This window comes from Triturus cristatus, chromosome 1_2 (genome assembly GCF_964204655.1).
Source record: "Triturus cristatus chromosome 1_2, aTriCri1.1, whole genome shotgun sequence".
Classification (NCBI taxonomy): Eukaryota; Metazoa; Chordata; class Amphibia; order Caudata; family Salamandridae; genus Triturus; species Triturus cristatus.
The window spans coordinates 41,629,143-41,701,231 of record NC_140580.1 but is presented as its reverse complement, the minus strand read 5'-3'; the positions used below and the strand labels follow the sequence as shown (position 1 = coordinate 41,701,231).

The window sequence follows — 72,089 nt, the reverse complement described above, 5'->3', positions numbered from 1 at the left end:
AAAGACATGGATTTGTGTCTGATAACCGAGAAAACTGTATACGAATCCAGGAGATGCCCCACTAAATTAACACAGATTTGGGGAAAATTGAATGATTATAGGGGAGGGATATGTGATCCCACGGAGCATAGGCGGGGTGCTGTAATGGGAATGCCAGATGCTGGCAGCCCCAATGTAAATGGTTTGTAATGATTATGGAACTTTGGATGTATAGCGAAGCCTGTGCTAGTACACATTCAGGCATATGTACGCTCAAAGCTGGACGCTGTGTATGCTCCTTGTCTCAAATAAAAAGTTTTATAAAAAAAAAAAAAAAAAAACAAGGAGGCCAGCAGTGGCAACAGGGACCGGGGGGGGGTAGCGCAGGAGGGCAACAGGCACAGCACTTCTCTGGAGCGCAAGGACCAAAGGGGGCTGGGCCAAAGAGCTCTTACTCAGGTTAAGGTAGACAAAGTGGAGGCAGCCTTACAGGGTTATGGCAACCAGAAGGCTGCAGATGTGCTGAGAGAGGGTTTCAAAGGGGGTTTTACATTAGGGTATGGGGAACCACGATGCAGAAGGTGGGCGTAGAATTTGCAATCAACGAAAGAACATCCCAAAGTAGTTCAGGAGAAATTAGACAAGGAAGTGCACGAGGGAAGAATGGCAGGCCCCTTCACGGAATGGCCTTTGAGTAATCTGATCATTTAATCGATTAGGGTGGTTCCAAAGAAGGAACAAGGTCAGTTTCGTCTCATTCAACATTGGCCAAAAGGGAGCTCAGTGAACGATTTTATCGATGAGAGAGAGGCTACTGTATCATATTCGTCAGTTAATGTGGCCATGTCACTAGCAAAATGCGACATAAAATCGGCTTTCCATTTGCTTCCAGTCCATCCAGAGGATTGGGATCTTCTGGGTATTCATTTCAATGGGAAATGGTACGTGGACAAAGCGTTGCTGATGGGCTGTTCTGTCTTGCACATTATTTGAGTGCTTTAGCACATTTCTTCTGTGGCTGTTTTCAAAGCGCACGGGTCACCAATTGGTGACGCATTTTCTGGATGATTTCTTTTTTGTGGGCACCTCAGGCTCCACGTAGTGCCACATGGCTCTGGAAAGGTTCAAAGAGCTGATGAGGGAGCTTGGAGTGCCTTTGGCAGCCAAGAAGACAATGGGGCCCAGCACGGCTCTTTCTTCTCTGGGTATTGAAGTCGGCAGTAGACGGAGGTGGTCTTTATCGTCCCTCCAGGGACCGTCCAAAAGTGCTTGGTGCCTCGACTACTGGGCAGGGGCGTTGGAAAAAGTGCAATGTGCCGGTTTTCGTTGCTGCGGTCTCCCGCGGATGCGGGACCGCCTCCGTGTCTTTATCGTCCCTCCAGGGACCGTCCAAAAGTGCTTGGTGCCTCGACTACTGGGCAGGGGCGTTGGAAAAAGTGCAAAGTGCCGGTTTTTGTTGCTGCGGTCTCCCGCGGATGCGGGACCGCCTCCGTGTCTTTATCGTCCCTCCAGGGACCGTCCAAAAGTGCTTGGTGCCTCGACTACTGGGCAGGGGCGTTGGAAAAAGTGCAAAGTGCCGGTTTTCGTTGCTGCGGTCTCCCGCGGATGCGGGACCGCCTCCGTGTCTTTATCGTCCCTCCAGGGACCGTCCAAAAGTGCTTGGTGCCTCGACTACTGGGCAGGGGCGTTGGAAAAAGTGCAAAGTGACGGTTTTCGTTGCTGCGGTCTCCCGCGGATGCGGGACCGCCTCCGTGTCTTTATCGTCCCTCCAGGGACCGTCCAAAAGTGCTTGGTGCCTCGACTACTGGGCAGGGGCGTTGGAAAAAGTGCAAAGTGCCAGTTTTCGTTGCTGCGGTCTGTGGAAATATGGATTTTTCTGGTCAGTTATGTCCCCTATCTTGGACCCCAACGGTTCTATGTGCATGTTACAAGTACATGTATGTTCCCTCCAGTTCCAGTTATGAAGACGCAAATACATGTGCGTCCACCGTTAACATGTCCTCTTTCAGATCCGCCATGAATGGGCCGGATATTCCATTCCCAAGTACGAAAGGCCACCGCCTTTATATGGTTCACTTATGCCATTTTACAGTTCAGACGAGTAGGCCCTGATTCTGTCATCAAGCTTTTCTTGCTTTCTATCTCTGAAGCTCCAGTCCGAGCCTACATCTGTGACCATGAACTTTGTCTCATCCTCTGTGCGGCTCACGATGCCTGACATCAGCTTGCTGCCTGCCAAGAACTGTATTTCACCTTCGAAATTATCTGCTCCGCTCCCTGCCCAATGCATTCCTGTCTAGTAGTTTAAGTAAACATTCTGCCAGCTACCGAGCAAAGGCCCGGCTTCTCTGTCTTTATGCAAGTAATTCATAGCCCTGTTACTATGGAAGATTCCTGCCCTCGCATCTAGTGTAGACACTTAGACGCTTGTACACGCACTAACAGTCAGTATAGTCAGTATAGAATAAGATTCTACTCCAAGAAGGCCTCTCTTTTGGATAACATAGTTCTTTAAACATAGGATGTTAGATATGATTTGGGATTAGGTTGACTTGACCCTCTAGACATCTGTCGCCACATGTAGAGCTAAATGTCAAGTCCCCTTCACCCCCTAGCTGCACGTCAATCACACGTCATGCTGCTGTGCGCGCATCTCTGCCAAGTATTTCTGCTGACATTGCGAAATTCTTTCATGGAACCACCCCATTATGACATCATGCCTGATGACGTTCCTTTGTTACGCCCAATCACGCCCATTTTTCATTACGCATGTACAATGTTATCTTCCTTATCAATTGTTACGCCTCTCGCATTTGCTTCACTGTAATGCCTATTGTATAAAAGTGATTAATTATCAATAATGTATGTACTTCACTTCCTGAACCTCCGTGGTGATGGAACCTGGAGGCCACGATTCCGAATCGTCCATTGAAATAAAGCCCATTCCGAACCTCTAATACCACGGATTCTGCCTCTTATTTATTGAGCTATTTTTATTATGTTCTGTATCAAATTAAGTCCCGGTAATTAAATTATTTACCACATAAATGGCGCCCGAACAGGGACTCTTTCTCATCTCACGCGCCGGCGGTGCGTTGCAGGCCCGGTCTCCTGCCACAACTGGACGGACAACAACGCGTACCAGCAGGATTTCCTGTATCTCCCTCCGGTCAAGCGGGGGCGACTGAGGCTGCGATCAACACCCAGACGAGGCGGTGAGAAGTGCGAAGTATCCCGACCAGAGCCTAGCTGAGAGAGCAAGATCCGAGGTATACAGAGGCCCACCAGGTTTCCGATGTCCTGAAGTGTCCGAAGTTTTCAAGTTGAGTCCAGTCCGGTCCAGTTCAGTTCAGTTCCGTTCCGAGGCCTTCCGTTTCGAGCTACCCGGTGAGTACCATTACTGGGGAGGCGTTCTGGCGTGCACATAAGTTGTGCCGGTCCAGACGGGTTTGGGTACACAAATCCGGTCTGCACTGTTTTAGCAGTGTATCTGTACTGTTTAGCAGTATATCTAGTATATCAAGTATATAAGTTCAGAATAATTTCCGTTAATGTCGAGAATTATGTTTTATGATTAAGTTTTCTTACATCATCATCATCATCGCTGCTCATTTACATGTTAAATGTTAAATGTATTAATACGTCCTGCATATTGTGGTGTGAATGACTGTTCATTATTGTGTTTTATTGTATTAAGTTTGTTCAAGACCAAGTATCAGACCAGTTCTCAATATGCCGCTCTTTTCGAAACTAAGACAGATCACAACTAGAAAAGGGGTACTCGAAGAAGCTGTTCCCATTCCTCCTAGGGACACTCCAGGGTACTTCATGTATCATAAACACGGCCTAGACGCTATATTATTTCTTGATCTATGGGTAGACTACACTAAGGAATTACCAGAAAGTCAGAGGTGGCCCGCAGCTGGGACCTGGGATGCAGATTGCATCGTTAAAGTAGAGGAAGAGTTATGGAAAAGGAAAGCCAGACAGTCACAGAAAGACGCCATTGAATTATGGCGTAAAGAATCGTATAGACGCATGAAAGACACGAAAATGAAAATGCTAGTCTCTCAGACAGTTCCAGCTGAAGGACATAAAAAGGGTACGACACAGTCTGGTGATTCAGCAGGACCTGTAAAAGGGACATGCAACTATTGTAAACAGCCAGGACATTACATACACGATTGCCCAGTCCTGAAGCGTAATATCGCCACAGGTATTACAAAAGAAAGACCACGGCCACCTAGACAGGATCAGAATGAACAAGGAGCACCGCAGCATGCACAGTCCATGCCAGCTCCACAACAGTCTATACAGTTTGTGCCAGCCGCACCAGCGTTGCCTGCTGCTGCCACACAAACCACGACACGACAGCTGTACCAGACCGCACAGTATGACTATCCTGATTATCAACGATATGCATGAACCAGCCTAGAGAGGGAAGTTGACTTACCCCTTATCGAGGTCCCTGTAGACCAAGAAGGACCTTATGTACATAGTGAATTATTAGGCCAAGATAGAAAATTTTTACTTGATACAGGGGCAAGTCGAACAACTATAAAACGTAGTGAAGTTCCAGGGGCACCCCTCTCAGGCTCACAGAATATTTCCCTTGGTTTTTCAGGAAAACCTATTGTTAATGAAGTATCACAGCCTCTTCCACTTACGATAGGACCCTTGACCAGAACTACAGATTTATTGCTTACTAAATCATGTCCAGAAAACTTGTTAGGTATAAAAACACTGAAAGCTCTAGGAGCTATAATATGTTGTTCTCCGGAAGGAGTAAGATTGTTTTTGCGTGATTTCAAAGGTCACTATGTGTCTCGACTGCAGACTTTACCCACACATTTATGGGCACAAGGCCCTACAGATGTTGGTTGCATGAACATTACACCATATCGAGTCACACTAAAGGCAGGAGTGGTACTACCACGAATGCGACAATACAAGTTACCCCCAGATGCTGTAATGGCTTTACTGCAAATCATTGACGAGCTTATTGGCCAAGGAGTGGTTGTGGAGACCGACTCCAATGTATGTAATTCACCGATAATTCCGATTCTTAAACGAACTGATCCAAAGGCTCCCCCAGTATATCGATTGGTTATTGATCTGCGCGAATTAAATAAATGTATTATACCACAATACCCCGTAGTTCCAGACATCTCTTCATTACTGACAGCTATTGATTCCGAAGCAACGTTCTTTACTGTAATTGATCTCAAGAATGCCTTTTTCAGCGTCCCAATAGATCCAGAAAGTCAATACTTGTTCGGATTTAGTTTAAATGGACGTAGCTTTAAATTCACACGCGCACCTCAAGGATTTACAGAAAGCCCCAGCATCTTTAGCCAAGCACTGAAACGAGAACTTGACAGTATACACATGCCAGTCAACACTGCTCTGCTCCAATATGTCGATGATCTGCTGATCACCGCCCGAAGCGAACCTGAATGTGAAAAAGCATCACTGACGGTTTTACAATTTCTAGCCGAAAAGGGGCACAAGGTGTCCCCTTCTAAGCTGCAATTCTGTGTCCAGCGAGTTATTTACCTTGGTCACTCGCTGTCCAAGGAGGGAAGGCAGCTTACACCAGATCGTATCCAGCTAATTGCAAATATGCCAATACCCAAGACACAAAAGGAGGTGCGGGCTTTCATAGGCCTCACTTCATATTGTAGGCAGTGGATCCCTCAGTATGCATTTCTAGCAAAACCACTCATTCAATTGACAACACAGGAGGCAGCCACATCGACTGTCCTCCCGTGGACTCAGGAACACACACTAGCTTTTGAAAGCTTAAAGAAAGCTCTATGCCAAGCACCTGTTTTAGCAACACCATGTTACAGAAAACATTTTACACTCTTTGTTACAGAACGAGAAGGTACTGCCTTGTCAGTACTCACACAGGAACAAGCAGGATCACACAAACCGTGTGCTTATTTTTCTAGTACATTAGATCCCGTAGCTCAGGCTCTGCCTGCGTGCCTGAAATCAGTGGCAGCGACAGCTTTAGCAATCAGACAAAGCGATGCCATAGTGTTAGGACATCCATTAACAGTCCAAGTACCACATGCAGTAGAGGTTCTTGTGAATCGAACGCAAACACAACACTTGACCATAGCAAGACTTACAGGTTACGAATTAACATTGTTTCAGCCACATATAGAAATCAGACGTTGTAACACATTGAATCCTGCCACACTTTTACCTGTAAATGGAACAGACCCACTAGCTCATGATTGTATTGAAGTTATTACAATAACGACGAAACCCAGACAAGACTTGACAGATGTCCCATTGTCAGACCCAGACCTGACGTTGTATGTAGATGGTTCATGTATGAGAACAGGTACAGGAGAGTTAGTGGCCGCTTATGCAGTCACAACAGACACTGAAATTATTGAAACCAAGTGTATAAATACCTTGTCCGCTCAAGCAGCAGAGCTCGTCGCTCTGACACAGGCCTGTATTCAAGCCACAAATAAAAGAGTCAACATATACACTGATTCACGTTATGCATTCGGAGTTGTACATGACTTCGGCGTGCTGTGGCGAGAGAGAGGTTATTTAACTTCTCACGGTGCCCACATTCAGCACGGACCCCTCATTCATGCCTTATTAGATGCAATACATCTACCCATTGCAATATCGATTATGAAATGCAAAGCTCATACGAAAATTACTGATATCATTTCTCAAGGCAATGATCTAGCTGACAGAACAGCTAAACAGACTGCTCAAACTCAAACATCCGACATGACAAAGACAATAGTCCAGACACCAACACATTGCATGATGGTTAAGGATCCCGCTCTTGATGTAATTGACATACAGACACATGCTACTCCAGACGAAATAAGGAAATGGACTGAATTAGGAGGGATCCAAACGGATCAAGGATGGATGACGAAGGAAAAATCTGTGTGGTTCCTTCCTGATTCAATGGTCCAAGTCATTATTAACACTGTCCATAGTCCAGCGCATCTAGGAGAGAAAGCTATGCTAGACAGCATTCAACATATTTGGTTTAACAAGCATTTACGAGCAGCAGCGAAACAAAAAGTTCGTACCTGTATGATCTGTTGTCAGTTTAACCCAGGTAAAAGCATCCCCGTAGAGCAGGGTGGATTTCAGCCTCCTGATCACCCTTTTGAAATCCTCCAGATGGATTATATCCAGATGGAACGATGTCGAGGATTCAAATATGTTCTCGTAGTTGTCTGTGCTCTTTCCCGTTGGACAGAGGCATACCCGGTTTCAGATTACACTGCCCCGACTACTGCCAAACAGTTAGTTCGAGAATTCTTCCCACGATACGGTTTACCACGTGCTGTCTACTCAGATAACGGCCAGCCGTTCTCATCCGAACTAATGAAACACGTTTCACTTTTGTTAGGCTATCAGTGGAAATTCCACTGTGTCCGACACCCCGAGGCAGCAGGTCTCGTGGAAAGACATAATCAGACCCTGAAAATTAGATTGTCCAAAATATGCAGGGAGAAAGGTGTCGACTGGGTAGTAGCATTACCAGTTGCACTCTTTTACATGAGAATGGTAGCACACTCTCGAACAGGGCTATCCCCGTATGAGGTGATCTTTGGCAGACCACCAAATATGTGGGGGACGCCTATACCACGTAAAATAACTGATATTGACTGTAATATGCTGACAGATTATTTGGCTTCCTTGATGTCTGCACTACAATCTTGTCGTTCACAGGTAGCTGCAGCTTTTCCTGACAACACTGAGGTGAAACCCCATGACGTAATTCCGGGGGATCTCGTTTTAGTGAGGAACTTTGATCGAAAGACTCAGCTGGATCCTAGGTGGAGGTCGCCGCAATTGGTCTTGCTCACCACAAGGACAGCCGTGAAGATCGAAGGCAGGAAAGGCTGGGTACATTCAAGTCATATCAAGAAATTTTATGGACTACCATCGGATGTAAAAGCTACACCTCGCGTGTCTTCACCCATTGACTCAAAACTTCCTTTGGTTGAATCAAGTAGTCACGAACACTATAAACTAAAACTCAGATCTAATCAGTCGGGCAATTTGATTGTTTAAGTCCTCTCCAAGGTGAAGCGGTTGAATTTGTCTCTGACATGTATCCCTTAGATCTGAATAGAGGAAAAACCCGAAAAATGATGAAACGACATGCATACTGTAAATCACTGCGTAGTCATTGCACAGTGACGTTATTAATTTTGTTTTTCTTAAGTCTCTTAATAATTATTGCAAGTATATTGTTGCACATATATTATCCTATTTCTAGACATGTTTATAATGTTACTGCTGAACATTCTTTTAGTGAATTACCTCCGCATGAATTGTCATACAGATTTGCGCTGCGCAATAACACTTTTATTAGTATGTTACATCATTCCCATCAGGTTAGCAATGCTACAAATTGTTGGATATGTGGCCGACTCCCTCCCTATCAGAACTATAAAGGAATTCTACCTCTTTTTCCATACCTGTTCACACACAACGGCTCCTGTGGAGCATGGTTTAGTTTAATTAACTCCTTAGATTCAAATTCTGCAGTTTATCAAGACAACTGGGTATGGGGAAATCTGAACTTAGTTTTACTTAAAGTCTGCCACCCCAACAAGGAGGGACTTCCCAAAAGAACAGGAACTGATCTAGAAAATGAAGTATATGGATTAGGTAATTTTACGCTTAATCTTATGATCCTAAATATCGAATCCGAAGCTACTCCAATTTTGCCCGCCATGTCAGTATTTCCAGTAAAAGGTGAATTATGTGTAAGAAAGAATGGTTCCATAAATATGGGCCATAGTAGATGCACCACTGTAATAGAATTCAGTGATCAAGGCAAGTCGACATTTAGAGCTTCCCGCCATTCCTATTTTATATGTGGTCAGATGGCATATGTACGTTTGCCTCTAAATTGGGATGGTACCTGCTACATTGGATTCCTTTTGCCACCTGTTTTTCTAGCTCCTCCTGATTATCACAGAAATACTCATTTAGTACACAATAGAGAAAGGAGAGATCTCCCAATAGTCGATTACACTGAAACAGCATGGGAAAAATACACAGATTTCAATAAAGGTCTCTTTCCCTATATAGGTACCGTTACTAATAGTAAGCTGATACGTAGATTAACTAGAACCCTTGAAGCAGTAGTGAACGAAACTATTTCCGCCTTAGGCAATTTAACAGAAGAGCAGTCTGCTATGCGGATTGTTGTGCTTCAAGATCGTCTTGTCCTTGACGTCATCCTGGCCGATAGGGGCGGAGCTTGTAGGGTCATCGGATCAAGCTGTTGCATTTTCATACCAGAAAATTCGCCATCTGTATATAAAGCTATAACCCGCCTTCATAAGATTGTGAGCCAGATACACCAGAATCCAGGCACCTGGACTTGGTCCGGTTGGTTTTGGAGCGTGTTATCAGCCTGGGGATGGAGAGTTCTATCCTTCCTAGGTATTGGCCTTCTCATACTATTCAGTTGCTGTCTATGCCTGCAATGTGGACCAGCGATTTGTGGTCTGTGTGCCACATCGTGTATTCCACATCAAGATTTTCGTTCAAGATCCCGGAAGAAGAAAGAAGAACAAATGATGCTATATGAACAGATCAATGGATTAATGAAGATTGATATCTCTTGACGGGCAAGTAGGGGACAAGGAGGGAATGTGGAAATATGGATTTTTCTGGTCAGTTATGTCCCCTATCTTGGACCCCAACGGTTCTATGTGCATGTTACAAGTACATGTATGTTCCCTCCAGTTCCAGTTATGAAGACGCAAATACATGTGCGTCCACCGTTAACATGTCCTCTTTCAGATCCGCCATGAATGGGCCGGATATTCCATTCCCAAGTACGAAAGGCCACCGCCTTTATATGGTTCACTTATGCCATTTTACAGTTCAGACGAGTAGGCCCTGATTCTGTCATCAAGCTTTTCTTGCTTTCTATCTCTGAAGCTCCAGTCCGAGCCTACATCTGTGACCATGAACTTTGTCTCATCCTCTGTGCGGCTCACGATGCCTGACATCAGCTTGCTGCCTGCCAAGAACTGTATTTCACCTTCGAAATTATCTGCTCCGCTCCCTGCCCAATGCATTCCTGTCTAGTAGTTTAAGTAAACATTCTGCCAGCTACCGAGCAAAGGCCCGGCTTCTCTGTCTTTATGCAAGTAATTCATAGCCCTGTTACTATGGAAGATTCCTGCCCTCGCATCTAGTGTAGACACTTAGACGCTTGTACACGCACTAACAGTCAGTATAGTCAGTATAGAATAAGATTCTACTCCAAGAAGGCCTCTCTTTTGGATAACATAGTTCTTTAAACATAGGATGTTAGATATGATTTGGGATTAGGTTGACTTGACCCTCTAGACATCTGTCGCCACATGTAGAGCTAAATGTCAAGTCCCCTTCACCCCCTAGCTGCACGTCAATCACACGTCATGCTGCTGTGCGCGCATCTCTGCCAAGTATTTCTGCTGACATTGCGAAATTCTTTCATGGAACCACCCCATTATGACATCATGCCTGATGACGTTCCTTTGTTACGCCCAATCACGCCCATTTTTCATTACGCATGTACAATGTTATCTTCCTTATCAATTGTTACGCCTCTCGCATTTGCTTCACTGTAATGCCTATTGTATAAAAGTGATTAATTATCAATAATGTATGTACTTCACTTCCTGAACCTCCGTGGTGATGGAACCTGGAGGCCACGATTCCGAATCGTCCATTGAAATAAAGCCCATTCCGAACCTCTAATACCACGGATTCTGCCTCTTATTTATTGAGCTATTTTTATTATGTTCTGTATCAAATTAAGTCCCGGTAATTAAATTATTTACCACAGGTCTCCCGCGGATTCGGGACCGCCTCCGTGTCTTTATCGTCCCTCCAGGGACCGTCCAAAAGTGCTTGGTGCCTCGACTACTGGGCAGGGGCATTGGAAAAAGTGCAAAGTGCCGGTTTTCGTTGCTGCGGTCTCCCGCGGATGCGGGACCGCCTCTGTGTCTTTATCGTCCCTCCAGGGACCGTCCAAAAGTGCTTGGTGCCTCGACTACTGGGCAGGGGCGTTGGAAAAAATGCATAGTGCCGGTTTTCGTGGCCGCGGTCTCCCTTGTGTTTATTAGTTGGAGCTACATGTAAGTGTGGATGCACAGCTTGAGGTTATTCAGAAAAACTTGGTTTCCCTAATCTGTGAAGTGTACTCCATCACTTCTGTAGATATGAGCAATATCAAAACATATGTTGTTGTTGTAGATCGACCCCATTCTATGGTCTCTGAGGTATGCAGACACAGCTTTGTTGACATTCTTCCTAGATTTTTCAATCTTATGACAAACTTTGTTTGACCATTTCCACTTATGTCTTTGGCATATATTGGAATATACAAAGACAGTTTGAGGCAAAAGTAACATCAATTGTCCAAAGGTGTCCTTCATAAGCATTTCCAAACCTACCCCAGTCAATGTGCCTAGGTCGTTACCACCACAGTGCACAATCACGAGGTCAGGGTGTTGGAGATGCAAACAGGTTTTAACCAAAGGCAGCAATTGGTGCCACTTCAATCTTCTCTGTGCAAACCATTTAATGTGCACATTTTGTAATCCTAGGTCTAAGTCAATACGTCTCTGTTTTGTATACCTCTTGCACCAGAAAACATAGCTATGTCCTACAATCCACACTAGCATTTTGAAGGTATGGCTGGAAGATATGGATAGATGTCTGTAGCTCATGCAGTCCGTTCGTAGAATGAGAGATATGTTTAAAGATGGGCAACTACTTTTTTTTTTACATACAAAACGTTAACCGATTGGGAGATGAAATGCATTGTTTCTTAAAAAGTAGGGTGCATATTAGTTTTGAGGAAACGCATCTTTGTCATTAGTTAATAAAAAAGCAATTTATACGTGGAATACATATTATAGGATAACATTTTCTCAGCTCAACCACACCTGCAAATTGTATTTGGAAGGTGCAGTTCGAATTTGAAAGAGTGGTGAACTTTTGACCTGCACGTGCTGTTAAATGTTTGAGAAAATGTTGCAAAAAAATATCGTTAGGTTTAAAAAAATGATGAACTTTTAATCTGCACGTGTCGTAGAATGTTCTAGAATGTGTTGATACAATACGTTGAACTTTTCACCTGTATGTGCCTTTAAAAAAACTGTTTATATAGAAAGTTAAAAAATAACCAATAGAGAGTTTTACAATCTAAAAAAATCAAGGAACTATTCTGATTTGTTCTTTACATGTATTTATGTATGGAGCAACAGGAAAATTGTGCCATTACTGGTTCCATTCTTGATGAAAGCGGTGCATTACATGTACTGTGTGACAAAGAAAGAATTGCATGCGTTTTTGACATTTGAAATCTGCATACCAACTACGAAGGTAAGTTAGAAATTAAGAAGGTGTGTCATGTGTTCTGTAGTAGTGGTTAAGTATTTGAGGCAATATTTTTAACTTTGAAAGTATTTTTTATTTCTAAATAACAGTGTTAGTAAAGTCTGGTGTTTTATTGGTTCTAAAATATGCATAAAGTGTGACTAGTGGTTAATGAAGTACTTTATTTATGTTTAGGAGTTTTTCACAAAGAAAAGGTGGAAGTTGTCATCTGTAAAAGACTGTATGGTTTTGAAAATTCGATGTAGCGTTAATTTGGATTTCTATATGTATTCCGGCGACATAAACAGAATGTCGCACATTTGCAAATTATGCTCAGTTTGTAAATAGTGGGGAAGGGATGAGAGTAGAAAATTCATGTGTTATTAACTTAACAGAGATGGAACAAAAAGCAGAAGTGTTATGTGCACAGTTTGTGGTCTCATTTTTACACTGAGAGGTAGATTTCAATATCAGTCAAGGCTGGTGTGGTACTGCGAGGTTTTGGATTTGGGTGTTCTTAGGAAATCTAAGTTGTTGGGGAGCGTTTCTTCAGAAGACATTTTTTTAAATATGTGAGAGATAAAAAACATAAATGAAAATGTTCTTTGTATATTTTCTGTACGATTTTCTTCACAGTGCGAAATTAAATGTGATTATTAGCCAGGGTGTGTTCCTCTGCTGAATATACGCAGGCCTTTAAGTGGTCCGGGTCTTATCGGTACTGAGCTCCGCCACCCGTTTAAGAGAGGCGCCAATTTTTTCATCCCACTTAAAGCTGTTAATATACGTAAAGTAATGGGACGATACATAGAAAGTTTGGAATTACACCTTCATTTACTCTGCCCACCTTCCACCACCATTTTGTGCCCCCAGCAGTACTGTTAATACAATTAATCCAATACAGCTTTTTGTATTATAAAAATAGCACTTATAGGTTTATTGACATATTGGTAGAATTTGTAATATATATAGAATGTTGCAATCAGTTTAAATCGTATAAAACTGCACTGTATTATGTTGGAAATATGACATATGCATAGGTTGTGATGTCATTTTATTCACTGTGAGGCACATTTAAGTATAAGTGAAGACAGGTGATATACTGTGAACCTGTTCAGAATGTGCACAGATTACATGGAGAGTAAATGGACAAAGTAAACATGCACGTTGGTTTGTGTATGTATGCATGGTTTGAATCATTTGATGATACTTTAAGAAACAATCTAAACACTGTTTCTGCTTTACAATTGGGTACAGTGCACAGTGTTAGTAGTTAGTGACTAGATGCTGGTAAAGGGGTTATTTATTGCTCATTCGTACGAAATAAAGTTGGAGAGGAGCGTTTCTTTACAAGAGATATTTTATAAATGTGTGAGAAATAAAAAAGAAATAACTATGTTCTTTTCAGTACGATTTTTTCACAGTAGTAAACTAACTGTGATTATAAGTGATGAAAATTGTTAGGGTGTGTCTCTGTGCTGAATATAAGCAGAACTTTAAGTGGGCCAGGTCTTACCGGTGCTGAACACTTTTAGACACCAGCAATTTTTTTCATCCCACTTGAAACCCTCACTATACATATATTAAAGGAGCGGTATAATAAAAGTTTAGGAATTACACCTCCGTTTACTCTCCTCATGTGTCACCCCCATTTTGTGCACCAAACAGTAGTGTTTATAAAAATTAAGTAATAGAGCATTATCTAGTATGAAAATAGCACTTATACCTTTATTGGCAGGTTCGTGGGATCTGTAGTGTAAAGAGAAGGTCGTAATCAGTTTCAGTGGTACAAAAGTGACGTGTGACATATGTTTGAAAGATTACATGGCTTTAGGAGTAAGGTATAGCGGTAACAAATAAAAAGTATAGTTTGTTATGTTTAAACGAGTATGTAGTTTTGTAAATCAGATATGGCATTGATTTGTGTTGAGAAATAAATTTGGCCGAGATAAAGAAAATGTCGCACATTTGGAATTTATGTTTGGTCTGGAAATAGTGGAGAAGGGAGGGGGAGATATTTATCTGTTATTAATTTAAGGCAGATAAAACAAAAACCAGATATATTATATGTACAGCTTGGTGTCTGATTGTTTACACAGAGAGGTATATTTGAATATCAGCTAAGGGAGGTGTTGTACTGCTCGCACGTTTACAAGTTGCAGACATTACATGGAGAGCAAATACAGAAAGTAAATATGTACCTTGGTTTGTGTATGTATGCATGGTTTGAATAATTTGATCATAGTGTTAGATATAATATGGAATGCCCGGTGATGCGGGGCAAGAGAGGTTGAAGGAGGTATTTCGGATAGAGACAGCTGTGGTATATTCTCAGTATTAGAGGGATAGCTGCAGGCTGGTGATGTGTTGTGTTGCAGAGGTAGAGCTAAGGGTCGCACGGTTTGTAGAGTAAGAGCTACAAGATGTTCGCTTGCATAGGGATAGCTGCGGGCTGTTGATGCGGGCCGAGGGAGGGTGAAGGGGGTATCTCGTAGTGGGAGAGCTGCGTTATATTCGCAGTGTTGGCTAGTAGAGGTAAGAGTTATGGACCCGACGGCTCGTACAGATAAACCTGGGGCCCAATGGCTCGCAGATGAAGAGCTGCAAGCCGACCGGTGGTTCGCAGAGTAAGAGTTGAGAGCCAGCGGGCTGGCTCGTAGAGGAAGAGCTGTGAGCCGACTGGCTGTCTCGTAGAGGGAGGGCTGCCTCCTCAAGCCAACACTGGAAATATACTGCAGTTCTCCCTCTACAAGCCAGCCGTTCGGCTCCGAGCTCTCCCTTTGCGAGTCAGCCCATCGACCGACGGCCCGCAGCTCTCCCTCTGTGAGCCAGGCCCTCGGCTCGCAGCTCTGCGAGCCATCGGGCGCGCAGCTGTAAATCTCCAAGCCAACACTGAAAATATACCGCAGCTGTACCTCTGTCAGATACCCCCTTCACCCTTGGTCCCCCCACACCACCGGCCTGCAGTGGCCCGCAGCTGTTGCTGTGCGAGCCAGCCTGCAGCTCTCCCTCTGCGAATTGGCACTCAACTGTTCCTCTGCAAGCCAACGGCTCACAGTTCTCCCTCTAGAAGCCGTTGGGCCCGCAGTTCTACCTCTGCAAGCCAACACTGGAAAGAAACTACAGCTTTTCCTCTGCCAGATACTCCCTTCACCCTCCCTTGCCTCGCATCAGCAGTCGCAGGTATCCTTTTGCAAGCCGACGGCTCGCAGCTCTTCGTATGCGAGTCGGCCCGCACCTGTCCCTACGTGAGCTGGCCCGCAGCTCTCCCTCTGCGAGGCAACCCGTTGACTCGGAGCTCTTCCTCTTTGAATCCTCGGGCCCGCAGCTCTACCTCTGTAAGCCAACACTGAAAATATACTGTAGCTGTCCTTCTGCGAGCCAGCCCGTCGGCTTGCAGCTCTTCATCTGCGAGCGGTCGGGTTCGCAGCTCTACCTCTCCCAAGCCAACACTGGAGATATACCGCAGCTCTCTCTCTACGAGCCAGCCGGTCGGCTCACAGCTCTCCCTTTGCGAGCCAGACCGTCGACCGATGGCCCCGAGCTCTCCCTCTACGAGCCAGGCTGTCGGCATGCAGCTGTGCCCCTGCGAGGCAGGCTATCAGCTTGCAGCTCTGCCTCTACGAGGCAGCACGTTGGCTCGCAGCTCTCCCTCTGTGAGCCAACTGTCAGCTCGCAGCTCTGCCTCTGTGAGGCAGCCCGTCGGCACACAGCTCTCGCTCTGTGAGCCTTCGAGCCCGCAGCTGTACCTCTCCGAGCCAACACTGGAAATATACTGCAGTTCTCCCTCTACAAGCCAGCTGTTCGGCTCCAAACTCTCCCTTTGCGAGCCAGCCCGTCGACCGACGGCCCGCAGCTCTCCCTCTGCGAGCTAGGCCCTCGGCTCGCAGCTCTGCCTCTGCGAGCCATCGGGCCCGCAGCTGTAACTCTCCAAGCCAACACTGAAAATATACCGCAGCTGTACCTCTGCCAGATACCCCCTTCACCCTCGTTCACCCCACATCACTGGCCTGCAGCGGCCCACAGCTGTTGCTGTGCGAGGCGGCCCAGAGCTCTCCCTTTGCAAATTGGCACGCAACTGTTTCTCTGCAAGCCAACGGCTCGCAGTTCTCCCTCTAGAAGCTGTCGGGCCCGCAGTTCTACCTCTGCAAGCCAACACTGGAAATATACCACAGCTTTCCCTCTGCCAGATACTCTCTTTATCCTCCCTTGCCCCACATCAGCGGACGTAGGTATAATTTTGCAAGCCGACGGCCTGCAACTCTCCCTATGCGACTCCATCTGTAGCTGTTCCTCTGCGAGCCGGCCCTTAGCTGTCCGTCTGCGAGCGGAAACGCAGCTGTCCCTCTAGGAGCCGGTGGCCCGCAGCTCTCCCTCTTTGAGCCAGCCCATGTGGGAGGTGGGGGGGACATCTCACTCCCACTATGTGCTATTTTTATACTAGATAAAGCTCTGTTTGTTTATTTTTATAAACAGTAATCTCAGGGGTACATAGTGTGGGTTACAGTGCTAAAGCACACGTAAATGTCAATTAACGTAATTACGAGGTTTTCTGCTGGGATTAAAGCTCCGTACACGACTGGGCTGGCACATTACCAAAATGGGAATAACACCTTACTTAACCCCTTCAGCGCTGCGGGAATTCCCCCGCGGTGCTGAAGGGTTCGAGCGCGGGCGGGCCCATGACGGAACGGTTCCGTCATGAGCACAGCGCAACCGATGCTCATGACGGAACCGTTCCGTCATGGGCATGGAAGGGGTTAATCGTTCCCCCTTCTCCATCCACATGTTGGTCATTTTTGTTGCTCTCTAACAGTTGATCTGTACTTGTTTGTGTACATCCACAATGAAATGTAAGTCTGTACCATATCTTTGGAAATATGGTGCAGTGTTATGCTTGCTAGGTTGCCGATAGAAGTGTTAAACTAATAAGGGTAACGTTTACATGTGCCATTTAGTCGAGAATATCACTCTAAGTATACAGATAACAATTTTACAAAATAGTATCTACAAAGTTATCTGTAGTGGGTTGCAGAGGAAGTGCTGTGGGACGGTGGGGTGCGTGGGACGGTGGGGTGGGGCGGGGGCGAGGGGAAAAGTAGGAGGTAGTGGAGTCACATAGAAAACGGGAAGGTGAATCTAAATAATTTAATAAATACGTGCTGTATGTCCGGTGACACTACCTGCCACCCAACTGTTCCCTTATTCTGCTCCAGTACCATGCAGCATTTCCTGTGCAAGCCGCCAGTGGAAGTTATATAATTGGAAGTTATATAATTGTATGTGATTATTTTGACATATTGAACAGATATAACAAATAATTGAAACTTTTTTTTCTTTCTCAGAAAATTATTTTGTTTGGATTAAAAATTGAAAATGCCTAGAAGAACTGAAAAAAAGGAAAGATAAAAAAGCAATCTACTTAGAGAAAAGTAAAAAATGTGGATTACAAGTAAATGAGAGTACTGCAAAAAGAGTTTCTTCTGGTAAAAACACGACAATTTTTTTTCAAAGTATTGCGAACATTTAATGAAAATAACATTACACAAAGAAAAAGAAGAATTTTTCAAGTAAGGAGAATCAGACTTCGACTTCAAATCGCAAGAAAAAAAATCATGATATGGAAAGAGTATTTGTGTTGAAAGCATAGTGGATACTGCTTTTAAGTCAAAACAAAAAATATTCATTTTGATTTTGAAGAGGATGAAAGTGTTGGATAAAGCAATGAAGATTCTGAAAGACAAAAGTAAAAAAAAAAGACGTATGAACAGAAGCAGCTTTTGTAAAATCTCCAGTGGCAAATGAAAACATACATCTAATAGTGAACCTTTTTTTAATGAAGAGAGTTACTTCCAAGAAAATAGTTTACCATTTGCAGTTGATACTGGAGGCCGTTGCCACGAAGTTCAGAATGGTTGTCCTGTTCCAAAAGAGGAAATGGTCACTGTTAGTGCAGAACAGTTAATAGCTGAAGAAGTGCAAGAGAAATGCACAGAAGCTCCTGTGTATAAGTGGGGTTGTAGCAGTATTTGTCGTATTCAACAGGAATCTATTGCTATAATGCGAAATTTGTTACAAGAATATGCACAGAAAAGTGTAAAACAGAAGATTAGGTTGTTACAAGGACTAGATTCATGTAATGTATGAAAATATACTGAGAAACATGGGCATTCTCTGGCTTGTCTTTCAAGAAAAGTGTGTAAAAGTGTTTTTCATCACTTGAGGATGTTAGCAGTACACCATTCAGAAATGCGAAAGTTTGTAAGGCAAGTATACCATGTACAAAGTTCTGCATTATGTTTAAGTGAACTGAATACAGCTCTTTAACACGGTTCTTTATCAGATGTATAAAAAAAGTGTGATGATATTCAGTTCCGATATTTTGGTTCAGAAGAGCAGTGTATAGAAAGTGAAAGTTTGACGATTACAGATGTTGAAGAAGGTGAGAAAGTGATTATGATTGATCAGTTTGAAGAAGAAATTGGAAAGTTTAACATAGTGTGCTCTAAAATTCCAAACTATGTTTGTGTTTGTTGTCGACGTACTAATTATAAAACTCAAACTAGGAATGTTGATTTGTATTTGAAATCTGAAAAGAAGAATGATGATAAATGGAAGGAATTTGCAACTTACTTGTTAGTGGAAGGTCAATTTGAGTTAGGCTGTGATCAACGTGTTTCTAAATATTGTTATAACAAAATAGAAGAGAACAAAATGCCTGCTAGAGCAGTACATAATAAGTTAGAATTTGTTGCTATTCCGGAGGAACTTGCAAATTTGAATACATATGAGTCAGTTCTAATTCAATCTGTTCATCCATTTCAAACTATAATTCGAATGGAGCCTAAAACAGGTACACTGCCACCAACGGATTTACAAAGAGGGGTGAAAGGAACAGTAGTGTACTTACCTTTGCATTTTAACCCCTTCGCTGCTAGGCCTTTTTCCCCCCTGTGCTAAGCCTTTTTTTTGGCTATTTGGGGTAGTGCGCGCCTAGGCCCCTGTAACCTTTTGACCACATAAGGTATCCACGCCAAATTTGCGTCCTTTTCTTCCAACATCATGGGGATTATAAAGGTACCCAGGGTTTGTGGATTCCCCTGGAGGGGTCCCAGAAATTAGCCAAAGTACAACAAAACTCAGTTTTTTGGGGGAGAAATTGGAAAAACAGGCTGAAGATGAAAGCGCCTGGATTTTTCCCTGCATATGTTAGCAAAAAGGGGTTGGGGGGGCTGAAAGCACAATTTTCCCAGCTTTTAGGGAATGACAGATTTTTGTCAGAAAACCAACATTTTTTACACAGCTTTGGCATTTTTCTGGGACATAGCCTATTTTTGCTATTGTTTGTGCTTTCAACCTTCTTCCAGTTAACGGTAGAAATGGGTGTGAAAGTAATAATGGATCCTGGAAAGCTATACATTTTAGTAAAGTAGACAAAATTCTGAATTCTGCAAGGGGTCATTTGTGTAGATCCATCAAGGTTTCTTTATAGAAACTAACAGTTAACTAACAGGAAAAATAGAAAATTAGTTGAAAAAAACAGCCTTTTGTGTCAACGTTTTCACCTGTAACTTCTAATTATGACAGCTCTTTGAAAGCAATATACTGTTACATCCGCTGGACCTTCTGGTTGTGGGGATATATAGGACACCAAGAACCCAACGAACCCAGAGTCAAAAACTGAGCAGCAATTTGCAATAGTTTTTTACTATGTTCCGGGTATATAGCAAATATTGTGGGAAAATGTATACATGGAAAAATCGGTATTAAAGACACCTATGTATTTCTGAAATGGGAACAAATTATAGAGTTTAGAAACAGTACATATTTGCACATTTTCGAAATTGGGAATACTCATACTAGCATGAGAATTATCGGTCATTTTTCAAAATGACTTCTTTTTTACACAATGTCTTTCATTTGGAAGGCAGAAATGCATCAGAAAGCAATAGGTAATAACAATTGCTTTACAAATCGAATTACCCTAAGTCTCCCGATAAAAATGGTACCTCACTTGTGTGGGTAGGCATAGTGCTCACGACAGGAAATGGCTCAAAACCCAACGTGAACACACCACATTTTCACAATGAAAATGTACCCTTTTTTGGAAAGTGTCTAGCTGTAGTTTTGTAACACTAGCTCTGCCGGCACCTAGGGAAACCTAGCAAACCTATACATTTTTGAAAACTAGACACCCAGGGGAATCCAGTATGGGGTGACTTGACTGCCTCCCACCAGGTTCTGTTACCCAGAATCCCTTGCAAACCTAACATATTGACAAAAAGAACACATTTTCCCCACATTTCTGTGGTGGAAAAGTTCTGGAATCTGCATGGATCCACAAATTGCCACCCACCCCGCGTTCCCCAAAGTCTTCCGAGAAAAATGGTACCTCACTTCTGTGGGCCGGTCTAGTGCCCGCGACAGGAAACAGCTCAAAACGCAACGTCGATACACCTCAATTTCGCAGGGAAAAATGACCTTTTTTGGCAAAGTGCTTAGTTGTAGTTTTTGAACCCTAGCTCTGCCGCCACCTAGAGAAACCTAGCAAACCTATGCATTTCTGAAAACTAGACACCCAGGGAAATCCAGGATGGGGTGACTTGACTGCCTCCCACCAGGTTCTGTTACACAGAATCCCTTGCAAACCTTTAAAAATTGTCAATAAAACCACATTTTCCCCACATTTCTGTAGTGGAAAGTTCTGGAATCTGCGTGGATCCACAAATTTCCACCCACCCCGTGTTCCCCAAACTCTTGCGAGAAAAATGGTACCTCACTTGTGTGGGTCGGCCTACTGCCCGGGACAAGAAACGGTGCAAAACGCATCGTGGAAACACCTCAATTTCGCAGTGAAAAATGACCCTTTTTTGGCATAGTGCCTCGCTGTCGCTTTTGAACCATATATCTGCCGGCACCTTGGGAAACCTAGCAAACCTATACATTTTTGAAAACTAGACACCCAGGGGAATCCAGGATGGGGTAACTTAGCTGCCTCCCACCAGGTTCTGTTACCCAGAATCCCTTGCAAACCTAAAAAATTGTTTAAAAAAACACATTTTCCCCACATTTCTGTGGTGGAAAGTTCTGGAATCTGCGTGGATCCACAAATTTCCACCCACCCCGCGTTCCCCAAAGTCTTCAGAGAGAATTGGTACCTCACTTGTGTGTGTCGGCCTAGTGCCCGCGACAGGAAATGGCGCAAAACACAAAGTGGTCACACCTCAATGTCGCAGTGAAAAATGACCCTTTTTTGGCAAAGTGCCTAGCTGTAGTTTTTGAACCCTAGCTCTGCCGGCACCTAGGGAAACTTAGCAAACCTACATATTTGTGAAAAGTAGACACCCAGCGGAATCCAGAATGGGTTGACTTGACTGCCTCCCACCAGATTCTGTTACCCAGAATCCCTCACAAACCTAAAAAATTGTCCAAAAAAACACATTTTCCACACATTTCTGTGGTGGAAAGTTCTGGAATCTGCGTGGATCCACAATTTTCCACCCACCCCGCTTTCTCTAAAATCTTCCGAGAAAAATGGTACCTCACTTGTGTGGGTCGGCCTAGTGACCACGACAGGAAACGGCGCAAAATGCAACGTGGTCACACCTCAATTTCGCAGTGAAAAATGACTCTTTTTTGGCAAAGTGCCTAGCTGTACGTTTTGAACCCTAGTTTTGCCGGCACCTAGGGAAACCTAGCAAACCTATACATTTTTTTAAACTAGACACCCAGGGGAATCCAGGATGGGGTGACTTGACTGCCTCCCAACAGGTTCTTTTACCCAGAATCCCTTTCAAACCTAAAAAATTGTCAATAAAACCACATTTTCCACACATTTCTGTGGTGGAAAGTTCTGGAATCTGCGTGGATCCACAAATTTCCACCCACCCCGCATTCCCCAAAGTCTTCCAAGAAAAATGGTACACATTTTTGAACACTAGACACCCAGGGGAATCCAGGATGGGGTGAATTGACTACCTCCCACCAGTTTCTGTTATCCAGAATCCCTTGCAAACCTTTACAAATTGTCAATAAAACCACATTTTCCCCACATTTCTGTAGTGGAAAGTTCTGGAATGTGCGTGGATCCACAAATTTCCACCCACCCCGTGTTCCCCAAAGTCTTCCGAGAAAAATGGTACCTCACTTGTGTTGGTCGGCCTAGTGCCCGCGACAGGAAACGGTGCAAAACGTATCATGGACACACCTCAATTTCACAGTGAAAAATGACCCTTTTTTGGCAAAGTGCCTCGCTGTCGTTTTTGAACCATATTTCTGCCGGCACCTTCAGAAACCTAGCAAACCTATACATTTTTGAAAACTAGACACCCAGCGGAATCCAGGATGGGGTGACTTAGCTGCCTCCCACCAGGTTCTGTTACCCAGAATCCCTTGCAAACCAAAAAAATGTTTTAAAAAACACATTTTCCCCACATTTCTGTGGTGGAAAGTTCTGGAATCTGTGTGGATCCACAAATTTCCACCCACCCCGCATTCCCCAAAGTCTTCCAAGAAAAATGGTACACATTTTTGAACACTAGACACCCAGGGGAATCCAGGATGGGGTGAATTGACTACCTCCCACCAGGTTCTGTTATCCAGAATCCCTTGCAAACCTTTACAAATTGTCAATAAAACCACATTTTCCCCACATTTCTGTAGTGGAAAGTTCTGGAATGTGCGTGGATCCACAAATTTCCACCCACCCCGTGTTCCCCAAAGTCTTCCGAGAAAAATGGTACCTCACTTGTGTGGGTCGGCCTAGTGCCCGCGACAGGAAACGGTGCAAAACGCATCATGGTCACACCTCAATTTCGCAATGAAAAATTACCCTTTTTTGGCAAAGTGCCTAGCTATACTTTTTTAACCCTAGCTCTGCCGGCACCTAGGGAACCTACCAAACCCACACATTTCTGAAAACTAGACACCCGGGCAGGGCTTAATTTGTGCCGGTGCTTGCCGGTGCTGAGCGCCGGCACTTAATTGACAGGGCCGGGTCTACGCATCTCGCCCGGCCCGTCATTGATGTTTTTTTCGAAATTAGATTAAAATCCTCACTGTACAGTGTACGTCTCAGTCTCATCAGCGTGTGATTGTTCAATGCAGCCTCACCTGGCAGAGCCTGCAGGTCAGAGGAGTTCAGAACGGCTGACCGGCTGTGTGTGTGAGTTCATCGACATTCGAGTGATTCCATCGATCATGGCGGCAGAGAGGCCGCAGCCTGGTGGTAACGGTTTCACTTTCGGCTTTCGCTTCGCCGGTTTAATTGTTTAAATGTTACAGTCAGTGAGTGGGGTGGGTGGGCTCAGTGGCCATGCGGCGTGCGTGCGTGCGTGCGCGTCACACTGGTTTGTTTATTGGGGCGCCAGGGGCGGGCTGGATTTGTGGGTCGGACTACTCGGTTCTGTTGTTGAGTGTTCTGATGGGGGTAGGGGGCGGGGCCGCTGTACGCGCAGCGCGTGGCAGCTTTGCCCACGTGCGCCACCGCCGCCACGCCCCAGCACAACTGCAGCCTGCCAGTGCCCACTGCTAACCAGTCCGGGAGTCACACTGCGGTGAATCGGAACCGTTCGGTGCACCGTGCACCACGCACGCCTAAAATAACCAGTTATTCCTGAGCTGGACTGCCCACGGCACGGCCCACCCGAGTAACACGGTAAGAAAGATTGAAGGAACGGCATTTTTTTGCCACTGGCACGTTTGTGCAGTGCACACTGGTAACTGGAGAGGGCTGTCACAGCTGCCTTTAGAAACGCTGCCACACAGCTGTATTTTTAGCAAAACCGGTTTCAGATAGAGAATAGATTAATCAGCCTCGGGCAGTAACCGAATTAAAGTTCATGTCAGCGGTCAGCCATTAAAATTACCACTGCAACTTCAGAAACATTTAGGGTGCTACTGTCAGGGAGACTCTCCCTGGGAGAGGCTTCCGGCGAATTTAGAACAGTGACACCGATTCAGTGTGTTCAAATCGATGAAAGAGATTTGTTGATTTCTAGACATTCAAATACGCCCATTGGGTTTCAGCGAAATAATTCGCCCATTCAGCGGGATTTATCCAGTGAGGCAGATTCAGTGAGATACGAGGAGGCATACCGGTGTTCTTGCAGCGGAATAGGCGTCTGCGTATATTGCAGTGAAATTGTGTTAGTCAGTTCCGGGCACTGAGGAAGACTTGGTGACACTGAGTCACTGGGGCTGATAAGTGACATTCTGACTGTGAACATTGAGATTCAAGCCCACCTTACACCCAGTGAGATTCAAAGAGCCGAATCGCGCAGGTTTACACCCTTAGCTCAATCGGCGGCTAGATTTAGAGAGTTTCTGAAGGGGATAGTCTCGGTTTTGGGCAGTGGGCATGCTCACTGAGTCACAGGCGTGAAGGAGACCTGGTTTTTGTCAGTTAAATAAAGAGTCACTAGGTGCGAAGCGAAGCAGTGTTATGCGCGGTGGCAGTGAGTTTCCACAGGGAGTTATTTTAGGGAAGTAGCGCCCGATGGTTTCCGGCACACAGGGCTACCCACTGGACTGGAGATGGTGACATGCTTGGTGGCACTACTGTGATACCGTGTGTCCGTGGTGCGGCCTGCGTTCGTGGCTGCCTATTGTCTTACTCTCGTGACGTGTGCGGGAAATTATGTTTCACTTTCCCCAAATATGATCACCCGGTGCGGGAGTACGTACAAAGCAGTTAAATTCAGACAGGGCTAGAAGAATGGTGATTGATTGTGAGTGCTGACGTGCAAAGAGGTTTGGGATGTAATGGTTGACATTTTAGCCGACTGGCAATTTCTATTTTAAAGAAGCTACTTGTTTCATCTATACGTTTATTCTTGACTGGATGGGGCAGTAGTTAATGTCTTCTAGCAACAGCTCTGGTCATTGATTATGTAGAATTTGCAGGATAGTTTCCTGCAGCAATATTGTTAAACACGACACCAGGAACTGTCGAGGTAGTGAAAAGCCAGGGCCTGCTTTGACATGCTTAAGCAACTTAGTCGTAACACCTTGAGCTCGAGTTTTTCCTGGAAACTCTGAGGTGCAACGTACCCCTGCTGCCCCTATAATGCACCCCCACAGGAGACCCTCCATTCAGCCTAAAATGTATATCTGTATTACTGTATACACGTGAGACATCAGAAACTCATACGATCCACTCTGCAATGTGTAGGTCAACCCCTTATTTTGCTCAATGTCGCTGTAGAATGAAGCAGTCCAGGAGCACAGTTTCTGGAGACAATGAGCAGAGAAACGCAAGGCAACCCAGTAGCATTACAGCGCTGAACTGCAAAGCCTGTTATCCCGCCATTGGCAACCTGTATTGGTTGGGATGCTTTTAAAGTGAAATTGGGTGTGTGAGTTTGGATGGATGGATGTATGTGTGGGTGGGTGGGTTGCTTGGGTGGGCTGGGTGGATGGATGACGGTTCTTATACTAGGACCTAATTCCGAGTCTCTCGGGATTACAAAACTCGCAGAAACACCATTGCTCATGATTCTTTCACAAGAAAATGTTTCCTACTCAAAGCAGGCGAAATTTGTGGCGAAAAAACGCTGTGAATTGAAGAGAAATATGAAGGAATTGGTGCATAAACGCCTATCCCCTCATGTTAGTCTCCCATCATCTCTGAATCTGGAATTATTCCCCCTGCCTGGAATTACAGATGGCGATGGCATCGGTGATTGTGTGGTGTGAGAACTCTGGCCTTATTTTTGGTTCACTTTTAATCGGTCCCTACACATCCTTTGTGATGCCCCTTGGGGGGCGCTCCTCAATGCAGGGGTTTAGTTGATGCTACCTGTACAGGAGAATGTACATTTCCTGGTCCATGTGCTAAGCAATCCATAGTGACATGACATCTTTAAATGTAAATCCAAGTGCCTCCATTTGGGCTTGAGGGTCCAGGACTCCCGACATGATAAATTTTAGAAATTAAACATTCTCACAAGCCAGGTTGGTCCTATATTTTCTTTTGCATTTTCATACAGAACGAACCTCCTATCTAAACCTTATTATGAGGAAGGCTCCCTTTCTGAAATTCATCTGTCTTTTCGCAGTGCCAGTTGACGATGTGGGTGGAGCTAATAGAGGAAATGGGTGGAGCCAATGGAGGAAGTGGGTGGAGCCAGAGAAAAGTAGGTGTGGCCTCCAACAAAGATTTGAGCACCTGCACTTCATATTTTACAAATTAAGCACTGCACCCGGGGCTTCCAGGGAGGTATGGCTTGCGTGGATCCCCCAATTTTTCCTTACCCATAATTCCCTGCAAACCTAAATTTTAGCTGAAAAAATCACTTTTTTCACACATTTGTGTGTGGGAAAGTGTGGCATCACCGGGCTCACACAAATTTCTTACCACCCAGCGTTCCCCCAGGTCTCCAGATAAAAATGGTGCCTCACTTGTGTGGGAGGCCCAAGTACCCGCGACAGGCAAGGGCCCACAACGTAGTGAGGTGTCATCAAAATTGCCTATCTCAAAACCACCTGTTTTTGCAAGGTGGGTCACCTGGGTTTTTGGCCCCGTGCTCGGCGGACATCTAGGGAATCCTACCAAACCAACACATTTCTGAAAACTAGACACCCGGAGGCTTCCAGGGAGGTATGGATTGCGTGGATCCCCCATCGTTTCCTTACCCAGAATCTCCTGCAAACCTGCAAAAATGTTTTGGGCCCTTCCCAGTCCACGCACACCGCCAGCCAAGCGCCAGTCCACGCACACCGCCAGCCAAGCGCCAGTCCACACACACCACCAGCCAAGTGCCAGTCCACACACACCACCAGTCAAGTGCCAGTCCACACACACCACCAGCCAAGCACCAGTCCACGCACACCGCCAGCCAAGCACCAGTCCATGCACACCACCAGCCAAGTGCCAGTCCACGCACACCACCAGCCAAGCGCCAGCCAACACACACCGCCATCACATTTAGGATTTTTTTTAGATAAAAATAAAAACACAAACAAATTGCAAATAGATACAAATCTACTAACACAAAATCTGAAACTAAATACATTGCACTAATGCCAACCTTGAAACAGAATCACATTTTTTAAAGAATACAGACCAGGCAGTTCACTTTACCACTCATGGATGCTCCCAAATATTATTTTGCGTGTGGTACGCTCTAAAACAAGCATGGACACACAGCCCAGGGTTAGAAGGACACTCGGGCAGTACATACGAGTCTCCTTCTGCGTACCTCTTCACCAACAGACTCTACATCTCCTAGTGGGAAAGTCTTTTGAGGATGTGGGAGGAATGTAATCAGGAATGTGGCGATCTTTCAATCAAGCCACATCCTCCACCACTCCAACTCTAGGAACACTTGCCTGTTCCACAACAACAAGGCTGCCTATCACAGACAGCTAAAACTGAACAAAAGTCAACTTTGATGCAGGAGAACACCCCTTGAACACATCAAAAGCATTGAAAGTTGCTAAATTGAAGAGATGGAGGGCCAACTTCTTATACCAAACGTAAGCCTTACGAATAGCAGTGTAAGGTTCCAACCTCTGATATACTCTATCAACACCACCCATGTGCTTATTGTAGTCTAAAATGCACAAAGGTTTGCGCACTTCAGAAATCTGACCCCAAACAGCCTCAGACAACATATACAGCTTAATTCCATAGCGTGCCCTCTTGCTAGGGATGTACTGCCTAAAAACCAAACTGCCCTTGAACAAGACCAAAGACTCATCAATAGATATTTCTTTCCCTGGAGTATAGATCTCTGAAAATCGATCTACAAAGTGATCAAGAACAGGCCGAATCTTAAAAAGACGTTCACAGTCATGGTGATCTCGTGGTAACGCCAAAGAATTATCAACAAAATGCAGAATCCGTAGCAAAAGTAATTACCGATCACGAGTCATAACTGCATGAAATATGGCTGTTGCCATCAAGGGACTGGTAGACCAATATGAAGCCATGGACGGCTTCCTTATCAAACCCATCAATAAAGTCAAACCCAAAAACTTCCTCATCTCTTCCAGATTTGTGGGAGTGCACTGGTTAGCTCCAGAGTGGGGCCTAAGTTTGTCACTGTTGTCCCTCAAAAACTGTTCAGCATACAAATTAGTCTGCTCAACAATCTCACCCCAAAATACATCATCCATAAACAACTGAAAAAACTGTATAGTCAAAAAATGTTCACAATCCACTCTACACCCTGCATCACCACTAAAGGCAGACAAAACCGGCTGCACCATGTTTGGATCAACCCAGAGTCCAGCAATTCCAGTAGGAAGCCAAGCAGCCTCAGGCTGCAATCCAGATGCCTCTTGCACCATCGGCACAGCAGTTTCCTCCTCTAAAACAGGCACTTCATCCGCACTGAGAGTAGCTTCATCTGCACTGAGAGTACCTTCATCATCCGATGATTCCATGTGGAGAGAAAACTCACTGCCTGAATCTTCCCCTCCCTCCTCTCCCTCAGACGCACTGTCAGTCTCATAATCCTGCTCAGAGGAAGATTCAAGAAGCATACCAACTACCCGCTGAGCAGTAATTCTACGGCTAGCCATACTGCTTACTAATAAAAGTAACTTGTCAAACAAGTCAACAACAACAAACACTTTGTAAAATAAGTAATAGACAAAATGCACCTTTATCAAAAATACCTATATACTCCAAAACGATACCTCTCACTTGCCAGAAGCAGCTAAATTCACCACCACCTACTCTGCACAGACACAGTATGGATCAACCATATCCCACTAAAAAAAGAAAGAGAAAAGAAAATTACACATAACACAATGCAAAACACATCGCAAAGAATTCCATGCACAAAACACTAACTAAATAAGCTGCCATTATGACACCACTTACAAAAAAATTCATTCATACATGACAAAAATACTCATTTGGAGTAAATACAACAAAAATGTTTTTCTTACCAAAAAAATGCAACTACGCAAAACTGCAGAACACCACTGTTGAAATCGCAAACAGGAATCAAAAGCTTTACACTAGAATAAAAAGGAGACAAAAAACATTACAATTACATATGCAAATAATGCACCAGTTCACACACAATCCACCAGCCAAGCTAAGGGCTAAGAGTATAAATAAAATATTCACCCCCATAAAAGGGGAGCAACCCTTGCCCTTGAGGCCACTCCCAAACACAAAAATAAAAATAAAAACCTGGTGTCTAGTGGCTTCTACCCCCTTGAGGGCAGATGGGCCTAAAAACATACTGCTATTCTGCCATCCAAAGAGGGCAGAAATGGCCACAGTCATCCTCCCATAAAGGGGAGCAGCCCTTGTCCAAGGGGCCGCTCCCCAACATAAAAAAAAAAACCTAGGTGGCCTAGTCGCCCTACAAAAAAACAAATCAGCCGATCTGCCCCTCAGGTTGGCAGAAACGGCCAAACTAATGCTCACCAAATGGGAGCAACCCTTGCCCAAGGGGCCACGCCCCACAAACAAATCCCTGGTGGTCTAGTGGGCCCAATTTTAAAAAACAACATGGCGATCTGGCCCCTTGGGGGGCAGACACAGCCACAAATATTGACCCCAAAGGAGAGTGACCCTTGCCCAAGGGGTCACTCTCCACAAATAACTACCTGTGTGGCCTAGTGGGCCCTACATTAAAACAAATTGAAATCTGCCCCCCATGGGGGCAGACAGCCAAAATCATAGCCCCCAAAGGGGAGTGACCCTTGCCCAAGGGGACACTCCCCACCAAACACTCCCTTGTGGTCCTGTGGGCATTTTTGTTTTATATATAGAAAATCTGCCCCCCCCCCCCCCAGGGGGGCAGACAAAGCCTAACATATACCCCCCAGAAGGGGAGCGACCCTTGCCTAAGGGGCCGCTCCCCCAAACAAAATAAACATACATGGCCCCCAAAGGGGAGTGACCCTTGCCCAAGGGGCCACTCCCCACTACATTTCTTATAATTGCCCAGTAGTCCGATTTCCCAGGGGGGCAGACAAAGCCACAAATTATTGCCCCCAAAAGGGGGAGCTACCCTTGCATAAGGGGCCGTTCCCCCAAACAACAGAACACATGAGTGCACACAAAAAAAATCCCTGGCGCTAGTGGGCATTCCTGCTGCACAATCGCACGATTGTGCAGCAGGAATGCACAAAAGAGGCATTGAGGGAAAGGAAAACCCTTTCCTTTCCCTCAATGTCTCTTTTGGTAAAATATTCCCTCTCCCCAGGCCCAAAACTTACCTGTTTGTTCTCCGACGCTCAGGAAGCAAATGGCTTCCTGCGTGTCAGTCAACAAAGGGAAACCTCCAATGACGTCAGCGCACATCATTGATGACGCGGAGGGGGGTGGGTGGAGGCAGGGCAAGGTCTTCCCCTGCCTTCCCCGGTTAAAACCCCCGGATCGACCGCCCACGGGGGGAGCGCCAGCGCTTCCCCCGTGGGTGGGTGTCATGACGAGCTGGACTTTGTGCCATGACGAGTCCAGCTCGTCATGAGCACAGAAAGGGTTAAGAAAAATATTGAAATAGTTGGTGGAGACAAAGATGAAAATTAAGCAGTAGTCATTCTTGTAAATGGAGTACCAACAGAGAGTCGGAAAAAATGGCAAGAATTTGTGGATGTTAAAAAAGCTCAAAAGGCCACGTTATATCTTGTGGAGAATAATATTTATTATAAGAGTGTAAATGTGGAAGAACAGGTGATAAGTTTGGAAGATGAATCTGATATTTCAAGTGGTCAAACAGAGAAAGTGTACAAGTCAAGGAGTGAAGAGATTTATGAACATTACACAATATGTCCTCTACATTCAAAAGAAGTAATAGCAAACAGCATTGAGTTATTTCAAATGAAAAAAACAAAGGGAACTCCAATGAGTGTATGGGAGAAAAGCTTGAAAGATTGTTGTTTTCCACAGCTGTTTCCTACCTGAGAAGGTTGACGATATGATGACCGACCTGTACGGATTCCAACTTCAGAATATCGCTCAACACGATTATACTCGGAAGATCCTAGTTTCCAGCAGTGTATTCCATATATATTTCACCTTTTGTTTGAAAGTGATCTGTCTTTTCTGTCCTATGCAGTGAACCACATACTGAAAACTGGAGTTCATCAATCACTTCTTTCAGCGAAAGAATTTGTTGACAAAGTTCAACAAACAGATGAAAATTTAGAAGCACAGTTAATTAATTTGATGGCATGTCAACGAGGAATAAATGAGTATTGGTATCGTCGTCATGGAGAACTGAAGTGTATTTTACGGAACTTAGGCACACCAACATGGTTTGTGACACTTAGCTGTGCAGAGTATGCATGTGAAGATTTGCTTGAATTGTTGAAATGAAGACACCTGGAGAACTGTGTTCTTTGGATCCTGTAAATTTGTGCAGATATTTTAATCATAGGTTTCAAGGTATGATGTCTTTCATCTGCAATAAAAAGAATCCACCTCTTGGAGAAGTTACCGATTTCTTTTGGAGAAAGAAGTAGCAAGCGAGAGGTGCTCTTCATACACAATCTGGATTCCTTCATCTTCTAATACTCAAGCATAACCATCAGAAACTCTTGTGCATCTTGTTGTATATTAGGGCTGAACGTTAAAGATCCAGTACATGTATCCAAGAGTTGGCGAATATCTTACTTCTGTCAGTTCTCAATTGTTCAAATAAAGTATAAAGTGCAGAACATAATCTTTTTCCTGACTTTCCATAATTTCACCATAAAGAACTTCTAGATAAAATATAACGTTTAGAATAACATTACAATAGCAGTTGACACCATAAGCATTTTCTAATTGGTATCCCACAACATCATCACTTGTTTGTATTTTCTGTTTCTTTGCATCTTTTCTTTTCTCTTGAATTTGTTTCTGCTTTTCACCCACACTTGATTCATCAACATGTTTCCATTTTGAACACACAACACGTTTTTCATAAATAGGATATTCACCTAAAGTTGGTGCATAAAGTCTTCTTAAACGATTATATTCTCTTACACAATTTACATCAGCACTAACCTTGTTTTCTTCAAAATCAATTAAATACAAACCGGACAATGTTCTAACTCGAGATAATGCCACATATGCCATTCCCTCTTTAAACACAGTTCTTCCAACATTTACTAAAGTATTATCTACACTTAAACCTTGAGATTTATGAATATGCTAAACAGAAAGGAAACTGTTTTCTACGAACATACAAGTCTTTTACCAGCAAAAAACGTACAGCACAACGCTCATTCTGTCTTACCTCTGTAATCTGATCAAATTTAATTTTCAAGAATTCAATTGCATTTCTGTTTTGATATTTTACAAATTCAACAATTTTCCCCATTGCTCCATTCACTAAACCTTCTTCTGTATTCAAATGACGCCTCAAAATTACCTGACAGTTTATACATACTTCTAAAAAACAATTCTAAGCCAGCAGTTTTTGATACAGACTTTTCCAAGGAATCCAATTTAGTTTATAGTTTATTTGAAAGAAGAATTGTTATTACTTGATGCTTGATTTTATCAATAGCTTCAATGTGAACTATTTCTTGATTTTCCAATTTCAGAAGCTCTTGATTAAATGTATAACACTCTTCCATTGTAGGCATTAAGCAAACTATAGACTTTTTTTCTGCAATGTTCTTGTACAGTACTGCTGCTGGTGTGTTTTCAGTTGTAAACAAGTTCTTTAGTAGACAACTTTGCAAAGCTTGTTTACCATGCTTGCTTAGAACACCAATTCTTACATCTTTCAGAATATTTCCATAAACTTCATCACTTGCTTGTCGCATATTCTGAGCGAGTTCTTCATATTCAATATTTAACCAGAGATTCACATATCCAATACTTCCCAAAGATTTTCTAGTGTCTTCATGTAGAAGAGTTTTAAAGACTGGTTCTCCTTTTACATGAGTTAGTTGTAGCAGATCTGCAAATACAATTAAATGTTTTCCTCCAAAGAGAAGGTTGTAATCTGTTTTTAATACCTGTTGCATTCTTAAATGCACGAAAGCAAGCATTAAGGGGCCGATTCCAATCCTGGAAAAAGGCAGTACAAATCGTTGTATGGAGCGTTTTTCCCGTACAACTCGTACCCGGTAAACTTTTCTTACAACCTAGGAAGTACGATTCGTACAGAAAGCCTCTTTCCATACAAATCGTACAAAAGACCATACAGCTAAAATAAACCAACGATTCTGATCTGGAACAGCTTGCATGCGACGTCTGTATGTATTTAAGCAGCGGTTTCCAGCCCAGCAAGTACGATTCGTCCCTACGGCATTCTGTACGGCTCTTTTCTTACGGAAGCCAAAAACAGCTGTAAAAGCAGAGTCCCCAGGGGTACGAGTCGTACAGGCATACACCCCCGTGCGTTGTGTATGTACGGTGTGTACCCCAACATTGCGTATGTACTGTGCGTACCCCAACATCATGTACCCCAACATCGTGTACCCCAACATCGCATACCCCAACATCGCGTATGTACGCACCGTACATACGCGATGTTGGGGTACGCGATGTTGGGGTACGCGATGTTGAGGGTACGCACAGTACATACGCGATGTTGGTGTACGCACTGTACATACACAACGCACAGGGGTGTATGCCTGTACGACTCGTACCCCTGTACGACTCGCACCCCGGGAACAACTTTTCCCGGGATACGAGTCGTACAAAGTTCGCTTCGTAGCGGGTAATGGCATTCCCCGTGTACGGGACGTTTTCCGTACAAATCGTAAATCGGAAAGCCGGTCCGGATCGTACTAGTACGGTTGGACTGCATTTTTACAATTTGTACGGAAAAGTGTTCGGGTCCGTCTGGTACAAATCGGATCGGGAAAAGTTTTATTTTTCCCGTACGAATCGTACTTCACGGGTTGGACGGGACTTGTACGATTTGTATGAAAAAATTTACCGATACGAGTCGGACGGGGAAAAAAAATACAGGATCGGAATCGGCCCCTAAGTTAGAGACCATGCTCACCTCATCAATAATTAAAAGTTTCATCTTCTTCAGCACTCTTGACACTTCATAAGAAGCTTCTCCAGACAACTTCTGATATTCTAATTTATTATCATGCTCAACTGGTAACATCAGTAATCTATGCAAAGTAATTCCTTTAACATTGTGTGCAGCTAATCCAGTTGTAGCTGTTACCACACAAGATAAATGTGAACCAGTACTTCTTTGAAGATAACTGGTCAAAATTTTAATTAAAAACTTTTACCCGTTCCAGCTTGACCACTGATGTACATCAGAATAGGTTTAAATGATGAACATACACATTCTTTTTTTCATGTAACAAACCATGTTCTATCTGTTCTCTCACTTGTACATATATTTCTTTCTGTTCTTCTAACTTTTCTAATGTAATGTTCTCCTCTGGTGCTTGTTGTATTGCAATTTCGACTTCATGCATAGCAATCGCTGCTTCATTTTCCACTATTGGTTGTCCAAGTGGATCTTGACTACATGGACCAGAACTTTGACTATCTTGAGAACTTTCATTAGCAACTTCAGCTGTAATAACCTTTTCCTGTTCAACTTCATCATTCAACATTTTTAAATATGTAGGGAAAATTGAACATGCAATGCTACCTTTACATGCATTAAAAGAATCTTCGTAGCAGTCGAAATCTCCAAGTAATTCACTTTCGCTACGCCATGGTTTGAACAGTGGGAGAAGTGCTAAATAGTAAAATTCTCACTTATCTGGAGTTTTACAACTGAGTTTCTTGTGGTTGATAAGGTTACCTTTTGCGTGTTTTACTAAACATCCATCACATCCAACTACTGCATATTTTCCTTCTTTTAAATTCTGTTTAACATTTCTTTTAAAGCCGTAATGTTGAAGTACTTCATAAAGGCATAGCTGTTCCAGATGTCGACTTCTTTTCAGATAGTATGTATCCAACATATTAGTTTTAAGAATGTCTGTACTGTCTGGTTCATTTGCTGCTAAGTATTCAATTTGTTCTTACGATTTCAACACTCTATTTCGTGAGCAGGCAAGACCTAAACTTACCCAAATGATCCCTCGGGATTTTGAATATAAACTTGAAGAGGACAAGCGGTCTGACCATTCATAGGATACAATTTCTCTGTGGGAAAGCATTTTCAAAGTTAAGCTGTACCATTTTTTGCTAAGGCTCTTCATTGTGCAATTTCTTCCCACATTTGTTTCATCTCGTTTTTTTCTGATTTAGTTATATACGATGTAACGTAGCATGCAACAGCAATTGAGTTGTCTGCAACATACTGGATGTCTATGTTTGCACTCCACATTTTTAAAATAACCGGATTGTAATCATTAATATACTTTGGCAGTTCTGTTCTTTTTAAGTTGTAGGTATTCTTTGGAGATTTGCGAGTTATTGTGTGCCTTAGAGAAGAAAAAAGAGAATTTACTCTTCCTTTAGAAATTACTGGACGGGGAAATGCAAACCGACACTTGGTATAACATTTTCCTTTAGATTTGTATTTTCGTCGGCAGTACTTTCCACAACGGTGACTTTGGAAACGTAAAACTTGCTGTCTCAAGCTTCTATCTCCTCCTTCTCTTGGAATCTCACATGTCACATACTGTTCAATGAAAGACAATACTATTTCATCTGAATCAGTTCCAAATTTAGGTGCATCCTTGATCCACAATAGCATATGTACAAAGTTGCTTTTAACCTACCTGTGAACAAGGGCGATCAATAGCCCGAAACGCATCAGGACTTTAAGGGTTAAAGTCATTAAGTGATTGCACCGGTTGTGTTCCTGCCGCAAACAATAAAGTGAGTTGAAAAACGAGTGCTTTTTCTTCATATATATATATATATATATATATGTATATATATATATATTCACTGAAAAAACCATAGGTTTCACACATTTTATAGTTAGCGGAAATTTTACTGATAAAAAACCAGTGAAATTGCCCCGTTATAGTTAGTGCTGGCAACTATAACTCACGCGACCGCAATCCTCTGCTGATGCTAATACTGTATTTAGACACTTATTTGCCCATGTCTTCTTCCATACATTTTTAGCTATACATATATTACAAATATTTTTTTTTCATAAAGACACATATGTCATCAGCAGAAGATTGCGGTCGCGTGAGTTATAGTTGCCAGCACTAACTATAACGGGGCAATTTCACTGGTTTTTTATCAGTAAAATTTCCGCTAACTATAACATGTGTGAAACCTATGGTTTTTTCAGTGAATTTGCAAGGTTTTTTAAATGCTAATTCCTAACTATAACGTGTGTGAAACCTATGGTTTTTTCAGTGAATTTGTACGGTTTTTTAAATGCTAAGTTACTTTACGCCATTCGAGGCGTGCGCGCCCACTTAACGCAGTTCGTTCCGTGCACGGTTTTTATCAACTTTAATAAGCCCTGTACATTTGGTGGCCTTCGGCCACCAAAAGCACAGGGGGTGGGGTCAATGTGGATAGTGTTTTTTTTATTTCGATTTTATAATTTCATGTTGCCAAAATTTAGTTTTTTTTACCTATTAATAAGCCCTGTACATTTGGTGGCCTACGGCCACCAAAAGCACAGGGGGTGGGGTAAGTGTGGATAGTGTTTTTTTTATTTTATTTTTTTTACCGTACGCTTACGGTAAGCGTACGGTAAGCGTACTCGGCGAAATTGCCGAAAAAAAAATAAAACCGTTTTTGCTCTTGGGGGATGTTTGGGGACTCCCTCAACATGACTATGTGGGAGGGAGTTGTCAAAACAGCCCCGTAACATGTTTTTGGCCATCATGTTTGATAAACAACACTCAGTGCGAGAGACAAAATGGCGGACGCCGCTTCCTGGTTTCGGCCGATTCGAATGTTTACTAAGATCTAAGAGCCAATCAGAATCGCGCTCGCGCACGCCACCGTACGCTTACGGTAAGCGTACGGTAAGCGTACCGTAAGCGGGCTCAGATATATATATTGATTTAAAGGCTATTTTCTCAGAATCTACTGAACAGATTTACACCAGACCTACAAAAGGCACTTCCTTGACCTAGGGACTACCTCTCTGCCAAATTTCTAGTAATTCTGTTCAGCCGTTCGGGCTGTAGCTCGTTCTAAAGGTCCTATGGAAAAATGCATGGGAAAAACGCGTTTTGGGACCCCCCTTTTATCTCAGCCCCCGCTTGACGAATCCCCCCGAGACTTTCAGGGTAGGAGCGGAGCGTAGCGCCCCACCTATTTTGAGAAATTCGCGAGGATTCATCGACCGGCGCCAAAGTTATTCAAAATAGAATGTTGAGGTTTTTCTATGGAAAAGGGGTCCTAACTATAACTACCTACTGGCGACCGCCAGTAGGTAATATATATATATGTATGTGTATATATATATATATATGTATATATTCACTTAAAAAACCATAGGTTTCACACAAGTTATAGTTAGCTGTACATTTCACTCGTAAAAAACCAATGAAATTCCACGTTATAGTTAGATCAGGTAACTATAACTTGCGCGCCCGCAATGCACTGCTGATGACGTCACATATTACATCACTTATGACATGGTCAGTGACATCACTCATGACATCAATGATGACATCTGAAATGACACATTGTGCATTGCGGTCGCGCAAGTTATAGTTACCTGATCTAACTATAACGTGGAATTTCATTGGTTTTTTACGAGTGAAATGTACAGCTAACTATAACTTGTGTGAAACCTATGGTTTTTTAAGTGAATTTGCAAGGTTTTTTAAATGCTAATTCCTAACTATAACGTGTGTGAAACCTATGGTTTTTTCAGTGAATTTGTACGGTTTTTTAAATGCTAAGTTATGTATTTATTTTTAATTTTTGCCAGTAGATAATATATATATGTATATATATATATATATGTATGTATGTATATATATATATATATATATCCAAACTCTTCATCCACATTTTTCTCCAGGAAAAGAACGAACGTAGACCTCATTAAGTAAGATGAATAATTTTATTCCTCCTCGCCTGCCATGATATATATATATATATATATATATATATATATATATGAATTTTTCTTGAATGAGATGCAGGAATTATGGGACCCACAACAATCTAGAGATAGATCTGACATACCTCATGAAGAACAGAATGAATCCATCATTGAATCCAATGCAATGCCCGTAACAATTGGATATCCTCTAACCCAATTCAAACCTAAGTCAACCTTTAACGCGATTATGTTAAAGGACTCGATCGATCTGTTCCATGATCAGGTAACAGAACAATTGAAGGAACTCAATATAAAGACACACAGAGGCAAATCAAAGTACAATAAAGAAAAAGCGGATTATATCACTTTAATATCTAAATTGAAGAAAAATAACAAAATCATAATCCGGGCCTCAGACAAGGGTGGAAATATCGTTTTAATGACTAAAGACAAATACACCAAAGAAGCCTACAACCAGCTAAATGATAGAGCGTGCTACACGAGATGCAATAGAACTGATTTAAAAGAGATGTCTACAATCTTCTATAAAAAACGGTCAACTTGGAAATAAGATGGTCCGCTTACTGGACAGGAACTTAAGTTTCTAAAGAACAATTGGTGCCTTGAACATACATCCCAATATGTGGATTTTGTCCTTCAGAGTCTGGTGAAAGCCCTTCCATCTTATGTGAGTGACACAAGTGACTTTTTACGTAAAATTAAGAATCTTGTATGGGAACCAAGCTTTTTATTGATTGCTCTTGATGTCAGCTCACTTTACACGAGTATTCAACATGCAGACGGGTTGAGAGCACTTGATTTCTTTTTGGAAAAATCTATGGGTAATATGGTGAACCACAGAAAGATGTTACTTGAAATGGTCGATTTCTGCTTGAATAACAATATTTTTATGTTCCACAACCTTCTGTACAGGCAGTTAAGAGGTGTTGCGATGGGGGCCAGCATCTCCCCAAGCTATGCATGTTTACACATGGGCAGGTGGGAGGAGCTGGTCCTCATGACAGAACACAAGAAGGCTATGACTACTAATGTCAAGTCATGGTTACGGTTTATCGACGACCTGTTCATTGTTTGGGATGGTAGCTTGGATACAGCTCAAGAGTTCGTGCAGGCAATTAATGTAAATAACCTAAACCTGCACTTCACTGCTAACATAAGTACTACTTCAGTGAGCTTTTTGGACACAGAGGTTTTTATTGAGAATAACAAATTAGAAACCAAGCTCCATCGCAAATCCACGGCTGGAAACTCCACACTCCACGCTAGCAGCTCGCATGTGAAACACCTGGTAAATAGTATCACCTATGGTGAGATGTTGAGGCTCAGACGGATCCACAGTAAGGAGAGTGATCTACTGATAGCCCAAAAAGAAGTAAACAGAGATTTAAGGAAAGGGGATACTTGGAAAACATCATTGATAATGCCATTGTCAAATCCATGCGTAGAAACAGGTTGGAGCTACTAGGTGTAGTAGGCAATATGACTGACACTAGTGTTGATGCCAATAGGGAGGAAATCAGAAAATAATTTAGATTCATTGTCCAATATAGCCAACAGCACAAGAATGTCGAATCCATTATAAAGAGGAACTGGCCTTTGATTTTGAGTGTTCCTACAATAGGCCCCAAACTGCCCAAATGGCCCTCTATAACCTACAGCAGAGGACGTTCTATGCGAGATGAACTCGTTAGAACTAGTCCTGAAGTTATTGAATCTGCAAATTGGTTACAAACGCATACAGGCTTCTTTAATTGCAAATCATGCAAAGCATGTCAGCATGGTGAGAATAAAACGTCATACTTCACCCCGTTTGACCAAAAAGACCATAAGATCAACAGACTACTGACATGTAAAACAGAATATGCCATCTATGTATTGTCATGCCCATGCAATCTACTTTATGTAGGGAGCACAAAACTCCAAGTACACAAAAGAATACTGCAACATCTTAGGGCGATAAATAACCAAGACAATACCTACCCAGTGGCAAGGCACTTTAAGTCTAAGCATGATTCCAGAAGCCGAGATTTAAGATATTTTGTGATCGATTCTGTTCCTGCTAGTAGAAGAGGGGGCAACAGGGAAGAAAAACTGCGCCAACTTGAGACCAGATATATTCTAGAATTAAATACTAAACAATCAAGTGGTCTCAATGTTACTGAGGATCTGTTTGCATGTCTTTAACAAAAAATATCCCAGATTTTTGACCATTTTTTGTCATAAGATCTTAATCAGGAATGTTTTATATCTTTTTGAAAGTTATTTATGGGTTATCCTCTGATTTGGGGATTTTTATACTTATATTTATTGATTATTTATGAGTATTTTAGCAACCATTTTACACAATTGTATATATGACCTTTACACATGGGAATATTTAGTTTATTTAATCTATTTTAGATTGTAATATATCTACTTATTTAATATCTATTGTGTATCTATTTGGTGGTATATATGTGTAGGTTTCTTTGTTTACTCATGACCAATAGAGGGATATTTGATCTCCAGCCTGATATGTGATGATCATTATTTATACTTACATCATACCATGTATCCCATATTTAGCTCCTGGGTATTTATACCGGTATCTTATGGAGTTCCAATTTGAATGGCGATAGACTACCACTTTTTGCTAACATGCATTGCATTTGAACTTTAGTAGGATTTGTGAGTCTTAATGAACATTGAATACACATCACTGGGGCTCCAGTGTTTGATTAGGTATTCAATCGTACTCACGTTTCGCCCTCTTCTCCCCCCCTCCACCCCTTTTGGCCCCCTCCCTCTGTCCCTCCCCCGTTTTCCCTTTCTCTTTGAAACCCCCCTTCCTTCCCCCCTTCTTTTCTTGGTCAGCAATATCTGGGTCTGATTATACTAGAATGAGTTTCGTATTGATATACATGCTGCTCAGAAAAATATAAAAAAATATATTTTATATACGTTTAAATTCAAAAAAATCTTTTGCCCTATTTTGCACCAATTTGCACTGTATTTATCATTTGTTTCTACATTGGTTTAATTGTGGACGACGTTTTATGTATATTTTCATGCATGGTTTTAGATTGAACCAAAAATTGTTTGTGATTCATTTATTTAATTTGCAAACATTGTTGGTTTCTAATAGAGGCTCTATTGTGACATTTTGCACATTCCCCCTTTTTTAGAAATGTAAAGTGGAACTGAGAGAAAAAAACAGACTTGTAGTTGAATAAGCATATATGTTTTCTATTTCTATCATGCTTGTATGCCTTTGTGTCCAATGGTAACGTCGTCATGTTTAAACTATTTAAACCAATGTATGGTATTCCACTGTGTCATGTGATCAAGGCCCGTGGGAAGGGCTGAAACACGTCATGGCGACTGTCTGCACGAAATAAAAATTAAGCACCGAATTGTGGTCCGTATCGTCTGTTTTCTTGCGTAGGACTGCGCATTTGAAGCAGAATATCTGGATATATATATATACACACATACATACATACACAAAGAGTTGCCTCAAACAGCAGAAGCCCACACAGGTAAGTATAGCCACTCGATTTCTTTATTGGAAGCTGCGGCTAAAGCACGAAAGAAATCCACAGCTCCTTTCACAAAGCCGACACGTTTCGAGAGCCTTCTCTTTATCAAAGGCTTGATTCTGGGCTGCATTGCATTTCAGTAATTACACACCATTTTTTAACTGAGTACTTGCTCCAGTGGGTGTGGTCGCCGCTTTGGATCCTGGTACTTGCGGTGTAATTAAGTATTCCTCCAGTGAGGTTCCATGCATTCAGTCCTGATATAATCGCAATATAACCACAGTGGGTTGCTGTGGTTACGTATCACTGCCATGCTGCTCTATCGTAGCTTCCAAAATCGGCTCCTGTCCATAATTAGCATACGACGGTTGGCGCAGCCAATGTCCGCTTTAGGCAGTGGGGCTTCTGCTATGGCTAGGCTAGCCGTTTCAATCCAAACACAAAGAGTTGCTTCAAACAGCAGAAGCCCACACAAGTAAGTATAGCCACTAGATTTCTTTTTTGGAAGCTGCAGCTACAGCATGAACGAAATCCACAGCTCATTTCACAAAGCCGACGCGTTTCGAGATCCTTCTCTTTATCACAGGCTTGATTCTGGGCTGCATTGTATTTCAGTAACTACACACCATTTTTTAACTGAGTACTCGCCCCAGTGGGCGTGGGCACCGCTTTGGCTCCTGGTACTTGTGGTGTAATTAAGTGTTCCTCCAGGGAAGTTCCATGCCTTCAGTCCTGATACAATAACAATAAAACCACAGTGGGTTGCTGTGGTCACGTATCACTGCCATGCTGCTCTATCGTAGCTTCCAAAATTGGCTCCTGTCCTGGTGTGTAATTACTGAAATGCAATGCAGCCCAGAATCAAGTCTGTGATAAAGAGAAGGATCTGGGTGACAACTGAGAGCATAAAGCAAACTGTTACCCGCAGTGTCTTTGCGGTGTAGCTTAGTGTTCAGTTTATCTCCCTTGACCTCTACGACTACATCAAGGAATTTAATGGCATGTTTGCTCAAGTTGTGTGTTAATTTCAGGTTGAGGTTGTTTGTGTTGAGCGTGTTGATGAAACTGATTGCACTTGTTTCGCTACCTCTCCACACCACAAACAGATCGTCTATGTAGCGGAGCCAGATGATAACCTGGCTCCATCATGGTCCTAGTGTTGGGTCCTTCCGGATCTCGTTCTCCCATGCCCCCAGGAATAGATTGGTACTATGTTAGTACATGTTAGATGGACACTGAAGAGTGCCATTTTATTGGATTTAGGTGTGGCTGCCCTGTTGAAGGAAAAAACTGTAGAATTTGTCCGGATTAATGCTCACTCAGCATCAATTGGAGTTATCTGGGATACTTTCAAGGCCTATACTTGGGGGGGTTTGCAAAGTCAGGTCTCATATAAGAATATAGTGGAACGAGCTGAATTAAAAAATTTAGAGGAGGAGATTGGGTCATTAGAAGGAAGGATGCTCCAGGACACACAGTATAGTGAGGAGATGGGAAAAAAAAATTGGATGAAGCCAGAATGAATTATAGAAAGAGATTAGAAACAAAGAGCAGAGAAAGGTGGGAGGCGAGCCGTATGCAACACTTTGAGTATGGCGAAAAAGCAGGAGCAGTATTAGCCTGGAAGGTGAGGGCAGATAGGGAGAGAAACCACATTGGATAGTTGGTTATTAATCCCGAGGGGGATGTTACAAACAATGAGGAAGAAAATCAGGAAAACATAGTAAAACTCTTCTCCGAATTGTATGCAGAGTTAGGAAGGCCGGATGTAGGGGCCTTAAAGGGCTAGTTAAACATCATCGGCCTCCCGGTCTTAACAACAGAAGAGAGGAACAGGGTCAGTGCTCCAATTATAGAAGAGGAAATAAGAGACCAACTCAAACACATGAAGAATGGTAAGGCGGCAGACCCTGATTCAGTTCCGGTTGAGGTCTATAAATTGATAATAGAGGAGATTGCACCGGAACTGATGACCCTTTCTAATGCTATATATAGGGAAGGTGAGCGGAACCCGAATTCATAGAATGAGGCCATAATTATGTTAATTTTAAAACCGGCTAAGGATCCTAGAAATGCCGATTCATATCGACCAATCTCCTTATTAAATGTGGATCTTAAAACTTGTACAGGTATACTGGCGGGGAGACTGGCCAAGGTTGCCCCTCAGTTGAGACACACTGACCAGAAAGGGTTTGTCCCCAAGAGACAAATACAAAAACTCACACTCACATTGATAGGGACAATAGACATTGCAGTCACGAGATTGATCCCTTTGGCGGTGATCACAATTGACGCTGCCAAAGCTTTTGATCGTGTTAGCTGGTTATTCCTTTGGGCGGTTCTAGATACAATGGGTTTTAGTACCAATTTTATTCAGGCACTGCATAAAGTATATGAGCAGCCCAAGGCTAAAATTTTTATAAATTTGTGCATTGACAGGGAGTTTTAATATTAGGAGGGAGACGAGACAGGGGTGCCCCCTGCCCCCCCTTCTTTTTGATATATATATGGAACCATTTGTGCACAAGTTAAGAACAGATGAGTAGAAAATACCTATCCACCAGCTTCCAACGCATAGTAAAATTGCACTATACACAGATTATTTGGTAGTCTATACCTCCGATCCAGTGCAAACATTGACGAGGATAGAACAGTTGACAACTGAGTTCTGTGCACTTTATGGATACTTAATTAATATCTCAAAAACGGAAGTAAAGTGCTGGAACATTGTAGGATGGGGCGGCAGAGTTTGTTCAGAGATTAAATATCTGGGGATAACAATTGTAGATAAAATCGATGAGATCCCCGCTCGTAACTTTAAGCGAGTGATGAAGGAGGTAGATTGAAAACTAGCTAGTTGGAAAAATCTACCCCTGTCAATATATGGGAAGGTTATTTTAATAAAAATGTCTGTTTTCCCAAAATTAACTTACCTTTTTAACTGCATTCCACTTAGTTTCCCTAAAGATGAAATTAATGAAATACAAGGGAAGATATCTAGTTTTATTTGGGCATCCCGTGGGATACGGCTCTCCTGGAAAAAACTAAGAAGTTGTCTAAAGAAGGAGGGGTTGGCACTACCTGACCTTAGACTGCATTGTATGGTGTTTCAATTTAAGAACTTGCGCATGTTGGCGGGGGAGCCTCTGAATACCACATGGGGTCTAATACTCGGTTGAGAACAGGAAGAGCAGTTCCTATGGGTAGCTAGTTAGGGAGGGAGAGGAAGTGGGGAAGCACAGGTCTTTTCTTCGTAATGCCCTCACACACCCCAAGGGATGTCATGCTTCATCATTTGGGCATTTGCCCCTCGTCAGGCCGGCGCTGCAATGCCTGACGGGCTCCCGAAACCGGGGCTCTTTGTTGGGGATCTTTTGAAGAAGCCGTATGGGTGCGTGTGGGTGTGAGGGCAGGGTAGTGCACGAGGAGTGAGATGTTTTAAAAAAGGTATAGGGCCGTCCTACTTATTTAAGTATTTTTATTAATGAGGTAGCTCTAGCCTTGGTAAAAAGAGGTATAGAAGCCCTATTTAGGAGTGATGGTCCGTAAGGGCTAATCATGTGAGGGTGTGGTCAACATGTTTCGTGCCCCAGCTGCCCCAAAAAGGGTCAATGGCACTTCGTCAGGACCAAAAGTAGAACGTTTAAAGGTGAGTGCACTACCGTTTTAGCACTAGTTGCTTGGAACGGTAGGGGGTGATTAATAGGGAACTGGTACTGAGATGAGGATAGACCTGTGGTAAAGGAAACAACAAAAAGGGGGGGGGGGGGGCAAACAAGGTAACAATAACCAGCGAATAAAACCAGCCATCGACATATAGTGAATGCACTGGACATTAGTGCGCCTCAGTGAAGAAACAGAGTACACAAGTCTACTTATAGTGCACTCTAGGTGTTATAGGTATTTTGACCAGTGGGTGGTGGAGAGACGGGGAAGATCCGTCATGGACCTTCTAATGGTAGGGTGTCAGACGTCGTGATCGTACCGACGGTGCCATGCTACGTGGACGGACTATAGACGGTCTCGAGTGACTAAGTCGCATACCAGTTTGTAAAAGGTACTGTGTGATGCTATAAAATCCTGTGCTGTGCGCGTGTGAATCCATCAAACCGGTATCCAAAGGCAGACAGGAATGATTAGGAGTAAAAACGATAAAACTAGTGACATAATGTCAACGTGAAAACGAAAGAGAGACATTAATTACAACGATCATTTACCGGTCAGGGAAGGTTAAGGTTGTTTGTGAACTAGTTCGCATACTAGTGTGAAGGCATGCCACAACGCGCTGATTTTAGGACATCCTACACAGTAAGCGAAGCAAAATTTAGATGGACTCACCCCTCACGACCTAGTTCCGGACAGACGGGGATAACAACAGAGCACAATAGTTGCTCCGGTTTCTATGGAGAGGCCAACCACAGATGGGAGGAACAGGTAGGAGAGAAAGGAGGTTAAAATTACGTTCGCATACTAACCAAACTGACGAACAGGCTTACCAACGGGATCCAGTCATACGTTCACGGTACTCACGTAGGTAGACTGGCAACTTGCTGGCGTCCTACCCTCGCTCTGGGCCCCGTGCAGGATACTTCCCTGGTGCATCTTAAATAGCGTTTGTTAAAAAGACGTCCCTCGACGTAGTGGCCATGTTGGAATGGGCTCTACTAGCGCACATGTCATGTGACATCCGGCGCGTGTGGAAGTAATCGGCGGCCATATCAGAACGGGGCAACTACAGTTCTGGGATAGTAACTGAGTCAAAAAGGGTTAGAAAGGGGGGGGCGGGGACGGTAGGAGTGATTGCAACAACTCGTCGTGTATATTGACACGTGTAGTTATATAAGATACCTCTCTTGGAAAAGAATATATGTCATTATTTTTATAGAAAATTAAAAATATAAAAATAATAATTTCCTTTTCTGGTTGTGATCCCTGGGGGTATTGCAGATGTCGGTCATAGAAACCTTAGGGCACAACCCAAGATGAACAGGAGGTAGGTGGAGTAAGGGGGGTAGGTTGATGCGGACAAAACTTCAGGATAGCAAAGGAAGGGCTAGTTTTAGTGATTTATTTCAGCCCAAGGTATGTCATCGTTCAGGCCCCTCGTGTGTGACGCAAGCTTGAACACCCAGCATTGTTCCTTTCTGAAAAGGGCTTCTTTGGTGATAACTGGGAAAGCCTCTAAAATAGTCCAATTTAGCTCATTTGGTGTATGATTATGTGCCGCATAGTGAGAACACATCTTGGTGTTCGTTTTTTTGCAACGTACATTGCTTCTGTGTTCGGTTAGTCTTGTCTTCACTGGGCGTGTGGTCATCCCAATGTATTGCAACGAACACGGGCATGTAATTAGATAAATGCAATTGCGTGTGTTGCAATTTGTGTGTTTCTTCTGGGTCCAAATCCAGTTGGTAGTCAATTGGACTGTTTTACTTAAAAGGAAAAGGGGCCTAGGATTTGTACCTACCCCCAAAGTGGATGTCTTTCGGACTAATCTTGAAGTGCAAAATCTCTTCAGAAAAATCTGCCTGAAGGCCCATTTTGGCAACCAACCAAACCTACCTCCAAGGGATACTGGCCTACGTAAACCCTCGACCTTTACACCCACCTCAAGTATGGTGCCTCCAGAAGTCTTGACTTTTGAGAAAGCAGTTCTCAAAGAAATTTCTGAGAAACTTCAATCTCTAAAATTTTCCAACGTCACTCAAGCTGAGACATTAGCCATAAAAACCTTAGCTAATGACGCCTCTATTAATATCAAGGAAGCTGATAAAGGTGGTGCTATAGTTATCATGGCTAGCACAGACTACCGGACGGAATGTCTACGCCAACTACAAAATACTAATTACTATACACCGCTCACTACAGATCCTACACCACGCCTCTCCACCAAAATCAACTCCATGGTCACGGCGGCACTCCACCAAGGATGGATTTCAAAAAACGAAGCTGACTTTTTAGTCAATACCAACCCTAGACTACCCTACTTTTACACTTTGCCAAAGATTCACAAAGGGGTCTCCCCACCCCCCGGGAGACCCATTGTGTCCGGCATAGGGTCCCTCTTGGAACCTCTATCCAAATTTTGCGATTACTTTTTCCGCCCATTGGTGAAAACCACCCCCACATTTCTCCAAGACACCAGAGACGTTCTAAAACTGATTGAACTTACTAACCAGGAGGGCCCACATCCAGATGTACTTCTCACTCTGGATGTGGAGGCCCTCTACACCAATATCCCTCAGCTTAACACTCTTGAGGTGGTGGAGACGATCCTGCTCAATACCAACTGGGATTCACCAACCCCCGTGAGCTTTATTATGGAATGTGCCAATATTGCTCTTACTGAGAATTTCTTTTTATTTGAGGATCAACTGTTCCATCAGACCCAAGGAACTTCGATGGGCAGCACCTTCGCCCCGAGCCTGGCATGTCTCTACATGTCAGACTTTGAGGGCAAACATGTGCTCACTGACACCAATCCCTTCTTGAGTAACGTTCTCCTTTGGAGACGTTACATTGATGATATTTTAATCTTTTGGAAAGGCAGCATGGATATTATCCCGAACTTTCTGTCATGGGTGAACGGTCTGAACCCTTTCCTCAAATTTACTGCAACCTGTTCTCAACAGGAACTACCATTCCTCGATCTGATGATCATTAAAAACATGGGTACCTTGGAGACGATAACTTATAAAAAACCCACCGACAGCCATTGTCCTTTACAATACAATAGTTTTCACCCCAAGGCACTAAAAGACAATCTCCCCTACGGGCAGTTCTTACGCATCCGTAGGAACTGTAGCAAGATAGATGACTACAATAAGCAAGCATCTGAACTTGGTAAGAATCTAACTCTGAGACAATATCCTGCCCGCATTATCAACAATGCAAAAAAACGAGCACGCAATACCAATAGGTCAACCCTTCTCGAATCACAGACAAAACCAGAATCAGACCTCATCACATGTGTGACCACCTTCACTCCAGAGTCTAACTTGTTAAAAAGGGTCATCAATAAACACTGGCGAATACTAGACTCGGGTGATCTGTCTCTAAGAAAACCGAGATTTGCTTTCAAACGCACAGCCAACATCAAGGATCTCCTAATTAACACTAGACCCAAACCACCGGCCCCTACAGTCTCCAATACCTTGTGGAACTTGCCTCCGGTAAGCGGGCATTACCCCTGTGGCCAATGTGTGGTTTGCCCACTCACCCGAGTAAGTAAAACAGTCCAATTGACTACCAACTGGATTTGGACCCAGAAGAAACACACAAATTGCAACACACGCAATTGCATTTATCTAATTACATGCCCGTGTTCGTTGCAATACATTGGGATGACCACACGCCCAGTGAAGACAAGACTAACCGAACACAGAAGCAATGTACGTTGCAAAAAAACGAACACCAAGATGTGTTCTCACTATGCGGCACATAATCATACACCAAATAAGCTAAATTGGACTATTTTAGAGGCTTTCCCAGTTATCACCAAAGAAGCCCTTTTTAGAAAGGAACAATGCTGGGTGTTCAAGCTTGCGTCACACACGAGGGGCCTGAATGATGACATACCTTGGGCTGAAATAAATCACTAAAACTAGCCCTTCCTTTGCTATCCTGAAGTTTTGTCCGCATCAACCTACCCCCCTTACTCCACCTACCTCCTGTTCATCTTGGGTTGTGCCCTAAGGTTTCTATGACCGACATCTGCAATACCCCCAGGGATCACAACCAGAAAAGGAAATTAATATTTTTATATTTTTAATTTTCTATAAAAATAATGACATATATTCTTTTCCAAGAGAGGTATCTTATATAACTACACGTGTCAATATACACGACGAGTTGTTGCAATCACTCCTACCCTCCCCGCCCCCCCCTTTCTAACCCTTTTTGACTCAGTTACTATCCCAGAACTGTAGTTGCCCCGTTCTGATATGGCCGCCGTTTACTTCCACACGCGCCGGATGTCACATGACATGTGCGCTAGTAGAGCCCATTCCAACATGGCCACTACGTCGAGGGACGTCTTTTTAACAAACGCTATTTAAGATGCACCAGGGAAGTATCCTGCACGGGGCCCAGAGCGAGGGTAGGACGCCAGCAAGTTGCCAGTCTACCTACGTGAGTACCGTGAACGTATGACTGGATCCCGTTGGTAAGCCTGTTCGTCAGTTTGGTTAGTATGCGAACGTAATTTTAACCTCCTTTCTCTCCTACCTGTTCCTCCCATCTGTGGTTGGCCTCTCCATAGAAACCGGAGCAACTATTGTGCTCTGTTGTTATCCCCGTCTGTCCGGAACTAGGTCGTGAGGGGTGAGTCCATCTAAATTTTGCTTCGCTTACGGTGTAGGATGTCCTAAAATCAGCGCGTTGTGGCATGCCTTCACACTAGTATGCGAACTAGTTCACAAACAACCTTAACCTTCCCTGACCGGTAAATGATCGTTGTAATTAATGTCTCTCTTTCGTTTTCACGTTGACATTATGTCACTAGTTTTATCGTTTTTACTCCTAATCATTCCTGTCTGCCTTTGGATACCGGTTTGATGGATTCACACGCGCACAGCACAGGATTTTATAGCATCACACAGTACCTTTTACAAACTGGTATGCGACTTAGTCACTCGAGACCGTCTATAGTCCGTCCACGTAGCACGGCACCGTCGGTACGATCACGACGTCTGACACCCTACCATTAGAAGGTCCATGACGGATCTTCCCCGTCTCTCCACCACCCACTGGTCAAAATACCTATAACACCTAGAGTGCACTATAAGTAGACTTGTGTACTCTGTTTCTTCACTGAGGCGCACTAATGTCCAGTGCATTCACTATATGTCGATGGCTGGTTTTATTCGCTGGTTATTGTTACCTTGTTCCCCCCCCCCCCCCCCTTTTTTTGTTGTTTCCTTTACCACAGGTCTATCCTCATCTCAGTACCAGTTCCCTATTAATCACCCCCTACCGTTCCAAGCAACTAGTGCTAAAACGGTAGTGCACTCACCTTTAAACGTTCTACTTTTGGTCCTGACGAAGTGCAATTGACCCTTTTTGGGGCAGCTGGGGCACGAAACATGTTGACCACACCCTCACATGATTAGCCCTTACGGACCATCACTCCTAAATAGGGCTTCTATACCTCTTTTTACCAAGGCTAGAGCTACCTCATTAATAAAAATACTTAAATAAGTAGGACGGCCCTATTCCTTTTTTAAAACATCTCACTCCTCGTGCACTACCCTGCCCTCACACCCACACGCACCCATACGGCTTCTTCAAAAGATCCCCAACAAAGAGCCCCGGTTTCGGGAGCCCGTCAGGCATTGCAGCGCCGGCCTGACGAGGGGCAAATGCCCAAATGATGAAGCATGACATCCCTTGGGGTGTGAGAGGGCATTACGAAGAAAAGACCTGTGCTTCCCCACTTCCTCTCCCTCCCTAACTAGCTACCCATAGGAACTGCTCTTCCTGTTCTCAATATTCCTTTGGTGCCTTCTGAGCAGGACCTTATTCAAAACTAGGCTCCTTGTCCCTCTCTGAATAAAAAAGTCTAATACTCGGTGACATGACTTAAGAAGTGGGAGGAGCCTATTTATATAAATTTGGAGCCCAATCTTTTTTTTAAAAAAGTAAGATTAAAGGTGTTGAAAGCAGCCTTAAGTCTTAAGGCTTCAATCACTAGTCTATTGAAGAGGGAAATATAATGTAACAAGTCTGAAGAGCCTTGCTTTAGATTCAATAATTTGTGATCTGCACTCTGCACAAACACGTGTTTAGCAAACAATTTTCTCATGGTGTTTTTGAATCGTCGGAGATCATAGAGAATGGGGTCGTCACACTCCACAAATGGAACTGACCATAGTGCCACGTCCCCTTCTAAATACGACAGAATAAAAGCACTCTTAGAGGAATCATCTGGGAATGCAGTTTGTTTAGCAATAAAATGCAGATGGTATTGGTTCATGAAAACAGTAAATTTAGCACTGTCTCCATAAAACCGTTCTGGGGGTGCTAACGGGACCGTAATCGGAGTCACCACTTGTATTTGTGTTGATGACGACGGAGTATTACTATGCAATGTTTGCATAGCAGGCTGGAAAACAGAAGGTTTCAGTATTGGTTTTGCCGTAGGGGAAAAGCCCCAGGTGGCAGAACTTGGTGGCGCAGAGGCTTGCATGTTAGCTTGTAGCTCGGAAATATCCTTACGTAATGCAGCATTTTCTGCCTTAATATCAGCCAGGATGGAAGCTATATCGTTCAATGATACCTGAGAAGCTGGATCCATAGCGTCTGGGCGAACTAATATCCGTGGGCTTAGCCTTCTGACAGACTAGTAACAAAGCACTCTTACCTGTAGGGCGCTTGTTGAAGTTCGCAGAGACGCTATGTGCCAAACTTCCCAATCCCCTTTCGTACAACTCGGGCATTTTAATACCCACTAATGCTACACGATAAGAGTTAGGGAGGAGGGCTGGATACTGGATGCTATTGTGTTCCTGTTGTCAACCTGACAAAAGTATCATCAATATGACATTGTTTATGAAGGAACTTCAACACTAGCTCTACTACTTAAGCTTATGCTTAGTGTGTTCTGTCTGTTCGTTCCCTACCTGCGATCTACAGGTGTGCTGTGTTGCGTCCGTGATGTCGTCTGATGGTCATGATGGTGTTGTCTGATGACTGGTTGGTGTCTGGTTGTTGTTGAGTTGTGTTCTCTCAAGAAGTGATGGTGTAGCAATAACGTGCGAAGAGTTGCCTATAGTGACAAACAAGGGATTCAAGTTACTTTCAGAAGACACATACAGCGCATTTGAACAGGTGTACAATGATGCGCTGAACTTACTTGTACATATTCCAGCAAATTCTCACCATCATGATTACTGTAATAAGCAGAATAGATAACAAACACTACAATAACATATTAGACCTCCTATCCTCTTGAAGTCTTTACTTTTGTCTTTAAAGTCCTTCTTGAAATTGTTTCCTTACATCAAGAAACAATGATCCCAAAAATTACCGTTTTGTCTTTCTCAGCTGGAAAGATGCCGAAGTTTTCTTGCGTAGGGCGCCATGAAATACAAAAAGAGTACTTAGCTTTTGATGTTTTCTATTGTGCAGGCATGTCCGGAATTCTCACCGAGACACTGAGAAAAAGGACCGAAGCATGAAGACTCCAGCAGCTGTTGCGCCGGCTTGTCGGGTAAGCATCGCTGAACTGAAACCTGCTGTCTCCTTGACAACAAGCGGAAGGCTAAGCGCCTTCTGGAACTTGGGTGTGGCTATAGTTACATCACACCCATGATGGCCGCTGCACATCGAGCGTGACATGCGTATGACGTCTTCCCAGTCCGTGCCGAGACCGGCAACACGGAAGAGTCAATGCCTACTGCCAAGCATTCGCATGGTTCTTATTCAAAAATCACCTGTATGCGATCAGACTTTGGAAATCGTATTTTCTGTCCATAAAACAAGCATTGTTACAACCAACGAGTACAAACACAACAGCAAGTGTAATACATGTGATACGAAACATAATACATAGACATAAGACCAGTGCTTTAAATGGGGGCAAAATAGTGCAGGCACTCATTTAAATGTGGCGAGTGGGCGGGGCTTGGGGGCGGGGCTTAGGGCAAGACATGCCGATACTTATTGACTTCGATACTATTTGCAGCACATACCAAAACACATGGGAAATGTCTTTCAATGAACAAAGCAGGTTTGTTTGCTTATAACAAAAAACACGAAACCCAAAGGCGGCGATATTTCAACTTTTCGTTGCTTTGTAAAATGTGCAACATACATTTTTGCTGTTCTCGAGTGACACAGAAAGAAACAAGCAGACATGCACCGACAAACATTCCACACATTTCCGCTAATATAACGAAGAGTGTCTCTATTGTCTCCCCCCCCTTCTCTCATTTTTCTCAACAATCACAGGCAAGCAAACATAAGCAGACACTTAACAAAAGAATCGGTACGCTTTACAGCCATTGGGAGATTAAGGGGGGAGAGGGGGGCAAGCCGACACCAAACTCCTTTATTGTGTGTGAAAAAGGCCGCTTTATTGAAACAGGTGCATATCACAATTTAACTCCTTGGCCACTGCCTTACAAAACTAACGCCTCGCTATACAATAACCTCCTGACCCCTTGTGTTTTCCCCCCACCCCTACGATCCCCACATCATTTCCCCCATCCCCCCAAAATACAACATAACCTTCCATAACCAACATATAACCCAATCCTACACCATGTAACCTTTCCCAACTCCCAAACTCCCCTGACCGTAACCCCTACCTGCCTTTAGTGCAACTGTAACTAACCAACCTCTAATCTAAACTTATCCAACCTGTCTACCCTTTACCTGTCCCTGGACCCACATTACCAAACCTCTAACAACAAACTCTAGCCAATCCCGGCCAACTGTCAACCACCCCGCCACCCAGGAAAAGGGGGGAAGTGTCGGCGACTGCGCCTCTTCCTCCCCTTTTTCTGCCCCCCCCACGCGCCGCGACCCCGCATAACCTAACGCCTATAAACTCCCAACAGACGCGCCAACACTTCTCTCAACTCCAAAAGATACAGATCCATTCCCATCCTGGACAAGTGCACCCCGTCATCCCTGAACATCTCCCGCGCATCGTATCGAATGTCCCCGTGTGCCACGCGGTCAATCCCCAAATGCCGACAAAACCTCACCATCTCCGTATTAAGTTTTCGCCGCGCCTTATCTACCGCACCTGGGTTCACCGCCCCCCTCCAACTCCTCCGGGGGACAAACTCCGTCCACACAATTGAACAACCCGCCCATCTCTCTTTAATCAAAGCCAGGTCCTTCTTCATCGCCCGCATTAGTGCCAAACCTGTCTCCCTTACCATGTCGTTCTCCCCCAAATGAAGAACCAATACATCTGGGCACCGACCTGCCATTAAGATCCCGTTCAACACCGGCACCAGTTCCTTCCAACGCATCCCCCCCCTACCCCTCCACCCCACAGAGAACACATCTTTGTTGAAACCCAACTGTTCCCCAAAATAGCTCTCCTGCGCCTGCAATTGGGCCCTCCTCATGAACGAGTGCCCCACAATCCAGATAGACATTTCTCGGGCCAGGGGTCCCATAACCGAACCTGAAAAGAAAAACAAGAATGAAAACCTATCCACAACCTCTGAAAAGCTCCGCTGTACTGTGTAAAGTCCCTCTTTTGCCAGTTTTTTTTTTTTTTTTTTTTTTTATTGTGTCGCCCCCCCCCCCGTCTCGCTGCGCACATAACGCTGGTAGCAATTCGAAGACCACCTTCCCAACTTCATGATTTCTTCCCTGTCCCAACCCCTCGCATGCGCCTCTGACGCTGCCCCAATGCGAAACGAGTGCGTGCCAAAACCCTTTTCTTCGACCCCCAGAGTCCTAAGTGCCTTCCTCAGTACTGCCAGCAATTGTGAAGCTTTAACGCCTCGCCCCTGCTGATGGGAGAAGACCAGTCCCCCCAGGCCCCCAGCGCACGCTCTCCACCGCATACCCCAGCGGAACGGACAAACCCTCGGGGATCGCCCTTTCCTCAACGTAACCCACTTCCCCCGACTCTTCTGGTCTGTCTTTGCCTTTCGCAGCCAAATGCTCACTACCCGTTCCCCAAATGATACCTCCTCCCAGGTCAAACCCCGTTCCCCTTTCGCCCCCAGCAGCTCTGACACCCGAAACGCCCCAAAAAACATCCAAGACATGAGCGTGGCGAACAGCAAGGCCTCCCCACTGTCCCAGCACACCGCTGGCAGAACCCCCATCACCCTACCTAAGAGCTCCCAGGACAGAGGCCTCCGCACCCTGGCCACTCTCCCACATTCCCGCGCCCAGCCTTCCAAAATCCGCGCCCCCAGCTCCCCCGCGGATGGCGCATAACCCCACAACAGTTTGCCGATGAACGCAACCCCCGCCAACTTGCCCACTATAGTCACCCTTGTCAAACCCCTCTCCACCAAATCCAGAATAAATTGCACCACGTCTTCCCGTCTCTCCGCCTCGGAGGCCCGCCATCTCGCCCCTGCGCGAACAAACTCCTCCCATGCCGCCCTGTATGCTAGTTTCGTTGACCGCGCCAATGAACCTAGAACCAATTGTAGCATCCGGTATTGCCTACTTCCCAGAGTTGGTTCGGCATCCTGGTCGGGTTCACGTCCGCGTCCTTGGCGAGCCCACGGAATCTCCCCCACTGTGAACGAGACAAGGCATCCGCAATGTCATTGTCCACTCCTGGCACATGCACCGCGCGAAACGCAATATCATGCCTCAAACACCCCAGCACAAAAACCCGCAACAGCTTAAGCACCTGCGCATCCCGCGCCGACTGCCTGTTCACCACCTGGACCACTGCCATGTTGTCGATCCTGAACGTGACTTTTTTGTGGGCCAGCAAAACCCCCCACAGTGTGACTGCCACCACTAAGGGAAAGAATTCCAAAAACGCGATGCTCCTGCCTCCCTCTAACCCGTCCTTGGGCCAGGGCTCCGCACACCATCTTCCCTGCCAATACAGACCAAATCCCTTGCTCCCCGCTGCATCCGAAAAAATCTGTACGTCCCATACCATGTCCACCTCCCTCATCAAAGGCACCCCATTGAACTGGTGCAGGAAAAACTGCCACATGCGCAAGTCCTCTCTCACCCCTGCTGACAACCTCACGTGATGGTGCGGAGGCCTCTGCCCCTCCAGTGCGCGCCCCAGTCGCCTACAGAAAGTCCGCCCTACTCTGAGATGTCCCAGCAACACCTGTATGTCCCTGACCGTCACCTTCTGTCGTGCCAACACCCCGGTCAGCAAACTCAACATGTTTTGTTTCTTTTCCTCCGGGAGGCGCGCCTCCATGCGGACCGAATCCAATTCAATACCAAGGCAGGCCAGTGCCGTACTGGGGCCCTGCGTTTTTTCCGGGGCCAGCGGCACGCCCATGTCCCCCATGATCTCATGGAAGCTGTCCAGACCCTGCTGGCAGTCCGCGGAGTCTGAGGTGCCGACAAAGAAGAAGTCATCCAAGTAATGTGTCACACCTTGGTGACCCGTTCGTTCCGTAAACAACCATTGTAGGAACGTGCTGAAACATTCGAAAAGTGCGCAGGACATGGAGCAGCCCATCGGCAACGCCTTGTCCACATACCAGTGACCGCCGAATTGTATGCCTAACAGATCCCAGTCATCTGGATGCACTGGCAGCAACCGGAAAGCTGACTTGATGTCGCACTTTGCCATCTGTGCCTTTGCGCCCGCGGACACCACCAGTGCCATGGCCACGTCAACCGATGAATAGGACACAGTGGCCGCGCTATCCGCAATATAATCATTGACCGACCCACCTTCTGGCCATGACAAATGCTGAATGAGGCGAAACTGGCCCACCTCCTTTTTAGGTACCACACCAATGGGTGACACAATCAGATTAGGCAAAGGCCACTCGCAAAATGGTCCCGCCATGCGGCCTTCCCGTACCTCCTTGTCTAGTTTTGCCTGTACCACTTGTGGATGCTCCCTCGCTGATCGCAAATTGTCTGCCCATCTCCGGACCCTCGGCCCCTCGTACCCCAATCTGAACCCCTCTTGAAACCCCAATCTCAGTGTTTCCGCCGCCGCCCTGTCCGGATAGGCCCCCAACGCCCTCACCAGCTGCTCTACCCTAACCGGAGTATGAGCCCTTTGCCCCAGCCCCTCTCGCCCCCCTCCCTCCCCCTCCCTGCTGTGACTGCTGCTGGGCTCCAGCCTTAGGGGCTCCCGACTGCCAATGCTGCCCGCTCTGGCCCGGACCTTGCGTCCCCCAACACTTGACCAGCGGATGTCGCTTGCCGCAGCCCGAGCATTCGTGCCGAAACTTACAATACTCTCTCGTGCATAGGCCTTTGTTAAAGTCCCAGCAGGCCCCTTTGTCTCCTGTCGTCCCTCTGCCGGCTCCCCCCACCCCCCCCGCGGGTGGGACCCCCTCGAAAGGGCTGGTACACAAGCGGCAGCCCGCTGGCCGTAAATATAGTCTTCCCCGACCACGCCAGGCCCATGGTATGCTGCCATAGATCCGTATCTAGCTCTCCCCATTTTGCCTCCGCATCCCACGCCATGCGCGCCCGGAATTCCTCATCATACTGAGCCCAGGCATATCCACCCCCCGTAATCTGTGCCTTCCTAATGACGTCCATCTATTTGAACATGGCCACTGACCTCTCCGGAAACTTCTCGCAATACACGCATATATCAGAAAAGCCGCTGTCCAGTTTTCTATTGTGAGCGGCACCTTAGGCCTTTTTGCGAGCTCAAATTCCTCTTCATTCGAACCCTCTTTCGCCCTGACCTCCCTGTGCAGGAGCTTGAGTATCTCCACATACTCCCCTTTCCAGATCCGTTCCTTTGTTGCCAACATCAAGTGCGCCCCCAAGGGCTTGGTCACTCCCATATATGGTAACCGCTTTACCTTCAATTCCTTACTCTCCAGTTTTGTCTCCTCTGCCTTTGCGTCCCCTGTCCCCTTCTCGCTTGTCCCCTCCTTCTTGGTGTGCCCGCTGTCGCCCTGCCCTGCGCCGTCCGTGCCCACAGCCACATCAACCACATACGTACCTTTGCGCAATCTTTCCCCTACCTCCCCCTCCACCCCCGCCCCCCCCACCCCTCTCGACACCATCCTTGGCCGCCCGAGCAAATGTGCATTACCTGGCGCCAATGTCTCCGTCCGTCGCTCCTCCCGGCGTCCAGGCCTGGGGGCCGAGCTGCTTTCCCACCTCGATGTCCGACCCGTGGGCTGCGCCTGGCGTCGTGACACCTGTAAGAAACTATCCACAACATTACTCGGCCCCCCGTCCCTACCGTCTCCCACCTCACGCAACTCTCCTTCCTCCATACTCTCTTCCTCATAGTCCAAAGTCTCCTGCCCCGCACCCTCAGCGCTGCCCGCTGGTGGTGCCACCTGTCTCCGTGATACAAGCAAATTTTCCTCTCCGGCGTTCCTCCGGCGCTGTCCCCCGGGGCGCTGTGACCCCGTGGGTGTTGGGGCTGGCGAGCCCGTCACGGGCCTACTTGTGCCAGCCGCGGCGGGATCCCTCGCCGGTACTGGGCACGCCGCCCGAGGCTCCACCCTCCCTTCTCCTTGGCGTCGCCAGGCCGCTCCCAGCCCTGCCAAGTCCGGTACCCCGCGATGCTCCCGCTGTCGCTCCGCTACCTGCAAAGAAAATGAATGGTCTGGTGTGCTGGGCCTACCTATCTTCCTTCTCCCATCCCATCCCCGCTTGCCAGCCCCCGACGACTCCGCAACCCACGCCTTACCCACCGCACTCAAATCCACCACTTCGTCGTCCTCCCCAGCTCCGTCGTCCCCGTCGCTCCACTCCCCCTGCCCACTCCACCCCACCCCCTGCCCGCTCGGCCCCCCCCCCCACCGCGCCACCCCCCACACCTCCCTCCCCCCTCCCCCCCGTCTCCCCCGTACCTGCGCCCTTGGCCCCCACCCCCGAAGCCCCCCCCAAGCCCTCCGCCCACGACTCAAAAATATCCAGGCCTTCCCAGTCCCTCTCACTGCCCTCTGACTCAAATAGCACAGGGGATTCCCCACCTGCTGCTTCCCCCCCCAGGACCCCCCCTTCCTGACCCCACCCTCCGTCGTCGCACTCCGCCAAACCCCTGGCCCCTACGCACCCCCCCACTGTGCTCGCTTCTCGCCCCCCCCGCCCCTCCCCGTTTCCCCCCCTTTCGCCTCCTGTCCCGACGCGATCGCCACCCAACTGAAGGCCGCGCTCCCCCCCCTCCCCTGCCCCCCCGCTTGCCGCCTATCCAGCCAGTCTACTCTACTCCCGTCCAGGCCCGAGCCGCCCACCCCCCCCGCCCCCCACCACCCTCCCCCACTCCGCTGCTTCCAGTCTCGGGGCCTCGTGTCTCCACGCTGTGCCTGCCCCATAAACCCCGTCCTGTGCTGCCTTCCCATCAGGCCCTTCTCCAAACCTCTCATCCCCCTCCTCCTGCTCCGCCCGCCCCCGCGCGCTCCGCGATCCTGGCGTCGGGCCTGCCCGGCCCTCGCTCGAGCGTCTCCGCGCCCCTGCCGTAACCACGGCAACGGCCGCTCCCCGGCTCGAGGAGCGGCCCGCGTAGGACCTGGGCCTCTCACGTGAGGCGTCCTGGGCCTCCCCCCGTCGCGCCGCTCGTCCCCGCCCCCTCCCCGCCTCCAGGCCCCTCGCACTCCCATCCACACCCGACGCAGACCCGGAGGCGGCGCTCCTGGCATATGCGCCGCCTCGAACACTCACCGCTACACGCGACGGACTCCCGGGTGGCGAACAAGCCGCGACGGCGGCCGCCACCCCCGCGGACGCGCACCTCGCCGGGCGCTTCGTCCAATTGGCCTCCTGGACCAGCAAGTCCATCCTCCCGGCCTCGCTCAACAACCGGATAGCCTCCAGGACACGGTAGTCGCCGCAAGACATGCCTCCAGGTACTTTTAATACTCCTACTCTCACCTACTAATACACTAGAAAACTTTAAGCTAGCGCACCCAGCCACCAGGTCACCAAGCCTAAAATGGTGGCTGGGATATTGCGCGTTTTCCTTATATAACCCTTGGGCTATTACCTCTGGATTTGGGCTACATTTGGGCTATCCCTCAAATGTAGCCCAATTACTTACAAAATGGCCGTTCGGCCACGCCCCCCTCTCCCCCCTCCCAACCTGCCCGGGCGGCAGACCTCGCGGTGCTCGGCTGCCCCCCAGGCTCCCATTTGAACCTGGTTACCTCCCATGGCTTTCTTAATTACGCTATCACTGGGCTGCCTCGATGTCTGTGAACACCGATATGGTATGCAAATGAGCCCACGCTGAATTGTTCAGCTGGGCTCGGCGCAGGTCTATAGAAGTGCCTTAATAATCAAAAAAAGGCCGCCAGCGTTTCATGAGTACCGGTACTCTTCTCGGCAGTAGAGAAGTGCCGGTACTCCGAGTGATAAATCTAAGAAGTGCCGGTACTCAGTACCGGTGAGTACCGGCCCATTTAAAGCACTGCATAAGACATAAAAGCATGATAGAAAAGACTACTATAGGCACAAAATGGCATGCTGGTTGCACGGGACGGGGTGGGTTTCATGAAGGAAACATAACTCAAAAAGAGTAAAAACGCGAACATGTGTCAAGTCTTGTATCATGATGATGGAAGGGGTACTACAGTGGTGGTGAAATCATGACACATAGGCACACTGTACATACTTACAAACTGTATAAAATTGAATAGAGCGCACTTTTTTATACTGTGCAATAACCACTGGGGGAACAAATAGAAAGGTTGTTTTCCGATAACCATACACTACTTGCTGCACGTGGCGCATAACATATGCATCATATATAGTACAGATGTTCAAAGATGCTTTTTGAGTTGCAGAGTACACTCCGCAATTCCTAACAAGAGTGGAAGTACATCATATCCCAACAAGGTGATAGAAAATAATATAAAATATGTAGAGGGTCGATGAAGTGCATGGGGAAATGAATAGAGCGCATTCTCAAGACGGACAAACACCACTGGGCAAACAAACAAATCGTGGATTTTGATTAGTTGATACAACCTCCACTGCATGTCACACTTTGCGAAAGAAATTGTATTTGTATTGTAACTGCGCGACTTATGAATGAGATTAATCTTTAGTTGTGAAGCGAGTACATGTGAATTGAATTCCAATACGGTTGCACACTATGCATACATTAAGCAAGGTATATATACCAAGTATGGTAGATTGCTATGTACTAAAGATATGCATCTTAACTAATTCCAAGATGAATGCCGCAGTCACTTGAAATCTGCATGTAATTCCATTTGTCGTTTGTTGATGTTTATTGTGGCTTGAAGAGAGTGGTAGGACTGACTACCCAGTGTGTGAGCAAGGGGACTGTGTTCCCCCGAAACGCGTTACTAGAATAAAATCTAGCCCGAGAACAGATCCCCTGAGTAAGCGTTTTAATTGTTATTGGAAAAAAAAAATATATATATGTATGTATATATATATATTCGCTGAAAAAAACATAGGTTTCAGGCCTGATATAGTTAGGAATTAGCATTTAAAAAACCTTTAAAATTCACTGAAAAAACCATAGCTTTCAGGCCTGATATAGTTAGGAATTAGCATTTAAAAAACCATAGAAATTCACTGAAAATACAATAGGTTTTAGGGGTGTTATAGTTAGCTGGACATTTCACTGGAACAAAACCATTGAAGTTCCTCCGATATAGTTAGTTGTACTAACTACATCTCGCGCGTCCGCAATCCACTGCTGATGATGTCACATATTACATCATTCATGACATGGTCAGTGACATCACTGATGACATCTCAGTCCCTGGGGCTGGGGGGACCTGAGAGCCCCCCACACCAAATTGTTTTAAGCCCCAGGGGTGGCGGTCCCCGGGGCTGGGGGGGCTTAGAGCCCCCCCACCCATTTTCAAGAAGCCCCGGGGGTGGCGGTCCCCGGGGCTGCGGGGGGGCCGTTAGCCCCCCCGCATATACCATGTTAGAGCCCCGGGGGTGGTGGTCCCTGGGGCAGTCTGGGGGGGATTGGGACCACCCCACACTCATTTCTTTATTATGCCCCCGGGATTTGGCCCCCGGGGGAAAATTTGCATATTCAGCGAGGGATCCCGCACTGAATTTTTTTTTTTCCGGCCGAAATTCGCGCTGGGTGCGCGAATCTCGCTGATTTAAAAAAAATATATATATAGATATCTTTTTTTGGCCCTGGGGGTCCTTGTGGGACCCCATAGCAGGCCTAGGGGGTCAGGGTGTTTCTACCCTGCCCTCTTTTTGCGTTTTTCACATTTGTTGTTTAGGTTTCTTGTGCCTCGGTTCTACAGAGGCACAAGATGGCTGCCAACACTTCCTGAGCTGGAGTGTTGACAGCCAATTAGAATACAGCTCGTGCATGGCAGGGTGCGCTCTGGGTGCGGGGAGAGTGCGCGGATCCTCCGAGGCCATAGATATATATGTACTTTTACCTCTAATTTTCTCAGGAACTACTGAATGGATTTACACCATTTATATATATATATATATATTCACTTAAAAAACCATAGGTTTCACACATGTTATAGTTAGCTGGGCATTTCACTCGTGAAAAACCAATGAAATTCCCCCGTTATAGTTAGTGCAGACAACTATAACTCACGCGACCGCAATCCTCTGTTGATGCTAATACTGTATTTAGACACTTATTTACCCATGTCGTCTTCCATTAATTTTTAGCTATACATATATTACAAATATATTTTTTTCAGAAAAACACATATGTCATCAGTGATGTAATATCTGACGTCATCAGCAGAGGATTGCGGTCGCGTGAGTTATAGTTGCCTGCACTAACTATAACGGGGGAATTTCATTGGTTTTTCACGAGTGAAATGCCCAGCTAACTATAACATGTGTGAAACCTATGGTTTTTTAAGTGAATTTGCAAGGTTTTTTAAATGCTAATTCCTAACTATAACGTGTGTGAAACCTATGGTTTTTTCAGTGAATTTGTACGGTTTTTTAAATGCTAAGTTATGTATTTATTTATTTATTTTAAGGTTTTTCACCGTGCGCGTACCGTGCGCGCACGGTGCACTTCGCGCACCGTGCGCGCGCTGTGGGCGCATGGTGCGCTTCGCGCACCGAGCACCCACGTAACGTGGTTCGCAGAATTTTTCCGTTTCTACCGTGCGCGTACGCTACGCGCACTCCGCGATTTTTCATAAAATACATTTTTGCCCTTGGGGGTCCTTCAGGGACCCCCTGACCAAGGCTAGGGGGTCAGGAACTGTCCAGCCTGCCCCCTTTACACGTTATCCACCTTTGTTTTTCACCCCCTCAGACTGCGAGAGACAAAATGGCGGCCGATACTTCCTGGTTTCGACCGATTCGAATGTTTACTAAGATCTAACAACCAATCAGAATCGCGCTCGCGCACGGCGGCGTGCGCGTACGGTAAGCTTACGGTACGCGCTCGGAGCGCGCCTATAGATATATATATTGATTTAAATGCTATTTTCTCAGGAAATACTGAACAGATTTACATGAGACCTTCAAAAGGCACATCCCTGACCTGAGGGCTACCTCTCTGCCAAATTTCAAGTAATTCTGTTCAGCCGTTCGGGCTGTAGCTCGGACTAAATGTCCTATGGAAAAATGCATGGGGAAAACGCGTTTTGGGACCCCCCCTTTTTCTCAGCCCCCGCTTGACAAATCCCCCCGAGACTTTCAGGGAAGGAGCGGAGCGGAGCACCCCACCTATTTTGAGAATTTCGCGAGGATTCGTCAATCGGCGCCAAAGTTATTCAAAATAGAATGTTGCGGATTTCCTATGGAAACACGGTCCTAACTATAACTATCTACTGGCGACCGCCAGTAGATAATATATACATATATATATGTTTGTGTGTGTGTGTACATATAATGTATGTATATATATATATCCTCAGACTGTGTTCAGGCAGCGAGTGAGTCGCTGGGTAGATTCAGGCAGAGGGGGTACGATGGTCGTCTCCTAAATGAGACAGCTTTGAAGGTGCAGGCCATTGACAGACAATCGCTTTTAGGATCTCAAGAAATGATGGAGGCCCAAGATGGCGAGAATGCAGAGAGTATACGACTCATTTTGGGGTTCTCTACAGAATCAGGATCCATCAGAAAGCTGGTAGAGAGAAATTGGAAAGTGTTACAAACAGACAATATAATTGGTAAGATCATACCAAATAGACCTGAGGTCACGTACCGGAAGAGTAAATCATTAAAAGATCTTCTAGTACGAAGTCACTTTTCTGAGTGTGTTTCTAAAAATACATTAGCTGGTTTGTATCCATGTACTGCCTGTAAGGCATGTAAGAACAGTAACAAAGTAAAGGAATATTCTATTCCAGGTAGAAAAGGCAAACGCAGTATTGGTAAACTGATGAACTGTAACACCAGTTTTTTTGTTTATTGCTTGGTGTGCCCGTGTGGTCTCCGATATATTGAGAGCACAATCCATCCTGCCAAGAAACTTATATTGGAGCACACATGGGCAATCACCAACTGTGATGCAGCCTATCCAGTGGCAAGGCATTTCGCGGAAATGCATGAATCGCGGAGTGACAGATTGAGTTACTTTTGTCTGGATCATGTGCCTGCACCAGAAAGGGGAGGAGACATGGTGAAACAGTTACGTCAGCTTGAAGATAGATTTATTATCGAGCTCCAAACACGCATTCCTGGGGGGTTGAATATGGAGGAGGAATTGTGGTCCTTTATTGGTTAAACTGCTCAGATTATTGCCGTGTTTTTTCTTGACACCCTAGATAGCTTATAGAGCTTTTTTGAACTCCCTGAAAATTGAACTTTTTTCAAAATAACTTTTTCATAATTGTTTCCTTTGTTTAAATTGACATATTGTTTATGTGTATTTTAGGATGGAGTATACAAACTATGCATAGAGTACTTGTGGATGAGTAAAAGTTGCTGTTTTGTAAAGTATAATTGATGACAGATAGCCCGTTGGAGGGCTCAATTTTGGAGGAGTGAAACACTTAGCACTGTTGAATGAGGCAGTGCAAGTGGCCATGACTATGTTGTCCAATGGAATAGCAAATTAGGTTGTAACATAATGGTGGCATTAATTAATTGAAGAAGTTTACGAAAACTGATGATCTGAAAAATCAGAGAAATTTTGACCAATTTGTTTTTATTGTTATATTTTGCAGAATGAATTTTGCAATGTAAATGTTGCACTGCAATGGGTTTCAACAGCAACTTAGTATGTTAAAATAGCCGCCTTGGTAACATAAGTCTGTACAATATATTAGAAAGTCCCTTGTCTATGTTGATTAATAGCCCTATGGACGAATGAGAGAGCCTGTTATTTAAAGGTTATGAATTGTGTAAACAAACTAACACTGACGAAAGCCAGGGTGCCGGAACGCGTGTGTTAGTATTTGCCTTGGAAACAGGATTAAAACGATTTTCATGATGGAGCTGGAGTGCGCAGCGCGTTTTCTTTGATGGGGACGTGGTGAATTGGAGTATTAGCTGCGATACCGTCCACGCAAACTGCGCACCCGCACTGTGGAGAGCGAGGGAACTGGGCGGTTCCGTGTTCATCTATATATATATATATATATATATATATATATATATATATTATCTACTGGCGGTCGCCAGTAGATAGTTATATAGTTACAACCTAGTTTCCATAGGAAATCTCAATATTCTATTTTGAATAACTTTGGCGCCGGTTGACGAATCCTCGCGAAAATTTCAAAACTAATGGGGCGCTCCGTTCAGCTCCTACCCTGAAAGTCTCGGGGTGATTCGTCAAGCGGGGGCCGAGAAAAAGGGGGGGTCCCAAAACGCATTTTTCCATAGGACCTTTAGTCGCAGCTACAGCCCGAACGGCTGAACAGAATTACGTGAAATTTGGCAGAGAGGTAGCCATAAGGTCAAGGAAGGTATGGTGTAAATCTGTTCAGTATATCCTGAGAAAATAGCATTTAAAAGCATATCAATATCTATAAGCGCGCACCGTGCGCGCACTGTGCGCGCACCCTGCCGTGCGCGAGCGCAATTCTGATTGGTTGTTAGATGTCGGTAAACATTCGAATCGGTCGAAACCAGGAAGTGTCGGCCACCATTTTGTCTCTCGCAGTCTGAGGGGGTTAAAATAAAAGGTGGAGAACTTGAAAAGGGGGCAGAGTGGACAGTTCCTGACCCCCTAGCCTTGGTCAGGGGGTCACAGAAGGACCCCCAAGGGCAAAAAAAAACAATTTTTTTTTTTAAATCGCGAGGTGCGCGCACGCCGAACCGTGTGCGCACGGTGCGCGCACGGTGAAAAACCTGAAAAATAAATAAATAAATACATACATAACTTAGCATTTAAAAAACCGTACAAATTCACTGAAAAAACCATAGGTTTCACACACGTTATAGTTACGAATTAGCATTTAAAAAACCTTGCAAATTCACTTAAAAAACCATAGGTTTCACACATGTTATAGTTAGCTGGACATTTCACTCGTAAAAAACCAATGAAATTCCCTCGTTATAGTTAGTGCAGGCAACTATTACTCACGCGACCGCAATCCTCTGCTGATGACGTCAGATATTACATCACTGATGACATATGTGTCTTTATGAAAAATAAATATTTGTAATATATGTATAGCTAAAGATTAATGGAAGAAGACATGGGTAAATAAGTGTCTAAATACAGTGATGTAATATCTGACGTCATCAGCAGAGGATTGCGGTCGCGTGAGTTATAGTTGCCTGCACTAACTATAACGGGGGAATTTCATTGGTTTTTTATGAGTGAAATGTCCAGCTAACTATAACATGTGTGAAACCTATGGTTTTTTAAGTGAATATATATATATATATATATTCACTTAAAAAACCATAGGTTTCACACAAGTTATAGTTAGCTGTACATTTCACTCGTAAAAAACCAATGAAATTCCACGTTATAGTTAGATCAGGTAACTATAACTTGCGCGACCGCAATCCACTGCTGATGACGTCACATATTACATCACTCATGACATGGTCAGTGACATCACTCATCACATCAATGATGACATCTCAAATGACACATTGTGCATTGCGGTCGCGCAAGTTATAGTTACCTGATCTAACTATAACGTGGAATTCCATTGGTTTTTTACGAGTGAAATGTACAGCTAACTATAACTTGTGTGAAACCTATGGTTTTTTAAGTGAATTTGCAAGGTTTTTTAAATGCTAATTCCTAACTATAACGTGTGTGAAACCTATGGTTTTTTCAGTGAATTTGTACGGTTTTTTAAATGCTAAGTTATCTATTTATTGTTAATTTTTGCGCGCGCGGTGCGCTTCGCGCACCGTGCGCGCGCTGTGGGCACTCGGTGCACTTCGCGCACCGAGTGCCCACCTTGCGCATTTCGTACCGTGCACGCCACGCCATTTTTTACAAAATATCAATTGTTTTTTTCTCCCTTGGGGGTCCTTAGATTTATATATTAAATGTGATTGTTAATTTTATTTTTTTTACCGTACGCGTACGGTAAGCTTCCCGTAAGCGCACTCCGCGATTTTTAAAAAAAATTATTAAATTTATTTTTCATACTTTTTGGTCCTTTGTGACCCCCTGACGAACGCTAGGGGGTCTGCAACTCTCTTCGTTGCCCCCTTTTCATGTTATCAACCTTTGTTTTTCAGTGCGAGAGACAGAAAATGGCGGCCGATACTTCCTGGTTTTGACCGATTCGAATGTTTACTTTGATCTAACAACCAATCAGAATCGCGCTCGCGCACGTCACCGTACGCGTACGGTAAGCTTACCGTAAGCGCACGGAGCGCGCTTACAGATATATATATTGATTTAAATGCTATTTTCTCTGAAACTACTGAACAGATTTACACCAGACCTACAAAAGGCACTTCCTTGACCTGCGGACTACCTCTCTGCCAAATTTCAAGTAATTCTGTTCAGCCGTTCGGGCTGTAGCTGTGTCTAAAGGTCCTATGGAAAAATGCATGGGGAAAACGCGTTTTGGGACCCCCCTTTTTTCTCAGCCCCCGCTTAATGAATCACCCCGAGTCTTTCAGGGTAGGAGCGGAGCATAGCGCCCCATTAGTTTTGAAAATTTCGCGAGGATTCGTCGACTGGCGCCAAAGTTATTCCAAATAGAATGTTGCGGATTTCCTATGGAAACAGGGTCCTAACTATAACTATCTACTGGCGACCGCCAGTAGATAATAAACTTTTTTTTTTTTCTTTCTTTTTTCAACAATGGCCAATGGCTTAGGAAGGCACACACAGCTCGCCTGCCTGCTGGCATACCATTCTCCACTCGCCTCGATCACCAGGTAATTATTCATTTAGCCAACGCGTTTCAAGGCTCTCTGCCTCTTCTTCCAGGGCTGATTCGGCAAAATGCAATGCAAATTCGTTTTAGCTCTCTCTTTCAGCATTTTATTGGCTTATGGCCCTCTAGAGGGCTGAGCTCTCTGCACATGTTTGAAATAGTGCTTCCTGGGACATGTGATCGAGGCGAGTGGAGAATGGTATGCCAGCAGGCAGGCGAGCTGTGTGTGCCTTCCTAAGCCATTGGCCATTGTTGAAAAAAAAAAATATATATATATATTTTGAAAAAAACAAAGATTAAAGTAACTGTATGGTTAGGTGAATGTCAGTGATAAAATTAACTTTTTGAACTAAAACAAATGAAATTCACCAGTTATACTCAGCAGAGCTAACTAACTTGCGCCCCGCCATGCACTGTTTATAACCTCACATATGACATCACTCATGACATGCTAAATGCTCAATAACATCACTAATTACATCACCTGATGAGTGTGTTAGCTTGTTTTATAGTGTACATACGGGTAACTACCATATTACTTTTCTACCTAATTTTGTACAGCCTGTGTCCAGCTAATCGGTATAAGTGTTTATAAAACGATTGTGTTCCTACTGCACCATAAGTGTGTAGAGGTATTGAATACATTAGAAATCTTTTTATTGAAGAGTGACTCTCTGAGCAGGTGAAAGTTGACGACTTGAGTTCATTATGTTCCACACATGTTTTTTGGTACTGCAGAAAATTTTTCCAGCAGGGCAAAGATTCTACGTACTACATACTAAGTGTTGTAAGCAGCCTTGAGTTATTAGACAGAATCGTCTCAGCATGTCAATTTCTACTTGGCATAGAAGACTGTGTGCACCAGGTATTAACCAGGCTTCAGTATTTGAAGGAACTTGGTTTTCCCTGAACAATTGTATACAGACTGAATACTGTGTGCAGGATAGGCTACCCTTTCATCTTTGGTTCATAGTCACCATGAACTCAGCTACCCATGAAGTGTATGGTATGGTGTCAATATTGCACATAACACATGTTGCTTTACCTATGGGGGTTGTATGTATGATAGCTGTAAAGGTGCTTCATATTATTCTGAGCTATTTTGCACTTTCATAGCTCTAATGCTTTACCAACTTATAGAGCAATGTGTACAAAAGAATCTTGGATGATGTCATCAGTAATGTTGTAAATGATGTCATAGAATATGTCATGAATGAGATGTAATACTTGAGGTCATTAGCAGTGCATGGTGGAGATGCATTTGGCCGCAGGTGTGTGCTCTCGGGGCCTTTGACGCCTCAGGAGGGGGGCAGCGTGGCCCCCCTCCCCATATACAATAATTTCGGCCCCAGGTGTGGATGCCCCAGAGACGCATTGCTAACTAGAACTGGTGAAATTCGGTGCTATTTTTATTGATCAAAATGTTAATGTTGTCACTGACATATTCACCTAACTATGATGTTACTTTAACCTTTGTTTATTTTTGGTGAATATCTTTAAGCTTTCTTTTTTTTTTTCAACCAGATCTTTTTATCACACCAAACTATAATGTTACTTGAACTTTTGATTTTGTCATTAAATTTCTTTTTTTTTAACGTAATGTAATATTTTGTTACCTTAGATAAAGTCAACCCCCGCTGTGCATGGCCAATGGGTGTGCAGGGCAGGGGGTCAGCCACAGGACCTGATGTTTTTTTTAAAGGGGAGGGGTCCACGTCTACCCTCCCCGAGCCTTATTATGCCTTGGAGACCTCATCCACCAGGTCCTTTTCTTTTGTTTTGTTAAAGGGGAGAGAACCCAATTTGCAACCCTCCCGAGTCTTATTAAGCCCTAGTTACCCCCACCCCCTGGTCTTTTTGTTGTTGTTAAAGGGGAGAGGGATCAAGTGGTAACCCGCTCCGAGCTTTATTAGGCCTTGGGGTCCCCATACCCCATGGCCTTGTTTATGACTGGTTGAGGCACTGGAGTACCGAAAATTGAGGGGGCCTCCCTGCAAGAAACAGGAAGGGGCCCGCTCCGAGCTCAATCAAAAGCTCTCCGGCAAGAGTGCTGTGTTGAGGGGGCCCCCTGGAGCTTGGGGCACCACAGAGGCTGCGGGGGCCTGTGTTACGCCCCTGAGGGGAGGGTGTCATATGACCCCCCACAAGCCTTATTAGGTCCTGGGTACCACATTCCCCAGGGCACTTTTGTGTTTTTTATTAAAGGGGAGGTGGGCTGCATGCCCCCCCAATCCTTATTAGACCTTGGTGACCCCATACCCCGGAGCGTTTATTTTTTTAATTAAAGGGGAAGGGTGTGGCACCCCTCCCTGAGCCTTATTAAGCCCTGGGGACACCATCCTCCAGGGCAGTTTCTTTTTTGTATTAAAGGGGAAGGGGACTGCAGCCCCCACCCCCACCTTGAGCCTTATTAGACCCTGGGGATCCTATCCCCCAGAGCCTTTTTTATGAACAGGAAGGAGGGGGTGTGTGGCCTCCTTCTCCAAGCCTTGTTAGGCCCTGGGAACCGTCCAGGGCACTACAAAATATAAAGGGGAAGCCAGTCACTTTGCCCCCTCCCCAAGCATTCTTAGACCCTGGGGACCCTTATCCCCTAGAGCCATGAAAAAAATTAAATAGGAGGCAGGCTGCGTGACCACCTCCCCGGGCAGGGAAACAGATCAAGGGTCTGCTCTCAGCCGGTGGGAGCATTTTTAAAACTCCTGCCTGCTGGAAGCAGACTTTGTTTGCTCCAGCTTGGCAGGAGATTCAAAATTCCTCCCATCATGCAGGAGAAAACACAAGTTTCCCTGCCTCCGTCGCTGTGGGCAGGAAAACCGCTATGTCCCAAGGGTTGGGCTCCCTGGTACATAGCATGAGAGTCAGCCATGGGATTTGGGCCCCCGGGGCCATGAATAGCTCAGGGAGGGGAGCTGTGTGGCCCACCTACATAATTAAAGTAATTGACTCTGGGGTGGGCTCCCCTTTAATGGCTCAGGGAGGGGGACCTCTCTCCTCATTTTCAGTAATTTCAGCCCCGGTATTGGGCTTACTGGAAGCCTTTAGAGGCCCTGGGATAGGGGCCACGCAGCACCCCTCCCTGTTTTGAAAATTTCAGCCCTGGGGTTGGGCTCCCCAGTGCCTGTCATGGCTCTGGGAGTGGGACAGTACTGCTCCCATCCCCATTATTAGAAAATTTGGCCCCAGGTGTATGCTCTCTGGGCCTTTGACGGCTCAGGAGGGGGGCAGCGTGGCCCTCCTCCCCATATACAATAATTTCGGCCCCAGATGTGGATGCCCCAGGGGCCCCAACCCATTTATAACTAAAATCTGGTATCCCCGGGGCCCACATGACCCCCACCCCTTATTGAATACAGTCCTGAGGGGTGAGCTCCCCAAGGCTGATAATTGATGATGCCATTTTTTTTTGTCCGATTCCGCAGAATCATGGCAATTTTTGCCAA

The 72,089-nt window shown here is 45.0% G+C and overlaps 1 long non-coding RNA gene across 1 annotated transcript; it reads right to left on the bottom strand.

The window, feature by feature from the left end:
- Positions 1 to 18,005: 18,005 nt before the first annotated feature.
- Positions 18,006 to 52,984, bottom strand: LOC146866710 (uncharacterized). The gene is made up of 4 exons (XR_014965776.1): positions 52,812 to 52,984; positions 52,405 to 52,550; positions 18,242 to 18,292; positions 18,006 to 18,105 (listed from the first exon to the last, which is right to left on the bottom strand). It is a non-coding gene; the product is annotated as an uncharacterized LOC146866710 (long non-coding RNA).
- Positions 52,985 to 72,089: the final 19,105 nt, after the last annotated feature.